The sequence below is a fragment of the Cornus florida genome, unplaced genomic scaffold (assembly GCF_030987335.1).
Source record: "Cornus florida cultivar Cherokee Brave unplaced genomic scaffold, ASM3098733v1 CherokeeBrave_3.0.0_Hap2_Chr09, whole genome shotgun sequence".
In the NCBI taxonomy this organism is placed as follows: Eukaryota; Viridiplantae; Streptophyta; class Magnoliopsida; order Cornales; family Cornaceae; genus Cornus; species Cornus florida.
Window position 1 is genome coordinate 56,352,690 of NW_026775579.1, and position 72,089 is coordinate 56,424,778.

The window sequence follows — 72,089 nt, forward strand, 5'->3', positions numbered from 1 at the left end:
ATGCAAGTATACTAAGCACATGTACACTACACCTAATTAAAATGTCAAACACCACATCACAAGCTATAAATAATCCATATTAAGTAACTTGGAATTGAATGCGAAATCAAGTAGTGGCGGAAAGACAAGAACATACGGTTTCAATGACCAAGCAAGCTAATCTCGGGTTACTAGCCCGCAAGGTACTACCTAATGCGCACTAACCTCGGAATCAAACTGTATATTGGTGTTTTAGGGTTACTAGCTCTCAGGGAACCACCTAGTGCACACTATATGTTGTAGGGGGAGCTCTTATCCCCCGTACTAGAGCCATGCCCTAGCCGTAACATATTACAATGTCCCTTTAAGCTTTCCTAAAATCATCAAGTTGTGTATCAAGGTATAATACATATACACAATATATTAGTCAATTACCATGCACAAACAAGTCAAGTAAAACACACAATATTCGTCCTATGTCTTCAAGTTATAATGACATACGACATGTCAAATATATAATGTGTATATAAGCAAATTAAACTATAACATCTACTCATGAAATACTATAATGTAATCATATAATAAGTTTCAAATTTACAAGTTAAGCATGAAAACAACTTCAATACCTAACTACTCCAATGAAAGCATATAATGGAATTTAATTAAATTAAATAACTAAATTCTCAAGATTACATAGTAATTCCAAATATTCTAAAACTAATACAAGTTAAAGGTCATGGCAAGACCTAGTTTAATAGCATTTCACAAGATATTTCTACTTAACTCACAACTAAGTAAATTAAACTTCATACAAGAAAATAATTAAATAAAATTCTCCACACTCATTCAAATATTCTCATTTTCATCTATGTTAATAAACATATTAAGGCCTAATTTAATATCACATTGTAAGTTCATTCCAAGTTAGGTACAACCATGTGAATTAAATTCCATACAAAGAAAATAATTAAATAAAACTCTCAAAACCTATTCAATTATTGTCAATTTAATGCATATGATAGAACATGCCAAACTCATCAATAATATCAAGTTAAAAATCCACTTAAGTAAGTAGAACACTTAAAAGAAAATTAATTAACCTTATTAATTAATTTTCTCTAGCTTTTAAAATAATTCCGAATATTCTCAAATTTACATATGTTAAAGAACACACTAATGCCTAATTTAATATCATATTATAAGTTCATTACAAGTTAGGTATAACTATGTGAATTAAATTTTCAAACAAGTAAAAAATTAAATAAAAGTTGTAATACTTATTCAAATCCTCCCAATTTAATATATGTTAATGAACATATCAAGACTTAATTTAATAGTATGCCACAACTTAATTCCAAGCTATATACAACCATGAGAATTAAATCTTATACAAAGAAAATAATTAAATTAAATTCTAGATTAATTACAAAGGCATGCATACATGTTGTATAAGCTTATAAAACAATCAATACAACAATTATATAAACCTAAAACATCCCCTACCTCACTTTGAGACAAAATCTCAAATCCCTACCAGAAAGAAATCGCTCCGAATCCGACGATACTTCTAGGTTATGTTGGGGACTACGAGGGAAACAACATTAACCCTTGAGGCATCAAGAAAATCTAAACCCGAACTCAAAACTCGAACTCAAAAATGGTCGGAAATGATTTCTACTAACGGGGAAAGGTCCGCCTTGCCATGGCCTACAATAAACGCTAAGGCACTACGATATTTACAAGAGGGAATGTAATACCCCTGGGTGAATTCCGAGGACGGAATTCCTTTTGTTAGGAGGGAAGAATGTAATACCCTTAATTTTAAAAGGATAATCTCGGTATTTATTTATTTATTTTTATTGTATTTTTTTAATTGTTTAATTGATTATTTGACTAATTGTTTATGTGTTTAATTGAATTAAGTGTTACTTGATTAATTGGCTACTTATTTATGTGTTATTTATATTTTGTCTAGGTGTTATTTGTATTATTTGTTTAATTAGATTGTGTGCTTAAATGATGTATTTGATTAATTGTAATTAATTGTAAATTAAATGATTAAATGTTTTATTTTATGGTTATGGTTAGTGGTAATGGGCTAACTAATTGAGTCCCATGGACTACTTGGATAGGAGGTTGGATGGGTATGGATAATTACCCATGGATAGTTCTATATGTATATATATATATATATATATATATATATACATATATATAAAAATGAAAGTAATTTATTAATATTATAGTAACTTTAGTATTAATAAATAATCTGATGTTTATATTTTATATATTTATATAATAAGGATACGTAACATGTTTTAAGTTACCTTTTTAATATTATGGTAACTTTAGTATAAATAAATAATCTGATGTATATATTTTATTTATTTAATGAGGATACAGATAGATTATATACGTAACATGTTTTAAGTTACTTTTTTAATATTATGGTAACTTTAGTATAAATAAATAATCTGATGTATATATTTTATTTATTTAATGAGGATACAGATAGATTATATACGTAACATGTTTTAAGTTACTTTTTTTAATATTATGGTAACTTTAGTATAAATAAATAATCTGATGTATATATTTTATTTATTTAATGAGAATATAGATAGATTATATACTTAACATGTTTTAAGTTACCTTTTAATATTATGGTAACTTTAGTATTAATAAATAATCTAATGTATATATTTTATTTAATTAATAAGGATATACATAGATTATATACGTAACATATTTTAAGTTACCTTTTTAATATTTTCATTTTTATTTTTCTTTATTAAGTTGACTTGGATTGGGAAAAGGAATAGGGTTATTATTTAGCCTATAAATACACAACTATAAGTTGAAAAAGGAGTGAAAATATATCACGTAATATATTCTAGAGAGAGAGAGTTAGAGAGAGAAGGAAAAAGAGGAAGGAAGGAGGAGAAAACCCTTTAGAGAGAAGATCAAGGAAGAAGAAGTTTAACTTTCAATCCGAAAGTTTAAAGCAAGTTCTTCTTCTATCTCTTTCCCTTTGATTCGTGTTTCTGTACATGCCTAGGAAATTCCAGGATTTATTAAACACATAAAATTAAATAATTATGCATGTTTAATTAGGTTAGAACATAAGTTTTATGAAATTGGTTCATATCTGTTCTTGTGTTATGAATTGATAAAATGCATGATTTTGATTTGATTTCTTATGTGAATTTTTACATGTTTAAATTATGTATTTTTCATATCTGTGGAATGATGGAACGTAAAAACATGCCTTGGATTCCTGAACATTAAATAGGGACTAGGTTTGGGTTTTAATAAATTTAAATAGACTCAATCATAATGATGCTTGCTATTTGAATGTTTTAAACAAACGAATGGATTTAATCTTTTAAAATATTTTAGCAATTGAGATTAAATGTGTAGGATGAATTGGATATAGAGAATCCTTATTTAACGGTATAATAAAATATCATCATGTATAAGATTCAGTTTGTGTAGGACATATGATATAGGAAGTTTAAAGAAATAATAAGTCATTCCTATTATGTGATAACTTGATATCATATTTATCATAGTTATTTATGGAATGTTTGATGTATTTCCTTAATTATTACATCAATTGTTGGATTGTGTGGTTTAATGCACCGGTATGGGACGGTGGCATTCTAGGGATGGATTAACTTATCAGTTAGGTCCTACCTATTTTATATAAGGGAATGGATTAACTAAAATGTTAAGTCCTACTTATATTTAAGTCAGGTCAGCTGAACAAGTTTAATGACTTATGGAGGATTAATTTATTATATAAGGGAATGGATTAACTAAAATGTTAAGTCCTACTTATATTTAAGTCAGGTCAGCTGAACAAGTTGAATGACTTATGGAGGATTAATTTATTATATAAGGGAATGGATTAACTAAAATGTTAAGTCCTACTTATATTCAAGTCAGGTCAGCTGAACAAGTTGAATGACTTATGGAAGATTAATTTATACTGGATAGGATGGTTACTAGATTATATATATATAAGTATGGTGCCATGATATGAGTTTGAGTCTCAGGATCAATGGTTAGGGCGCGTATATCGCCAGGGATGTGTAGCTAGATATAATGTAGTTGTGTACCCTGGTAGGTCTAGGTACTCATGCCCACTATATGTGCGTTTTGCATGTTGCCTACTATTCAAGTTGAGACAACCATATAGTCTAGTGAGGTTCCTTTAGTGTGTATATATATATATACGGACTACTAGTTACTGTTGGATTAACTAGGATGTATACGTGTATCGGATCTCTGCTTGGACTGTAGTAGAGTAGAACTTGTTTGTGGGCCTGACCCACCATTATTTTTCAGGTGTTCATCACGAGTAGAGGTTGTTCGTGCTGAGCGGAGATCAGTCTACTTCATTCTTCCGATGCTACATAGGAGTTCCTTTATAATTCAGTTTCCTGTTTTAGATTACTGTCATTTGTTTAGTTTGGATTTTCTAGGGGTCCACACAATATGGATTCCCGAGTTGTATTTTGGAGAATCAGTTGTATCAGAAGAGTTTATTAATTAATGGAAATATATTATGAGGTTTATTATTAGATTATCATTTTAGTTTCTTGTCAGCATTTTATTTATTCTTCTTTATTCTTTTGTACTCTGTGTTCGCTTATTATCAATTTGTTTTGATATCCTCCGGTATTCGGGCGTGGGCCTGGCCAACCCGCATTCGGAAATTCGGGGGGTATCACAGGGAAGAAGGCTGAAATGAAAGAAGAAGAGTGGCAACCATGGCTGCCATGGATGGCCAGCCAAGGAAGGACATTTTTTCATATGACTCCCCTTATTTATACAAAAACCCTAAAAGTGCCCCAAACAGGTCCCGCCAGGTCCGGAAAAGTGGAATCTGCGCAGACGTCCTCAAACGGTAAAATACTGTAAACAAAAAAGAACTGTAAACAAAAAAGAACCGAAATGAGAAAAAATGAATAACGGAAGAAACGGCGTAAAAAACTGAGTCCCGTGCAGGAAGATATGTCCTGAACAAGTTCGACGCTAACCGGGGCCGAAAACCCTAAAACTGGGAAAAATGACCCGAAGGAAATTCTAAGAATTCTCGACTAGACGAAATGTGAAAATGAATCCCGTACTAAGATCCAGGCTCAAAATGAGGCACTTTGCAATAACTTTCGTTAATTGCAAATGGCCCTTCTAAGAAAGAATAACTGCAAAACTGCCCAGAATGAAAATATCTTCTAAAAAATATTTTCTTAAAAACCTCTAAAATAAATATCTCCAAAAGATATTTACAAAAAATACCCCAAGAATCATCAATGTTTCTAAAGAATCCTTTCATCCACGCCCCTATAGGAGAAAGAAACAACCAGCGACCTTTTCTCAAAAAGTAAAGCTACGCGTTTCGAGGAAGTCAACTAGAATGAAAACTCGTGATGTAAAAACTCAACTCCGAACACGGAAAGTGAGGTTGTGCCAACAAAGTGACAAACGGGGAAAGGACGAAAAGTGAATAGTATCCAAAAAATGAAATGTGGAAATGACTCGGTACTTAAAAGAAATTGTCAATTCAAAGGAAAAAGTCTCAGAAACTATTTCCAAGTACTCGAGACAAAACTAGTGATGAGTAATCAAACTCAGGAAATAAAATTCAACGGAAAAAAATTATCCGTTAAATTTGAGAAAAATGAAAAGAAGGAAAACGATAGGGTCATTACAAAATTTGAGAAAAATTGTAAAGGTAGAATACACATCATATATATATATATATATTAGTCACGAGTCGCAACAAATAATATACACACCACTTTTATTTTTATGCTTGTTTTGGTTAAGTTTTTCAAAAAAACAATTCTCAAAGAAGTATAAGAGATTGAAGTTTCGATCTCTTGCTCAATGATGAGTAAGAGAATTGATCCACATTTTTTATAGTGACTATTATATGTTAAAATAAATAAATAAAAAATAATAATAAGAAGAAGAAGTAGCTTACTTCACGTCTCTCTTGCCAACAAAGGAACTTCTCAATTTACCATAATTTAGCTAATAGTTTTTCTTATGGTTGAAAATATGTTACCGAGATTCACATAATTCTTATTTTTTGGTGTGCAGTCTCAATAGATCACTGAACACACAAAAACTAATTCCATACCGTGAATAAAAAAATTATAAACTTGATTTAAAATTTTTTTATCAAGTCCATTCTAAAGGAGTAAAGTCTATAATGCCCAATAATTTAGTTTGCGAGATCAGCTCCTCCGAACGTGGCTAATCATGAGGCCGGTTGTTCTTGGGTAGTTGGGTGTGCGTTGTAGGGTCCAATGTTATGTGATTTTGTGCGTGGTTGGCCGATGGTGTTTGAATCTCTTTTCAACCTTGCTTTAGAGGATCGTTTGGTGTGTGGGATCTTCAAGTTTTGGGGATTTGGCTGTTATATGGTTTTAGTATGTGTTTGTTGGGTTGTGGTTGTCTTTAGGTGACAAGGCGAGATGATTTGTTGGCCGGCGGTGAGTTGCTCTGGTATCCAAATGGCCTATTGGGTTTTAAGCTGAATTGGTCGGTGTTGGAAGTCTGTCGCATTGGCGTGGGTTGCAGCGGGCAGTGGATTAGCTTACGGTACGGATTTTTTTGCCAGTGATGTTGGTTTCTAATAGGGGGAAGTGAAGCGATTGTTGCGTTCTCTAGACGTTTCAACATGGAGATTTATGTGCGGGCTATATGTGCGGCAGAGAGTCCGAAGTTACTGTGAAAGGGTGGGGTAGATGAGTTCCTAGGTGTTGCGAAGTGTCGGATTGAATGGTTTGACTGGCGGACGGAATCTGGCTTTATATTCATTGCTCTTTCCTTTTGATCCAGGTACATGTGTTGGTTCTCTTGATTTTTCTTTTTATACTAATGTTTTCTCTGTGTTGTTTTAGGGCATCCTTGTTATGCTTGATTGCCTTTTCCTTCCTCCATCACTGGGTCTCCATGGTGGGAAAATCATTTGTAAGTGATACACTTATGTTTGTGGCCACGGAGGGTGTTGTGGGCTTTTGTCATCTGGTGTGTCTGCTTTGGGTGAAGGACGTTTCAAGTTCTTATGGTGTTTTCTTTGCTTTGTTTTGGGTCCCGGAATCTTCATATCATCCTTTTGCAGCCCTTATCGGGCTTATGTGCGTTGGTCGATTTTTTGTCGCCGATTTGCTTCTCCGTCTTGTTGCTCCGGCCAATGCTGAGTTTTCTCCGGCCGCTCCTGACTATGGGTCATGGTTGGGTATTGCCGAAATTGTTGTCAGGCTGAGCAATATATGGTGCGGTAGACTTCTTGGCGATAGATTAGGATTTCTTGTAAAATTCTAGGGATGGTGTTTCCCCAGTTTCTTCTCCATATCTTCCGTCAAGCGTTTGTATGGCCAATGTCATCATCAAACATTGTGTTGTACTCTGTGGGGTCCAATTGTGACTTATATGTCAACACCTATGTTATTCTTTATTTGGTTGAAGATGAAGAAAATGTCCGCCACGGCTGCCCCTAGAAAAGTGGGGTTTATTACATCTGATGTGGATCAAGGGTGGTCAGACGGTTTCTCAAAAGTCAACATTTATGATGGTCTTGTTCCATCAACGTGGGGAATACGTCTTTTTTCAGTATTCTTAGTCCACAACTTAGTTGTTGGATCTTTGATGGTGGACAGTTTATATGTTTTATGGTTTTATCTTTGTAAGTGCCATTTGACTCTTTTGTTTGCTAGGGTAAAAAAAAAGAAAAAAGAAAAAAAAAGCTGGTCAACTAAAAGGAGGGAACAAAAAAAACTGACCAGGGAGAGAGTAGAGAGATGAGTGGAAAAGAGAGAGAGACCTGAAATGAGCTCTTATTATTATTATTATTTTGGAATTACTTTATATTTTAACTATGTGGTTGATATTAGTAATATTAATTTAAGAAACTAGAAATAAGAAAAAAGCAAAGTGTAGATAAATTTTCTTACACATAGTTGAACAAGATATTTGAACTTTAAATTATCTTAAAAACTAAATAAATGTTTGTGCTGACAAACACCTCCACCTTTGTAGCACAACGGTTGAGTTGCTCCACTTGTCCTAGGGAGCCCGACTTTAACTTTTGCTTGCATTGTATTATTTGGTCTACATACCAGAACTGATAAAATTCGAGATTATGCAGGATTATACACGAAAGATCCATTTTTGGCTCTCTCTTTAGCCCTATGTCTCTTATCCCTAAGAAGTTTTTCTTCACTTGCAAGTTTTTTCGTAAAACTCTATTTATTACGATGTGGATGGCAGACAGATCTATATTTTTTGGTTTCAATAAGACTCCTTATCAGCGTTGTTTTATCTACTATTATCTAAAAATAATCAAGTTATTAATGACAAGGCAAAACCAAGAAATAACCTGTACCTCTCACTTATAATCTAACATTTTTGCCCTATATATATATATATATATATATATATATATATATACTGTATTATTATTTATAATTACTGAAAAACAGAAAAAACAATTATGATCCAAATAGGTATTTATACAGTTGACTGTAGGGACCAACTTAGGATATTGAGTGAGGGATCAAAAGTGAATTCTTTTTATAATTTCAGAGGACAATAATAAAATTTTAAAGATATATAACTGAAAATAAGAAAAATTACAACTACTGTACTAAAAAAGAAAATCCCCACTCTTTAGATCCGTTATTGACTGCATTTAGCATTATTCTTTTTCAACGGTCCATTTTTTTTTTCCTTGAAAGGTAATTAATTGGTCCATTATAGTCGTGCACTCATCATTTGTCCATTCAAAAGGTACCAAACTACTTGCTTCAATTGTCATTTAACTCCCTCCATTCGTCGGACAAACCCAGCCATGAACGCACTGACTGGAGATCTGGTCTTCAAAATCCCTAGGGTTAATATCGTCACAGGAAAAAAGCAAAGATCTTTAACTAGTGGCAATTCGGTCACGGTAAAATTGCCCAACCCAGTCGCTACTAGACACCGACCGATCTCTGCGCAAGATCAACCGAGCTTCTCTCAGATGGCCTCTGATCGGGATGCCAAAGACGAACGCATCGCCAGAATTTCGTCTGCGATTCGTATCATCCCTAATTTTCCTAAACCTGGTGAGCATTTCAACTGTCATATATACACACAGTTGTATATATATGTGTGTTATATATATATATATGTATGTGTTGATTTTGTGTTGGATGGTCTTTGTTAGGGATTCAATTTCAGGATATAACGACGTTGCTTCTTGATCCAAAGGCCTTCAAGGACACTATTGATTTGTTTGTCGAGCGGTACAAAGGCAAAGATATCTCTGTTGTTGCTGGTAAATCTCTCTCTCTCACACACACAAATCACAGAAGCACATAAAAGTTGACTTATAATCTATTTGGAGATGATGATTGTAGACTACTGTACTGTGTACTGGCAGGTGTTAAAATGTTTCTGAATGTCTATATATATATATATAACACCGTGAATTAATAAAACATTCAGACCAAACGTTTTGAATGTTGTTTATTTACACAACAATTTTGAAAAGTAGAGGAGGTTATAGGGGAATAGGCTCAATAGAAGAAGTGTTTCTGAAAATTCTTCTTCTAGAGGATGAGTTTTTGACTTTGGAATTCCGTGTAGAGGGGTTGTCTGTATAAAAAGTTGATGGCTGGATCCATTGCTTGCTTGGAAATCTGCATAATCATTACTTGTTAGAAATAGACGTTGCTATTCAAGCTTATCGGCTTGAACAGAATTTTCCTTAGAAATGTATGTTTGTAGGAGTATTCATTTACTTTCACCACTATCTCAATTTCCTCATGTTTCTTACTTTTACATGTAACTAAGTGGAAGGCTTACCACTGGATTTGCCACTCTCACAGAAAAGACTCTCATTACTGAATCAGAGTTGTCTTTTCTATATAATCTTTAAAATGCTGTTACGATAAGAACCCAATGGTTCAGTTTTCTAATTTTTTACACTGTTATAGAAGATAACAGATCATACTTCATCAAAGGCTTTAATAGTCTGTAACTGCTGCATTATTGTCCAGAGCCATAGGGGAAAGATTTGGTGATGCTTGCCTTATACTAAGCTACACGTATTCCACAATCTACATAATTGGGTTCGATGGATATAGCACTGATAACGCATGCCTCATAGTCCTTGCTTTCTACCCAACTCATGCTTCCATACTTGACTGAGATTACCTTTCTCCTCTGCATGCTTCTATTCTCCAAAATATATTTCTTGAGACTACATTATTGGTGATAGCAATAGTCAAGATTTTCGGCAGTTTGCTACTTTACTACTGCCTTTTTTTCAGCACATGGTGTACATGAATTGAATTGATAAGTTGTACCCATTCCTCCCTCCCCATGAACTCTCAACCTATAAATTTTCACCAAGGTTCCATAGCAATTCAATGTCCCGGCCGGCAACTTCTATTGCAAACAGAAGGGCTCACCATTTCAAAGTCTAATGTCAATAAATATCTAATTGTTGCATTATTTTCCATTGCACTGGATTCTACGTTTGAAAATAATGATGTAGAGGGATTTTCCACACGATTATTGATATTGAAATATAATTGTGGTGCTTTGTTGAATAAAAGTCAACTTTACTCTGTTTTTAAAAAAATATGATGAACAATATGCTTGCAGAGGATACAACTTTAAATTCCACGATCCTCCTTTTAGTGCCTCATTCATGATGGGGATTGTATTAAGTCCAAGGATACCCATTTCCTTACTACTGCGCAATAGTATTTCAATTGATCATTTGTCTCTATGTGTATATATACCCATTTCCTTGCACATATATGAGTGCTTTAGCCTTTCCTTATTCCAAGATTAGGGCTGCAAATGAATCAAGCTGGACGTGAACAGCTGATGACTGACTCATTTAAAGCTTTGTTTGAGCTTGTTCATTAGGTAAATGAGCTGAGCTCGAACTTGATTTTTGAGCTCGTTTAGCAAATGAGCCAATCTCGAAGATTGTTAGGCAGGGTTAGTGTAGATTCGTGAATGCAAAGCTCTTGTAGGCTCATGAACACGTTCATATACATAGGCTTGTGCAGGTTCATGAGTATAGGCTTGTGTAGGTTCATATAAGTTCATAATGAGTCAAAGCTATCTTGAAGACGAGCTCAAACTTAGCCTGAATACGAATATGATATCAGGATTGACTTCTCTTATTAAATAAGTCGAGCCGAGCCAAATCCAAACTTTTCAATATATTGCCGAGCCGAGCCCAAGCTTACCCTTTTGAACTCATCATGGTTGCAAATTGTGCCCGAGCTAAACTAACAAATGAACAAGCTGTGACCTAACAGACTGAAGTTTGGCTCAACTCGGTTCATTTACAACCCTAACCAAGATATCCCTCTTGAGGTACACCAACTTTACTGACCAAGATATGCAACAAAAAATGTGTGAATAACTCTGCAAATTGGTTCTCTAATGAACATCTTGTTGAGGTCAGCTTTCCTTTAGATATATAAAGCAACTTACAAGTAAATAATATTCCACTCACAAGATTAGGGCCACGTACTTTTACATAATAATTCACAAAACATTAGCTTATTTTTTAATGCTTAGAATGAGTACTTATAACAAGTTACATAACATTCACATTAATGCCAAAAAGAGCTGTTCCATTGTCTTTCGGAAAATACACATCTTGTACATTGAACAAAGACATATTTTGTACGTAAAACCTCACACCCGTTTGGTTAGGTAATTTTTTCCCATGATCATGATTAAATGCCTAATTAGATATCTATTCTCCATCAATTACTGTAGATTACATTGTCTTGATGCAAAAAGGTATTTGGTTGAAGATTTCTAGCTTGAATGGAAAATCTAACTAGTGTTATGGAGAATAAGATCCAAAAATTTGCATAGTAGTGATTATCCTTGCTAGTACTGGGTTTATTTAATTTACATAAAGAAAGGCCTTACACAATCTTGTCCCCATTAGTTAAGGGAGCCAGGATAGGTGGTTGGGTAAAAACTAACATTCTGCATTATTTGCACAAGTGCCAAGCCTGTTTCAAACCTGTGTTCTGACACTTGACCGTCAAGTTTTTACCTCTGGACCAAACAATGATCCTTAGTTGAGTCACAATTAAATCATATTATTTGTGAAGAGCAACTATTTTTAACTTTGCCTATTAAAGGAAAAGTCATGTGAAGAGCAGATGTGAGACGTATTAATTGATGCCGCCAAACTTCGTCATTATCATCGTCATCATTCTTGCCTTCATCCCATACAACGGGATAACACAAATGATAAAAGATGGCCTTTCTGGAAGAAATATGGTACTACTACTGCTTTGATTTAAGAACCTAGAAAATTTAGACATTACAAATAGACATACTATTGGAATGCCCTTAGCTACTGTAAAATGAATGAAACTAAGAATATCTGGACTGTGGATCTTCTGGAAGGATTATGCACACATTTAGAAATAATTTCTTCGACTGAGAATTTGGATGAGAAAAATGGCCTGTATGAGTTAATTCATTGAGAAACCATTTCTATGTTTGTTTTCAATGTGCCCCTGCTAGGATAGTTGGTATAGCTTATTGGAGTCCATACCATAGATCTGGGTCCAATTCTTCAATTGATCTTGAACACCTCTCTCACCTGTTAAACAAAAGAACAAGGTAGGCAGAATTTAATTTTGTTTCACTGCAGGTGCTTTTTCTGTGGGGAAATAAATTTCATGATTTGGGTGCCTACCAAGTCGTATAAGATTCAATTTTACGATCAATTAAGTAAGAAGAAAAAGGTTGAGAGAAGTCCCTTTGTTGCCTTAGATGAGCTTTCTTCGTGGGGAGAGAAAACCACCAAGGTTTGGTTGCTCGCCCACACCATGTAAGATTTGGTATACAGAATAAGTTCTTCTGGCAACTTAACTGTGCACCATCTATAAAGTTAACTGAAGACACTTCAGCTTCTTTTTCTTCTTCTTTTTATTTAGTAAATTATTTATTTTTTCTCTCAACCAGCTCAGTTTCAAGCCACCTAAAATTCACCATGTTAAAATATTAAGAAATTGGGTATTTAGGATTCTGTCATGTGACTGTTTGAAACTGTATTTAGATTTATTCATCTATTAGTTATAATTTTGCTTGTACTTATATATCTAGTTGTAACAATGTACTGTATTTTGATATAGACGACATGATGCAGGTATAGAAGCAAGAGGTTTTATATTTGGCCCTCCAATTGCATTGGCTATTGGAGCAAAATTTGTTCCCATGAGAAAACCCAAAAAGTTGCCTGGTAATCTTTTTTTCACTCATCTTTTGCTTTTTATGCACAATCTGCGTACTTTTCTTTTTAAATGAAGTCTTGGGCACAGCCGAGAATTCTTCATCAGTAGCTACAGGGATGCAATCTGTTCAAAAAGAAAAGAAAAATCATTAAAATAAGTTGCACTGGTATTGAAAGGGTTCATTATTTGCTAATATTCTACATCTGCAATTTGTTCCATAATTTGCATAAAATAGTCTATTTGTAATATTTCTTCTCAATATATATCAAGTATAACTTCATTAGGCGATTATAAGCTTATCATATAGATTGTATTATGCGTGTCACTGTTCCTAAGCCCATATATTGTTGAGCCAAGTCCTTTGATAGTTGGTGTTTTAGGCATTAAGGGAACAGGTTTCAGGCACCTGAAACAAGAGGTGAAGATCTTAGATACTAATGATGTGCAAGCAGATTTTAAAGATAATAATGATCTCCGAAAATTGAGTTAATACTCTACAAGAAAATTATTACCATCTTTAAGTGGTTCAACTTCAACCTCAAAAGTATATTCTTCCAAAATCATTTCTTTTATTAGTTAAATATTCTGGGTCAAAATATATATTGAAATTTTAAGGATTTATTTTATTGCTGATAATTTTTTTTTTTTTTAAATGTTATATTGTTTATCTCATTTTATTTGAATATTCTAGAATTATAACCAAATAACAATCATTCTTTTTGAAGTTTTTAGGCATAGGTCTTTTTTAAGCTTTGATACCATTTACAACAACAGTAGGTGAATCTGGATTTTTTGCTGCTGTATCACATCTGCTTGTTGATGTTGTAGATCTCATCATGACAATTCTATTACAGCTTACTTATGTGTAATTGCATTATCTTGCCTCCTATTATAATCTTTAAAGATGTTTCTCTAATAGTTCCTTGCTGGAAGGTGTCTAACTTTTATTGTAGATTCATTCAGTTGCGACATTTAGTCCTAAGTTTTGATGTTTATGTAGATATAGTCGTTTTACCATTTGCGAAAATTCAAGTTTATATCCTTTTTGGAGTTCAAATCTATCTTATTATCATGAAAGAATCCAAGTAAAATTTTCTTCTAATGGGGCTACTCTTCAGTAACTCTTAATTTGTTCAAATAAAATTGATTGGTTGAATGACAGATGCCACCTGTACTTGTCCAACTCAGCAACCTCAACTTTACTGCTTTTGTTGCATCATATCATGCGTGATTGAGATCTACTTAATATGTACTCTAGTTGAAGAATACTGTGTTGATATTTGAAATGAAGAGGTGATTTAAATTGACTTTGAAGGCATAGATTGGCATCAATAATAGTTTTTTGAACCACTGCTTTTGAGCTGACACAATTGAAAAGTTTAACAAAATCTTATGTATATGTAGAACAGTGCACTGCCACTGTACCTCATTTGACGGGCACGCCCAGTTATATCTTAGGATGCGGTTATAGTATCTTGTCACTGTCATTCTTTGTGGAAAAGCTTTTTGCACAAGGTGTTTGCCAAGTGGCCCTGATGCGATTATAGTATTTCCCAACCATTGGTGCAATTTCTGTCACATTTATTTAGTTAGTGTACATATGGATAAATTATTTAGGTGCTGCTTGCTTAAAATCTTTTGAATTTTTAGTGATTAGAAGATGGATTTTACAGGGGAGGTTATCTCGGAAGAGTATTCTTTGGAGTATGGAACAGACAAAATAGAGATGCATGTTGGGGCTGTACAAGCAGGAGAACGTGCCCTGGTAATTGATGATCTCATTGCAACTGGGGGGACCTTGTGTGCTGCTATCCGACTACTTGGTACTGGGTTAATACTTAATTTCCTATTTACTTAATGCTAGTAACCTTGTTTTTTTGTTTTACTTAAATGCTAGTAAACATATTTATTGTCATTTTATTTCCACTGTCGAGGGTATTTGCAGAAACTTCACAGTTCAGTTTTATTTATTTATTTATAATATTGGAGCGTTACAATTGGGTGAGGGGGATAATGGTCATAAAGGCCACAATATTATATGCAATGTACACGACAAACTTCCATTACATTTTTTACCGAAATATAAAGGTAGGGGGGACAATTTGAATTGGTCAGGGTTCTTTTACCAAATTAATAGTTTGGGGGGATTTTTCCTGAAATCGTGATTGTTCAAGGGCTCTTTTTGTATTTTACCCTAAATAACCTTGCCTTTAACTCTTTCAAACCCCACACCGTCCCTTTTCTCCAATGGTGGATTGTTGGGGTGAACAAGTTGCTCAAGTTCAGTTGGCTTTTACATTTACGAGAAATGGGAATCCTTATGTTAAAGATGCCCACATAATTTCTTTTTTCCCTTCTTTGCTGAAAGGTAAAAGGCAGGTGTCAGGATTTGTTGGATGTAGGGCATGAAATCGAGCAGATCCATGGCAATTGAATCCATATTTTTTTTAATGTCAAGATGCATATCAAGATTTGAGTCCAAGTGAGTTCTTATGGACATAATACATATTTGACCCATATAATCCACATGTAATCTAAACAATTCCTAATGTAATAAAATGGACTTGGTTTGCAGTGTATTTGATGTATAAACCAGATTCATTTAATGCGCTTACTCATATCCAAACCCAACTGGGATTTGTGACGTATTTCCAACAGGAGGTTTATAATCGATATATTCTAAAAGTTTAAATTTAAACTAGAAACCAAACCTGGTAAAAAAAAATTTGGTTTGGGTCAAATCTCGGGTAAAACTAGATCCATTTCATGTGCTAGTTGGAGGGTTTTACAGACAAAGATTAGGTTACCTTGGGGTCATAATAAGACATTCCCTTTGATCTCCTTATTTATAGTATTCTCAATTTTGGTGGAGTGAGATATGGATGTTCAAGTTTGAGGCATTTTCAACGGAATATTAAGTATTATTAGACTGCTTCTTACACTTAACAGTATATATTCTAAGAAAAAGCATGGTTGATTTTGTCATATTTAAAATGGCTTAAGAATACCCTCTCTTCTCATATGTACCATTGAAGTTTCACGTATTGTTACTTTTTCTCTGCAGAGCGTGTTGGGGTGCAAGTAGTCGAGTGTGCCTGTGTGATTGAATTGGCAGATCTGAAGGTATGGACCTAATGTCAATTGACGAGCTTTGTGCAAAATATATTTAAATAGCCTAACTTTCTGCTCAATTTTCTATAATAGATTAATTATCCATATATATTCTTAGAATTGCTTTTTGAAACTTAAACCTGCTATGATCTGAGGAAAGGGAATTTGAGCCTATCAAAATGTTTCACTCTGCGTGGTCAGATTGGCTGCCAATTTGAATGTAAATGTCAATGGGTACAACTATATCAAGATCTAATTTATAGTCCTATAGATGAATGCATCCAATGTAAATGATGAATTACAAATATATATTTTGTAGAAATCTTTGGGGGGGTGGGGGGGGGGGGGGGGGGGGAGGACAAGTAAACATGTTTGGATTTTGTTTCTATTCAAAAGTGGAAAAATAAATGTGACGTTTCTCATAAAACCCTGAAAAAATTTCACCATAGGCATGTCAAATGACTCAAATGTTCATATTATCAGAAAACAGAATTTTAATTGGTGTTCATACAATTAAGGTTGCATGAATATCAGGACTGGATTATGAGTTCTGATCTGCACTATTTACTGCATCTAATTTTATACGGGTTCAATTTTATTATTTTATTTTTATTATTATTCTTCAAAGAGTCAAAATGGCGCTCTATGTTATGCTGCTCTTCAGCTAGTGTAGGCTTTTCCTGTATTATTTCATTGAGCCATAGTTGATTTACACTTGTGCTTTATCGTAGGGACGGGAACGGTTAGGAGACAAACCGCTGTTTGTCCTTATAAGCTCGGATTGATCCCACTGCAAGTTTTTCATACGAGTTTGTATTTGTTAGAATTTTTATCTTAAAGCTGGAAAAACCTTTCTGACGCTGGTTTGGTTGAAGGGGGAGAAGCTTGGTAATAAAGGGTGTGTGATTTGGGTTTTTATGTTGATTGAAATGAAAAGTAATGTGAACTTTAGGTTGAATAGGATTGCTAACTTTTGATGTGAGGATAGATATATGAAAATCTCTTCCTTTGCTTCGTGAGCATGTAATTCACACCAGGAGAAAGATAATGCTATTTATAGAGATGTTGCCAATTCAATTTTAATGTTCTTTCTGCAGATACAGCAAAACACTATTGCTGTCCACATTTCTTTTGATCACTTCTTTTTGAACTTTTGGTATTTGCTGGAAGTGCAGAAAATTGGTAGTTTGGACCCAATTGACTAACTGATTTTTTTTTGAGTTTGGGCTAGGCACTCGTATTATTTTGATTCTCCTCACCATTGATGTGACACAATAATAGAATGTCAGTGTCCATTTTGAATTCAAGAGAAAAAATTATCACCGGTTAGCGTGTCCTTTTTGAGAGATTTTGTTGTTGGACTGAGAGCCTTTTTTTTCTCAAGTAACAGTTAATAGGTTACTCACAGTTGATACACTGAATTTAAGGTGCAAGGCATTCACTGCCTGTTAGTATCTTCGTTTGTAAGAAAATATGAAGGAATGCTTGTTTCAAGAGGTGTTAAGGAGATACTATTCAATTGAGCTTTGGTATTTTCATCATGTCCATGGCTTCGGCCGTCAACGGGGACGTAAACTCTCATGACAGAGGAGATATCATTAAACTACACAACTTTTGGTCCATAGTTGTCGAGGATATTAAACTCATACTCCGTAAATACTTTTATTATTTGAACTACGAAATAATACTCTGTATAAATGCGCAGTGTTTCCTACTAGTATTTCTACACATACAAACTGTACCTTCCTAAATGATTATATTATCTTTTTATTATTATAAAATAATCAGTAATTTAATTTTGAAATATAAGGCCAAACATGAAACCATACTTCTTATAAGTCAGCCAACCAAAACACAAAACCATATTTCATACCATTGACCTGGAACTGGGAAATGGTCATATGATCTCCTTTTATTAATCTGCAAAAGCATTAAATAGTTTTTATTTTTCCATGAAGTATATTCAATTTAATTTTTAAAATGATATCATTAAATTATCTATAATTATAGTGGCAAAAAACATAAAATTCAGTAGCCACATATTCCATAATCTAAGTTATTTAACCAAATGCAAGTCAATGCAAGTGCCGTGTTGTCTCGGTAGTTGGGTTTCTTTTTCGGGGAGTCCATGTTTGAACTTTGCATTTTCTCTCTTCCCTCTAACAATTAATCCCTAATTTTCTCTCTTCCCTCTAACAATTAATCTCTAACATTCTTGTTTAAAGATATAAATTGTCAATTTCGAAAACTTTCAAAACATAGTTTAGGAATATAAGCATGCTTGGTTTGTCATTTAGAAATAATTATCAAGAATTAAAAAAATCATTTTAAGAGAAACACAAAAGACATTTTTATGAAACTATGTTTTTTTTTTTTTTTTTGAGTTTTTTTTTTTTTGAGTTTTAGAAAGAAAAAAAAATTTCAACCAAGCAGTTTTATAAAGTTTTTTAATTTTCAATTATCAAAAAATAAAAAATTATTGTCAAAAAACTGAACCAAACATGCCGAATTTTTTTTGTTTTTTTTTTTAAAAAAAAAAAGAAAAGAAAAGAAAAAGAAATAGGGCATACCAAAATGAAAACTGAAACTTATTGTGAGACAGAAGAGTGTCTGTCTATGAGTGTCTTACTTAACTTAAAAAAAAAAGTGTCTGTCACGAAAAATAAAAACATATATGTGTGTGTGTGTGTGTGTGTGTGTGTGTGTGTTACATACATCACATATAATACTTGAAATGCAATGGTTTGATCTGAGATCAAAATCGATGCGAAGTCCATTTTAACTGGTTGAATTCAAACTAAAAAATTTTCAAATTCAGATTAAGTATATTTTAATCTAATTTGATTCAGTTTAAATTATATGGATTACATTTGGATTTCACACGTACAAATCAATTCCAGATCCGCTCCATTTCGAACCCTAGTTACATACATAAATATACATATAATATGCATTTGTATATGTATACGCGTTTTATCCTCTTGAGACCATATATAATATGCCATGGGATATATGTTGAGCAGAGCTACGATGAGAGCACTCTTACCATGTGTTTGCGCGTTCATTCATTTGATCGACTCTATGACATTATTATTTGGCATTCAATACAGGGAATGACAGGGAATGAGAGTTACGAGAAATTATTGGATGGTCCTGATTCATTAACACTTAGTGGATTAGTTAAATACAAATTTTTAGATTGAGAAAATGACCTCACAAGAGTGTATTAATAAATTACAAATTTTATAATCGGAAGGTTTTCATTGAATTAGTTCACTAAGTGTTAAATAAACCAGGATCATCTAATAATTTCAATTTCTGGAGAGTTACCAGACTCATCAGTCATTACAAGTCATGATATTCAGGCGACTAATTAGGTCTATTTATCAAAGTAAAATAATTAAGATTATTGAGGTCTAAAACAGAATTCCGCTTCAGATCATTCAACCACTATAACTATTTTAGTTTGACCAATAAACCTAGTAGACGGAATATCACATGAAATTATTAAAATCTATTGTAATTGTGACTGCTTCAACAATCCATTAACCCATCATAATACATACTTGGAAGGGGAACAACAACATGAAGAACACGTGGCTCAAAATCGTAGGAACACCTCCATTGTAACTGGTGGCAAAGAATAATAATGATCCTGTTGGTCGTTTGATAGGACAAAACTAGCTGTCCCAAACCCTAATTTATGCTCTTGAGTCATGACATCTTTTTGAGCTCTATTCAGACAATGAAAAACCCTAATAAGTCCTAACCCATAGTCGTGCAAAGCCGGCCTTAACCACTCGCAATTTCCAAACCAACAAAATCTGAATTTCTTTTGGTTTCCATCATCATCATATATCTCTCTACACTGTCTGTGAGATTTTTGGATTTTATTCCCTCTCACTTGTTAGGGTTTCTATGGTTTAATTTTTTGTGTAGTGATCGTGCAATGGGCGGTGTAACCTCCAAGGTACATTGAAGAAGACGTCATACAATTCTATTCCAACATAAAATTATATCATTATAGTACAAGTGAGTGCATATAAGTATGTATTTAATTATATATGTATCTATATGTGTATGTACACATAGAATTGGTCTTGTAATGTGTCTATATCCAAAGGGTAGGATTGGACCTTGAGAGTCGCCGGAATCTAAGGGGGTGAATTGGAATTTGGAAGTTGAAGGACTAAGTTCAGTTAATCTAATTTGGTTAACTGCAAGACTTTAATGGCAAATCTAAGTGTTTTGAGGACTAGGGCTTATATATATATTGGTATATAAACTATCTTCAAGACTAGGATTTAACAGCTGGGTTTTTGGTCTGTCATAGATATTGTGCTTTTTAGCAATATTTATGGTTTCATATTTGTTTATTTGGTGCATATATATATATATATATATATATATATATATATCTTTAACATAGGTTGATTAATGTTTCAATGTTACATGAACAATATTTGTGATGGGTATATGTTTTAGGAAATGGAAGGGTAGTGATTTGACATAAATACAATATAGAGGAGGCAAGAATATTAGTTGTGGATGAATGATTTGCTTGGAAGATTTAACCGAAGTTTAAATTGGGATTACAATGCGACAACTAAATCTTCTAATCAATTGAGATTAGTAATAGAGTGGTGCTACAATGAGGGTGCTCTCACTCTGAACTCACACCCTTATATGTTAAATTAAAGTGAGATTACAACGAGTGTGTTCTCACTGTGAACTTACGCTTTCATCCATCAAATTGAAGTCAGATTAAATGTGTGATCCAACTTTTGAGTGCGTGCGCTCACGTAATGTTCTAGTAAATTGAAATTACTAATATGGCAGTGTTATAATGACCGAGGGTGTTGTCACTGTGAACTTACACTTTTATCAATCAAATTAAAGTCGGATTAAATATATGATCTAATTATGAGTGCGCGAACTCAGGCAATTTTTTAGTAAATTGAGATTCCTGATAGAGAAGTGTTACAATGAGAATGCTCTCACTGTAAACTAACGCTCTCATCAACTAGATTAAATTTGATCCATCTGAAGAGTGCTCGAGCTCACGTGAGAACACCCTCGTGATAACATTTTTCTTACTAATATCATTTCACGAGGAAGGGGGGTTGGTAGATGAAAATGTCCCCTCCCCCCCACCCCAACACACACACACACACACAAACACAAATATGATTGTTAATGACTAAAGAGGGCTTGAAAAAGGGCATCTATGTAATGCATACATATCTCACTTCTACAGTTGTACATGAACAAGTCACTTCTAATCTCACAGATGTTTGAAAGGCATATCAGCATGGTATACTGAAATTATATAAATTTTGAGCAGAGAAACATTAGGTGGCCGGTGAACTTTAGGCCACAACATAGGGGACAAGGGTCGACTTTTGCGGTTACCATGTCTAGCCAAGAGCAGCTCTTTTTGATTCATTCTGTTTTTTAATTCCTCAACAAAATTCCCTCTACTTATTATACTCTAAAAAACACTTCCCACGTTCTGGTTTTTATGAAAAATGATCTCTCTCTCTCTCTCTCTCTCTCTCTCCTCCACAACTATATGATCATCGTCTAAACACTAATTAATCATGTTTAGTCACTTCTCAATGATTGGATTAAGAGATGAGTCAAACTAGCGTTACGGTAGGTTTAGCAAGTCTAAGATGGTTTAAGGCCATTGAAAGGATGGTGTTATCTTAATCCATCAATGCATGAATTTGGTCTCCTCTGAGTTGTACTTTGCCTGGTTTTTGGGCCCACAGTGGACTCCTGAGATTAGTTCAGAGAATTGGGACCTACCCATGAAAAATGATTGGGAATTAAGAATTAATTTAGAATTACAAATAATGTCAATCCTTCAATAACATTCTTTGTCACCCCTTTGTATAAATATGTCTCCAATTTTTCTCTCATTCCAAGCCTGATCATTCTCTAAGCACTATCACTAAAAAAACTAGAATATCCCCTCTTTTTTTTCCCTCCAAAAGCTTCCAATTTTAGGGGGAAAAAAAAAAGATGGAGCCTGTGGGAGCTTTTCTTGATGATGAATGGGATTCATTGAGCAGGATGTTGTCCACAGAAGGGGCTGATTTCATGGTGCAGTTGCTCGGTCACGACGAGCATCATGATGGTTTGAGCTTCATAACTAATTCATCATCAACCTTTTGTGATGATGATCAGAGTTTGTTTTGTTCTTCAAACACCTTTGACTCCAATTTTCACTATTTTTCTCATGAGAGTAACAACAATAGTAGTGCTAGTAATGGCACATTTTTTCCCATTCCTAGCCATGAAAACTACCACCTAAATAGTCATTCTAACCATATTCCAATAGCCAATAATGCATATGATGAGTCCATGGATTTATGTTTGATGGACAACGAAAACAATAGCTCAATTGTGCCGGTTTTCGCTGATGGCATAATGGAAGACATTCTCTGCTTGAAAGAAGAGATGAGCATTGACCACCAAGTAGAGACTGTAGGTGATCAGCTGGAGACAATTGCTGATCATGGCAAGGAAATGCAGCTCAAGAGGAAGTTGAATGTGCCCAAAGGAGTGGAAGACAAAATCAACCACGACACGTCTGAGAATACAAAGAAGAAATCTAGGGTTTCAAGAGATGTGAGTACACAAGAAATCATTAATCATATAGTATATAGTAGTAATAGGTGTCTTATCATGGTTGTCCAAATGCAGGCACAAAAGGGTAAGAAAAATGCACAGGCAAGGAAGAACCAGAAGCAATCCACGAATGCCAACGACGAAGAGGGTACTACTAATGCTGAATTGAATGGACAAAGCCCTAGTTGTCAAAGCTCAGAGGATGATTCTGAAGCCTCTCATGAGAACAATGAACTCGGAACCTCGGATTCTAAAGGGCCAAAAGCTCTCAACTTGAATGGGAAGACCAGAGCTAGTAGGGGTTCTGCAACTGATCCTCAAAGCCTCTATGCAAGGGTAAGAAAATTTTGAAATTGAAGGCAATGTAATTTCAGGATTTTAATTAACCCTCTATTTCTTATTATTTTTTTCTATCAATTTTGCAGAAAAGGAGAGAGAAAATAAATGAGAGATTGAGAGTCTTGCAGAATCTTGTTCCTAATGGAACAAAGGTATGTATATAGTATGTTCCATGAATTTGAAGTACTTGAATTTCATTGAATTACCAGTTTTAATTTGTAACAATGCTTGAACATGATTGAATTTTCTAATGCAATATATGACAGGTTGACATTAGCACAATGCTTGAAGAGGCAGTCCATTATGTGAAGTTTTTGCAGCTTCAAATTAAGGTAGGAGAAAAAGTAGATTCAATTATTTCCATTATATATATATATATATATATATAAGTCCTTTGTTATTACTTGAAGCTACAAGGAATATATATTCTAATCTTTGTGTTGTTTTTTATAGTTATTAAGCTCAGATGATATGTGGATGTATGCTCCCATTGCTTACAATGGAGTGGACATGGGTCTCTACCAAAATATTTCTCCAACTCTATGACCTTGGAGGGAGCTGTTGGAATTTTTTTTCACCCTCAATGTCCATTTATTGCCAGCAAAAAAGAAGACGATGACGGACGATGAAGAGAATTTATATTCTGACTTGCAATGGATTAACATAGATAAAACTCCATTTTCATTCATGAGGAGTAATCCTCATTTTTATAATAACATTTTAAATGTTCTTACTCGTCAAAGTGTGAAGCTTGGGAATGTTCTTTTCAAGATCATGAAAGTATTGGCAGCTATAAAAGAGATCATGTAATTCAACCCAAATATATAATTATTAAAAAACAAAATTTTACTTGTGATAGCTAACCTTGCATTTTTGTGAATTATGAAATGCTCATGAACTTGCATTTTGTAGTATAATTTTTTAATTGATAATGAGAAGAAAACATTTGCCTACTTCTGTTTTGTGAGGACAGAATTAGTTGACAGAGATGCAGCCCCCCCAATATTGATGTTTGTGAACTGGATTTTATTTGAGAATGATACATGTTCTTCCATGAGGGTCTATTGGAATTTTGAATGAACATTGACAATAAAACAAAGCTAGCTAGGTAGTACAAGTGAAACATGATATATACATATATAGGGACAGACCCAGAAAAGTACTTGAGGGGGGCCATTTTTAACAAAGAAATATTGAGGGGCAATGGTGGAGTTTTTCTTTAATTTCAGTGGGGGCAAACTTGGAATTTTGTAAGTATATAATTTTTAAAAAGCAAAATTAGTTGGTATAATAGGAAAAAGAAAAAAATTGCCTGTGAGTCCATCACAGGTTCGTTCCTGTATGTGTGTGTGTGTATATATATACATGAGTAATAATTTTTTGGTTATCGGTGAGTAAGAAATTCATTTGCGCTATGCGTGATCATTGGATATAAAAAAAAAATGTAGTTATGAAAAAAAATAACAATCACATCCAACAACAGTCATCCATTCATAGTAGATTAGTTTCTTGCCCACCGCTGAGGAAGAAATCATTTCCTAGGTTTTTGAAGTTGACCAACATCTAAAGATTTAAACAAGGATTAATGGAGGGTGATAGGAAAGAGGGCACCATAGATTGGTCCAAGTTCAATTAACAAAAAGTTAATCAGGATTTGATAATGTAATGATAAACATTTTAATAGGTATCTGCTAAATTATTACTCTACTTTTATCAGAATATATGGATGATTTCATTAAACACTCCAATTTAATTTCTTGCAGCTGTACTCATTGATTTTTCTATTTATATTTATAATATCATGAATACATGATCCTATTTTGTGACGTTAAACATTTTTTTTAGAACAAGTTTAAAAATTAATCAATCTTCTAATCAGCAAAAATCTATTGGATACTATTCGATTTTCCACTGTTAAAGGTTATTGAATTTGTTGTATTTTATGCTTTTATGAAAAAAAAAAAAAAAAAAAAAAAGAAGAAGAAGAAGAAAAGGAAAAAAATTAATGAGATTAATTTGAATTTCATGATCTAACTCTTCTCCTGTAAAGTTTTATTTCTTTAGGTTTATTTAAACTACTAAAAATGACAGACATGGAGTTCCTTCAATTTGTCAACCTCTTCAAATATTTGTTACTAAATTATTTACAATTATGCTAATATTTGGAGTACCAAATCAATGCTAAGTATTAAATTTCTGCGGATTTTAAATTCGAAGTGTAACATTAAAAAAAATGACCCTTAGTGGATTTCTCTAATCTATTTGTATAGCCAACTAATTACATTAAGGGTCAATTTACACGGATAGGTTGAGTGTACAAAAAAGGGCAAGTGGAACAGATGTTTTTTAAAACCTATACCTGTCCTATAACCGTTGATAGTTTTAAAATCTAAACCCATACCCACCCTTAGGGCAGGACGGGGCGGTACAAATTGTTGACTTAACCTTGTAGACGCTGAATTGATCAACAGATTTTGACTCTTGAATCAATAAGGTACAATCTTGAAATTTTAGTGTCTATAACATAGGCCAAAAATCACCTTCAGTCCCACAGTGCCCCATTTTCTCCATTTGGGAATAAGTGGACAGGACTTGGCCACGTGCACTGTTTCTTTGTATTAAATGGGTATAAAATATTAAAGTATTATATAATAAATACGGTATATATATTATAATAATACTATATATTGGTCTGAATTGTCCATTTTACCCTTAAGCTTTGTTTGGATTGAGGGATTTAGAGAGATTTGGAGAGAAAAGAAAGGGAAGGATAGTGTTAAGTATGTTTGGATGGAGAGAATATAAGAGAAAAGAAAGGATTATGAAGGATTTGGAGGGATAGCGCCTATCCCTCCAAATCCTTCCAACTAAATCCTTCCAATTTTGAGAAGATTTGAGGGGAAATGAAACAATTTAAATAAAATTTTCATTAAAGACAAAATTAACCTTCAAAATTCAATACACAAAATTTATATTACATTAAAGTCCTAGGTCAATAATATTAGGGCGTAGCTTCTCTATCTCCTCTTCTCTCGCATCTACAAATTAGAATTTGATGGGAAAGCGAGGAAGGTGGTTGGTTGTTCCTGTGTTGTTGTTGAGGATTACGGGGAAGAAACTCAGGGTCTTCACATAGTTCAGGAGTATGTGAAATCCCATTAAGCTTACAGCTGAGAATGAGGATCTTTTTCATTGAGGGGTTTTTTCTTTAGTTAGTTTTGAGCAGTTTTTATCTCATTTTCTAGAGATATTATACAAGGGTGCATGGGAACACATTTTTATTTATCATCCCGTTTTCTTATTTGAATCATGAGGAGTATTTGTCTTATCAAAAAAAAAAAAAAAAAAGGTCCAAGAGAAACAAAATTTGGAGGAAAAGAAAGAAAAAACGTGTTGCAGAAATGCTTGCAAAGGTGGTGCTTACATTTTCAACTTGTCTTTATTTTGAATCTTTTGTTTGTGGATATGGATTTGGGCCCCTTAATCTAAATTAAATCCACTGTTTAATGGAACTTTAGGATCCAGAATTAGATTATTAGAATGTTAGTGACATCCTTGATCACCTTGATCAATTTGACCTTTCAAATTACAAGTATTTCATAAATTATAAGGATTTTATATAATACAAGTAATTCAAAAGGGTAATTCAAGCTTTCCAAATTACAAGTAATTCAAGCTTTTGAAACAAGTTATTTTATTTACATTAGATACAAAAGGGTAATATAGTAATTTGATTATTATGCTTTCATTTCTTTTCTCTCCTCAGTTTTATCCAAATAAGAATATTATACTTTCATTTCTTTTTCCTTTCTTTTCCTTTCTCTCTTGTGTATCCAAACGAAGCCTAAATATTGTTTGCAATTGTCCATTTACCCCTAACATCATTTTTAACAAAAGAAGGGTGGGAAGAAGAAGGTTTTAACGAAAGAAGAAGAAGAAGAAGAAGAAGGGAAGGCCTGAGGCTTTAGGGTTTTGGAGGTTTGTCTGAAACGAAGAACAAGGGAAGACGAAGAAGAAAGGAACAAGGGAAGATGAAGAAGAAGGTGTGAGGCTTTAGGGTTTTGGAGGTTGGTCTGAAACGAAGAATAAGGGAGGTCTGAAACGAGAAGGGAAGGTCTGAGGCTTTAGGGTTTTGAAGGTTTGTCTTAAACGAAGAATAGGGAAGACGAAAATATATTTTTTTACCAATCATGATTAACACTGTTCATTAACCCAAAATGGAGAAAATGAGGCACTGTACGACTGAAGGTGATCCTGCCCCGCATAACATATCATTTATATAGTTATGATCACACATCTTCTCCACATCACACTAAGCTCTCAGCTCATGTCTAACCCAATAAAGTTGAGTCTTAACTCAAAACTTGAAAAAAAAAAATAATACTTAAATTATGTTTGTTACTTGCGGCTGGAAATTTTGTATTTCGGGTTAGGCTTTATGTTGGTTTGGTCCAGAACAAAAACTGGATCGATCTTACTACTTCCAGAAATATTAGAACCGAAACAAACAGTTAAAATTGGTGAAAGTTAACTAAATGACAATATAAATAATTTCTTCTATATATAGTTTAAAAGTTCTTATAAATATTATATATATTCAAATTAATCAAATAAAAAATCAAAATTAAAAAACTATATCAAAAAATAAAAAAAATGTACCGAACTAAATCAATTTCAGAAATATTAGAACCTAAACAAACCGTTAAAATTAGTGGAAGCAAACTAAAAATGATACTATAAATAATCGATTTGTTGTTCTATAGTTTAAAAGTTCCTATATATATATATTCAAATTAATCAAATAAAAAATAAAAAATAGAAAACTATATAAAAAAAGAATAAGAACAAAACTGTACGGTTCTATTGGGTCCCAACGTTGTGATTTTGTGTGCACCCCAAGGCTCGATCGACCCTGGAAGTGCACAAGTATTCCTGAATTTCCAAGGATCAAAGGATTCTCTCTCTCTCTCTCTCTCCTCTTTCCAAGCTGCAAAATCATATTCTTCACTCAGCAGCTCTCGTCGCCACCGGAGCTCTCTCTCTCTCTCCTCTTTCTCCTCTTTCTCTCTCTAAAATGTCGAATCGATATGCTCATAACAGGCACGACGGCAACAAAAGCTTCGCCAAAACCCAAAAAAAGTATATCCCGAAAGCGTCCAATTCGACCTCAGGAGAGCCAGACACCAATCTAACACTCTCAAATTCTCTCAGACAATCTCTCTCTCCACAACCCGATGTATCCTCCGCCGCCACATCAAGCGGTGGCAGCAGTGGCGCCACCGCGTCGGCGAGTAGGGTTCGGATGGGCGATAGCGGGGACTGGGTTTCCAATAGAATTCCCAGTGGCAATTTCGTGAATTACTTGCCGCAGGACGAGGCGGTCGCAGCTGGTTTCGGTGCTGAAGAAGGCGGATTGGATCCTTTGGAGTCTCAGCGAGTGGTCGATCTTCTCAACAGAGAGTTGTCTCGGTTGCTTAGATTGAAATCCAGAGATTTTTGGAAAGAAGGTTGGTATCTTTCAGAAATTGAATCATTTATTTATTTTTTGAAATGGTTACTGTGTTTTTTTTTTCTTTCTCAAGGGTTTGTTGCTATGTGTTGGTTCAATTGATGCTAGTTAAATTTTTTATTTATTTTTTGAAATGGGTACTGTGTTTTTTCTCAAGGGGTTGTCATTTGATCCACTGAGTTTTGATACGGTATGATTGGTTTTCTTGTTCTGTGTTAGTTTAATTGATGCATAGTTCTTTTGGATGTTATTTTGTGTTAATATTGTTGTTTTCGGTTCGTTTGGTTGTTAAATTAAAAGCAATTGTTTAATGATTATTGGGTATAAGGGAAAGGAGTGAGGTCTCTTGGCTTCACTGGATCATTAATTTTGGTATCAGCGACATGTTGCGGAAATGCCAACTTACTTTTCAAGCATTAATCAAAATTGCTACTGTCTGGCGTGAACATATTGAATGATTGGCACATCTAATGGAGACGGAGATGTGAGAAGGTTTTGAAAACTACTGGTGCTAAGTATGATAATGAGGAAACCGTCAAGAGTGGTATTGATGACTTATTATATCATTTCAATGCTGGCTAACAAAGATAACAGCTAATTTCATTGTGTGTTGTGTAAACACATTATTTGTGCAATCCTTCCACTCTTACTGTTTTCCCCCCTTTCTTTCCACTCTTCTTAGTGGCGAGTGATTCTTCCTTGCACGACTTTCTGGAAAGCTTCCTAAAATTTAAGATTAGGTGGTATGACTTCCCACATCGTCGCTCGAAGGGAATAGTTGCTGGGGTCATTCTAGGAGAATCTGAGCTGAACAGGCGTGCTTTCATGGTCTTGTATCGCATGTAAGTTTCAGTAATAACTTATAATTCCATAATATATTCATAGTTACATATGTTTTCCCAAGTATGCTTTCTACATTTATCTTGAATTGGTTTGTAATTCCATTCCTTTACAGATCTTCCAATCGGGATCCTGGTGCTAGGTCTGCTGACAGTCTCAGTCCAAAGGATCATGCTGGTGTGTGGTTTTTTTTCATTATTGCTGCTAATATGGCCTTTTATAATCAATATGGCTAAACCCAAATAGTTTGAATACGGTTTTGTTGTGTTTTGTTCATGCCTTTCTATGACAGTTCTTATCTATATTTTGAATAACTGCATATTTTTCGCTTATTTGTAAACAATGACTTCACTTTTTTGCATATTCTTTGTAGCTTATAATTTTTTTTACAAAAATCAGTAACTTTATATCGCCCATCAAAAATATCTATTGTGAATATTATGAAGAAGATGAAATATTATATTTGTGACAATTTACCTTTTTTATTTTTTCAGTACACTGTTGTTCACTAAATCCACATTTAGTCCTTTTGCAGGAAAAAAAGTTGCTTGATTTGCCTAAGTTATTAGATATTTGTGCCATATATGGTCATGAGAATGAAGATCTGACCAGATTAGTGGTAAGCAATGAAAAGTAGAAGTGGTTTATTTCTTTATCGCTCTTGCAATTGTTAATTGAAAATACTTTTTGTTGCCTGTGCTTGCACTTTTCTTTTGTTCGTCTTAAAATTTCTGTCTTCCTTCTGAGTAGAAAGTTGGAAGCTTAGCAAATCATGCTCAGGTTTTGGTTAAGGTTTTGTAGTTTTTTTTGGGTTTTTAAACTTTTTCTTGCTACAGAAATGACTATCTATTTAAATAGGTGTGAAAAAAACGATAATAAATCCTTAAATTTTTTTTTAATAGGATACACAAGAAAGCTGAAGAGAACCAGAAACTTTGTCTTACTGATTTTTATTTATTTATTATTATTATAATAATTTGTGGGTCGGGGGAAGTAAATATGCTCTGTCACCAGGCCTTGACTTATGGGTAAGAATTGTCCTCTCTCTCAGTTCATTGATGAACCCAGTCTAACAATCAACCCCTGTAGATGCCAGTTAAAGAAATTTTCTTATATGTAGTCTTCGATGGATAAGAGCTGATCTTTTTGGTCTAATTGGTAACACTTGGATTTGCTAATAGAATCAAGTCTCTTGCACCCATGGTTCACAGTCGCGATTGCGGTGTAACGGAATCAGGGCTGTATTGGTGTAACATAACGGTACCGGTTATCACAATTGTGAATTTTTTTTTTCAACCTCGCAAATAGATTCCAAAATACACCGATACACAAATTTTTACAATATGATTCATGAAGATGAATTTCTAGTGATTTTTATTGAACTTTTTTAGATCATTTAACACAAGTAATGACCAAACTGTGAATTTATATCATTGTTGTTATTAAAAATGGTTAGTAATTATACTTTTTATGAAATCAATAACTAAAAGTAAAATCAATTATAAAATGAGTTATGAATCATACGATCTATAACATGTGACAATTAAAAACAAAAAGTAGAAGTAAAAAAATAAACCTGAATTAAAAATATTATTTGTCTGCATATAACATAAATTAAACATATAATGTGTGATTTTATGATAATTATAATTGTGTCTATTTTTATTGTTTACAATAATAATTAACTAATCAATAAATATAAGAGTAAACCCATTAGGATATAAAAAAAGGCTTGGACGAGTGACAGGAGCACGTTACTGATTGCATGAGGTTACTGGGTTCAAACCTTCGGCTAGTTGCTTTTTATATTAAAAAACTCAGCAAGTGCAGTCAAATATTTGACCACCAATTAATGCAATGATGATTGAACTGGCCGGTTCTATGCAGTAGTGTCCGTTACGCATGAAGAATTGGTCAGTTCGTCGCGAATCAGCCGATTCTTGTGCGAATTTTTTGACTCACCGGTAAATCGGTGAGTCAAAGTAACGGGAGCCCATAAAAGCGTCGCGAACCGGCTGGTTCACTGAACCATGCTTGCACCCCTTAAAGTTGATAATGGATTTGTTGATGGATGTTGGCAAAACAAGAAATAAGATCGGAGATGAACACATTCGTGAGATGGTTGAAATAGAATAATTGAAGAAAAATGAGAGAGAATTGACTAAAATTGTTTGATCCTGTCATAAAAGAACTATACCATTGAAGATAATATTAGGGGAATAAAAAGAACAAAACTAACATAGATTGTGATAGTTTAAAGTAAAATAAAATATGATGTGATGTGGTTTGACTCTGATTATGGGCCCCAAATGGAGCAGATAGATAGAGCAGAATGACAACAATATTCTCGTAGCCAACCCAAATAGTCGACAAAAGGCTTTCTTGAGTTGAGTTGTTTTTCCCTATCTTGACATAGAATGAGTCTGTGACATGACTCTTCAAAAGCTGGTGAAGTGCTGATGTCGAATACACAATACTTGGACATGGGAATGGCAGAATGCTATATGTTTTTGACACTTTTGGTTGGACATGCGCCTAAAAAGAGATGTCCAATAATTCAACTTTGTTATGCATTGCTTTAAAACAAGTGAAATATCTATATTAAACACTATGCTACATAAATATTTTTTTTACTATAGAAAATACAATAAAAAATTTAATAATACGAAATTTTGGCAGAGTCCTTGTTTCCTTCTGAGTTAGGATTTGACACGTCCAATGCTTGGATACATACCCGCACCCAGTACACGTACACGAGTCTATTTAACAAAGGAATAAATTGCCTTGCATGAATTATGTAGTGGTGCAATCATTTATAATTTGCCATAACCATCTCAGCTGGGTTTTCTTTTTTTTTTTTTTTTTTGGGGTAAGTTATTAGTTGACATGCATACAATCCCAAAGTTTACTGGAGGTTTTATGGTTAACATTTACATTAACCTTTCTCTCCTTACAGGAATCGGCCTTAACTGCAAGCTGCATTATTTCCTTGTTTAATAATGTTTTTTATTGCACCCTCCCTTAGGTATTTGATCCTTGTGGGTAGGTGACCATCTCAAATTCTCAAGGCTGCTTGTAGAGCTGTCCAATGCCTTCTGCCATGTCATGGTGCTTGGGTGATTCTAACACCATGTTTCCATGTTATACTGCCTTCTTAAACTGGAGACTTTTCTTTTTTTTGGACACATCCACCCTCTGACCCTCTTGAGAAAGCGCACTAGTTTGGAAAAATTCAATATGACTGCAACTGATGCACCCCGTCAATTTCCAGAGACTTTAGTTCTCTCCACTATTTACTAAAATACTCTGAGAATTGTTGACCACTTTAGCACATAAAAGTCTATAGTGATCAAAGTGTTACTGAAATGTCAAGACGAGCATTTAGTTCCGTGCCAGAATCCGAACCTTTTGGTTACAGCACTGCTCCTATATCTTAATGTCTGCTTTTGAACTTTAAGATGCCCCATTTCATTGACTGAATTACAGACGTTTCGACTCTCTTTTTAATGTAGTTTCTCATTTCAGCTACTCTCCCTTTCCTTGATGTTAGTGGTACTCTTCCCAGGGTCTATCTAGGTAATTCAAAACTGAAATTCTTAACTTTTTAACGGTGCAAAGATTCTAGTTCTTTGCAAACTTTGGAACGTTTATATCCAATTTGTTATATTGGCGCTATCCATTCTACACTTAAGGTACTCAGTTGGAGGTATTTGGATGCACCACAAGTTCTGTTTCTTGTCTATCCTATTAATGATTTGTGTCCTACCAGGATGTTATTTATTCCTTTACTTTGCCTGCAAAAAGCCATCATTGCTGAATTTTTGTAGATCACAAAACTATGTCTTCTGCTCTGTGCTGCAGCTGTTTAGGGTAGTTCTGATCTTTTAATCTAACTGCTGCTTCAAGATCCTCTCTCTTTCTCTCTCTTACATAGTTGCGTTTGACAGGTTGTGAATACTTTGAAGGCCCAACCTAGGATCCATGATAATTTTACTGCAGCAATGTCTCATTTCCTGAGCATTGTCCACACAATGCATCAGCGTTGCAGCTCATCCTTAGAGGTATACTTTGTCAAGAAACTTGTTTTAACTTATTAATTAGTAGATGGGAGTTATCTGTACCAGTGAATTTAGATTTATATCCGTATTACCTTACTGAATGCTGGGGTTAGTTTATTGCCTGAATCACGCCTACTGTCTTGTTTAGCATATTGCATATATGATATACTTCACATGTTGAATTAATAGTCATAAGTTGATCTGTTCCTGTTTGAAATCCTGAGCATTTACAGCCTTAAAAAGTTTTTGGATAGAGATTAGAAATTCAAATATTAATAGTTTTTTATACAAGTATGTGATATACCTGTGAAATTGATAAGTCAGAGTAGTTCAATAGGCACTTAGCATAATGTATGTCATTGTGAAATTTTTGGATGGAGATCTTAAATAAGTAAATAATTGAAATTCTAATTCTGGTTGCTCCTTGATGCACTTTCCAGTAAAACCTATTATTTAGTTGGTTACGGCAATGACCCCATTTCCTATGACAAACTCAGGAGTTTAAAGGCCGTATTAAAGCAGTGGAAAGTGGAAACATATGATGTCCACTTGAGGTAAATGGGGTGAAAATTTGTCTTTGGATGGTACACATATTTCATGGATCCGAATTCGGAGTTATGGATGTGTAAAGTTTGACACTTAATTGAAGGATTAACATGTGTTCGCGTTGTAGTCAGATTTTTCAAGAGGCGTACTGCTTTTTGCACTTATTGATGTAGAAGATAACAGTCCATTGTATTGGTCCTCCTTTCTGAATGAACTTGAAGTCTTTTTGTATTTTTTCTTTGTTTTCGTTGTCAAAACTCACATCTCCTTAACTCAAAGCAACAATAACTAAGTTCAAGGAAAAAAGGTGACAATAATTAATAGAAGAACTGTAATGGCTATAGGGCAAGGTGTCCAAAACATGTTGCCAACATGTGGAAGTCCCAAGTTTATGTCTTTGCCCTTGGGGCCATCCAAGGTTTTATCCCAGTGATGCTGATGCATGTGGGATGGGATGGGATGCTGCATGCCTTTGAAAGGATTAATCGTGCGGTCATAATTGCTTGAATACCTTTCAATTAGCCAAAACAGGAAAGAAAAATGCTGAGATCTACGTTTACTCAAGATTTTTTATAGCTTTCTTCAAACAGTTGCATAATGATTAAAGAGTCTTTGTACTTCTCTCTGTAAATTTTACCATAAATTTAAGTTTTTTTTCCTTGGGTTCTCATACAGATTCTATTCTCCTCTCATGGGCTTGAAGATCATGGATCCAGTCGGCTACATGCAGATTATTTGGAGGTTCTGTTTTTTTAATTTTTTATATTTTGTTTTCCCCTATGGGAGTATTGGGTTGTTTTTGTTCATGCATTTTTTTTTTTCTTTGGGCCTTGTTGCGGTGGAGATCATTTCCTTGGAACGCAATGGTACTTTGAGCTGTAAAACATTCTCTATGGTTAGAGACAAATATTGAATGGTTTACACTCCAATAATCTCAAGAAAGACTTTCTATAGAGTTGGCATAAGGACATACTTGGGAAAATTTTCTCATTAACCAAGTTTTGGCTGCTTTCTCACAGTAATAACATTATTTATTTATTTTTTAATTGGGTTAGCAGCTGAAACGTACCTTGTCAGGAAAGGATTTTTTTGGCAACCAAGAGAATCTTCTATTTTTTCTCCTATTATGGCTTTTGTTGGATAAGATATGTGCATAACCGTGACTAATTTTATTTTTATATTTCCGTCCATAGGTAATGGACTTCATAAATGATGCAGTTGTATCCATGGATGCTTTTGTTAGTGCATACAAGCCTGCAGCTGTATATTTCTCATGCCCTGTTGAATTGAGGTATCGAACTTTTACCATACGAAATAAGGATGCATGGCACCTGTGGTTTTGGGTTTAATTTTACCCAATATAGTGGGTTCACTCAGTCAACGATTATGATTGGTTGTTTGCTAGATCTGTTGCAACTGTCTAGAACAAAGTAGCTATATCATTAGTGCATATTGAGTTATGACATGGAAGATGACGTTCTTCATCTTCAAGTTGTTGCATGGTTTATACTACAGTCACTAAAGTTCTATAGAAATGTTTTGAAATGCATTTTGTGCAATCTTATGGTAGTGGGAAAATTGAAAGCCTGACTACATTGAGATAATCTAATTTCTTCATTTATGCAAGCATGCCCACATCTTCATATTGGAGAAAACGGGAAAGGACTCAGGATAGAGATATTTTATTTTTGCAGGAAAATCCTAGATTATTAGATTAAAAATATAGTATAAGTTTCTCTCCTTTTTCTCTCCTCTATTCCATGATGCACAGTCAGTGATTCACAACAATTCACAACCGTTGATCTTTCATTAAACAACACTGCCTTATTTTAAGAAAATCAAATAAATGTTGATCAGCCAACGTGTAGTGTTGTGAACCATCCAATCATACACCACGGAGTAGAGGAGCGAAAAAGTGACAGAGATGATCCTAATCCTACATTGATAATGGAAAGTGATGATGAATAATCCGGTCTGTTCTAAACAATAGTGTGAAAAGGTGGGAACCGAGGGATGTACTTCTTTTGATGTTAATTGTTTCCAGTTATATTTTATATTTTATTGTTGATATGAACAGTTTTATTTATGAGGTAATATCAATTTATTTTGTGAATAGGTTCACTTCTGAGGCATATCTCATGCTTGATATCAACTCGTTGCTTTTCTACCTGAAATCTTGTGAAACACCTTTCTAACTACAGTTGTTTTGTTCATGCAGTAATGGAAATGAGGAATTACTCAGCACCCTTGTAAGATTACATGATTTCTTGCTGCCATCTCTGCAGCGAGGCTTTCGAATTATACTTACAATGAGAGAAGATGGGCCTCTGGACACATTAGTGGACATGCTTTCAAACATTGCTCTTAGTTTGAAAATGTTATCTATGAGGATAGTGAAACTTGGTTGGAAGTTACTGGACTTCTGCTATCTTAGTGATGAAGTGTTTGAGGGTAGCTTCCCTCTTCCATCTGCCACAAAGATGTTCCCCGCCAATGTAGAGGATCCTGTCATAAGGGCAGACATTTTGGTTCAGACTTTTAGGGAGATTGGTGGGGGATATTCAAATGTTCAAGAGGACCAAAACAGGGGAACATTTCTCCAAAATCTTGAAAAAGATCACCAGATGATGAGTAGAATTGACTTTTTACAAAATACAGGTACGGAAATCTTGTATTTGAAAAGCTGGGTTTGAACAGATTTTTTGTTACACTACTGACAGTGATGCATGTTAAATCTGATCTTACTATTACTTGTCTGTTTGATGTGCTGACGTTGTCAGACTGAAGAGCACATGGTTTTAGAAGGCAAAAGCATTTTCAAGGGATTTAACTCGTTTATGGAGGCTTTGGATTTTGATTTCTTATTTTATCTAAATTTATTATAACTAATATAAAAGGCATAGTTAGAAAATAATATAAGAATATATAAACATTTCTTGGAGCATATTGAAATTGCTTAACAAAGAAAAAGAAAAGAATAATGCACCATATTTGATCAATGTATATGAGTATTATCGTTCACTATAATTGAAGATTAGACGGAACATTGTTTAATCAAGAAAGATAGAGATGAATTACAGAACATGAGGTCTAGGCTTCAGGAGACAAGATGTAGAAGCATAAAAATAGCACCTTCAATTGTGTCAGGAACTGTGAGGTGCATTCCTAATGGGACACTTAATTAATGCTAGTGGTGTTGGGTTGCTTCAAAATAGTCTTGCCATAAAGTAAGACTCAAAAAGCCTTTTCAAGAACGCCTAAAAAAGCCTCTTTAAATGTACAAGTGTTCGTAATACGGTGGTGTACTTGTAAATCCTTCCAAGATGACATTTGCTTTTCGAGTGCATCAAAATTTTGTGAAGACGTGATCTAATAAGGCAGCGAGGCACGAAAGTATAAAGCAGGAAGTGTGTTAAACTATTGGAAATCTTTTCTAACATCCGCACTTTTCTAAAACCCAAAAGGTTTTCCTGTTTTGTAAGGCAAAGCTTGATTTTTTTGAAATGTTCAGTTTTAAAAAATAAGTTTTACTTTGTGCACTTTCACCACTAAACACGAAGAAGTGTCGTACACCTACTCTGATATGCCTAATACAAGGAGGGTACTAATCCGTTTATAATCCTAGTTTGTAAAGGTTAACAATGCAGAGAAAAATTTCTTATAGCATTTAGATTCGGCTTGCCTAAATTACAGTGTAGCATAGGTTTTCCATTGTGTCCGTCATGATAATGTTGTATGCATAGGCATCTTAAGTCTTGTCAGTCTCTGGTAGTTAGAAATTGAGGGGAAAAAGAAAGTTGAAATTAACATCCTATCAAGAAGTCATCATGTCAGGCTTTATTTTTTCTTTTTTCTTTGCATTTATATAATTGTTGATGATGAGGGTCTTTGAAGGGTTCATCAAGTGATTATGCTATTGGTTTCCACGAGCTTGTGCGTCTCTATGTGAAAGCGTGAGTAAACATTTGAATTTTGCATGAATCGCATGCTAAAATGTTTGCGTTTTGATAACCCTTGACAAAACTATCTGTCGAAGGAAATATCTTGTTTGTGTTGTTTTATTAGTTCTTTGTAGCTGTAATCAAATCTGTACATATACAAATACTAATATAGACATTTTGTAAGGAAAACATATTTTGAATTTTCATGGCATCCATGAAAGCGATCTAAAGTGTAGCATTCTTTGTCGTGACGAAGACTACCCCTTGGTTAGGCGGGGTGCTCGGCTCTTCTCCCTGCACAGCTGCACTATAAGTTTTATGCTATGTTTGGTAGGGCGGAAAAGATGAGGGAAGGAAGGGGGAAGGGAAGGGGAAACTCCCCAATGTTTGGTGGAGGAAGAAATTGAGGGAGGGAGGAGCACCTCTTCCTTTGTACTAAAAAATCTTATGCCCAAATTTTTGGGCAGAAAAGGAGAGCTTTCCTTTTGAGAGTAGAAATAAAAAGAGAAAGGGGTAGAAGAACCTTTCGCTCACCCTCATTTTTTTTTTTTTTTTGGTTGCTCCCGGAAAGTATACAAATGGATAGACCTAAAAGCAACAATGTAGAAGAAATAGGGGGCATATCTCCCATTACAAAAAGCTAGGCAACACAAAAAGTAGCCTGTTTCCTTGTTTTTTATCTGGGCACAGAATTTGTGTTATTTTCAAGATGATTTGTTTATCTTACTTCCAGTGTATCTGTACTAGTACAATTGTACTTGACATTAATTGTAGTACATTTTCGGCATTTGTAGGAGTAGTGATGGTAGCATGCATATGACAGATTTATGAGCGAAGGTAGCATGCATATGTTAGATTTATGTACAGCAAATTCTATTTGCAAGTATCCGTGTTGCTTTTGATTAACTCAGGGATTTATTCTGTGCAACCTTTTGGAAGATTTTTTTATTGTATCCTCTTTGACAAATACTTTGCATTATTTTTAACATTTCTGTAAATTATCCTTGATTGTGTATCTTGAAGCAATTCTGTTGTTCAACTGTTCTGGTGCAGGTTGGATTTCAATGGATGATGAACAAATCAAGTATCTTTCTGGAATCATGAAGCATTCTTTGAAAGCCAATATTAAGGAGAAGTCTCATGCGCCAGCCCCTGTGACAAACAACACACTGCAGACGGATGAAGATGCTGCAATCATTGAGTCTAAAATGAGTCAAATAAAAGACATTTTCCCCGATTATGGCATGGGTTTCTTATCCGCATGTCTTGAAGTCTATAACCAGAATCCAGAAGAGGTTATTCAAAGGATTCTAGAGGGAACTCTCCATGAAGATTTGCAATCCCTGGACACTTCCTTGGAGAAAACTCCACCACCCAAGTTGTCTTCTATGAGCAGGAATGATAAAGGGAAAGGAAAAATGTTGGAATCTGTAACAGCATCTTCTACAAATGTGTTACCTACATCCAGAGAGCAACAAAATGTGGCCCCATCATTTTCTTCATCGTCATCAACAACAGTTGGGAGGTATGTCAGAAAGTCTAGAGTTGCCTCTTCTGATCCTGAGGCCCTCAATTCCAGAGACGACATGGATTTGGCAAGGACTGTGGCGCTAGCTTCACAACTTGAGTATGAAGACGAATATGACGACTCTTTTGATGATTTAGGTATGAGTGTTGGTGATTCGGGATTGGAAGAGAGTGAGACACAGCGGGGAAAACCCTGGGAGACACAGGCAGGAAATCCTGATCAAAATCCTGCTCATTCTAAATGGAACTCCCGTAAGAAGCCCCAATACTATGTGAAGGATGGTAAGAACTACAATTATAAAGTTGAGGGTTCAATTGCAGTCGCAAATTTTAATGAAGCATCGCTAGTTAATCAAGCCCAGAGAGAACAAATCCATGGCCTTGGACGCGGAGGAAACCTTCCTTTAGGAGGTGCAGTTAAGAAGCTGATGGAGTCAAATGAGGATCAAAATGATGATGAGCCCGACGCCACTGAAGTGGGAGGACGTGGGAATCCAGTCAATCCGAGGGGTAGAGGAAGGAGAGGAGGAGGGGGAAGAAATAATTTCAGGAAGGACCGGGCCATGAAGAAGCACTTCGCCGGATTGACAGGGTTTTAGGTCTATTAAAGGAAGATGATGATGATACATGCATTTTGTTCTAATTACAGGTTATAGCAAAATAGATTGAGGGTCTCTTTTGTATAGAGCAGCAAAACAACCGTGCACTCAGTTGTTTTTGTTGCCATTTAGTAGTGCTTTGAAAATTTCTCAGTATTTGGGTTGATGATTTGGGTGAGGTTCAACTGAGAAGCATTTTGTATGGATACAGTTTCTCCTACAACTACAGAAATGTCGGAGAATGTTTTTAAGCAGTTAAAAAAAAAAAAAAAAAAAAAAAAAAATGGAGGTGATATTGGCGCTCCATATACCTTTTTTTTTAAAGACTAAACTGCCCTTTTCTCCTTATTTTGTGCTCCAATCTCTCCTCGCAACTCTATTGAAAAACCTTTTTTTTTTTTTTTTTTAAGTAGGTAGTCATTCACACTTGATTTAAATTCCCGACCTCACTTTGAGCAGGAAGAGGTTGATACTCTCATTGAAAAATTTATTGAACTTTATTGAGTAATTCACCAGGCATGTGTGTATGTATATAATATAAAAGTCAACAAATCATAAAATATCACCCTTTGGAAACCATGCCTTGCAAATCTACAAACCCATATGCTATTTGAATTGAATGATTAATTATGATCTCTTAGTAGTGAATTTTGATAATTGTAATTAATGCAATTTGATAATTGTAATTAATGCAATGCTGTTATTATTATTACTACTTTGGGTAAATAACCTTGTTGGATGGTTATTGTTGGCTGCGAATTTTTAAATCTTGAGTTGTAATGTGAGGACTTTGTTTTCGTGCGAGAAATTTAATTAAAGAAGAAAACTAAATAAAGATGCACACAAAAATGCTAATATGTATGCATATGTATATTTTTATGAAAACTAAGTTGTAAGATAGAAGAGAGAAGTGTAATTTAGTCATTTGGTTTACTAAAAGGAGTTGTAGCTCAAGTTATACCGCTCTAAGCACGCTTTGCGCAATCTCTCGCTTCTATTTTCACTATTTATAATTTAATTTTGTTGCTTTCTCATTCCTGCTTTTTAATTCACTTGGTTGTAGCGCCTATAACGCCTACCGATATCACCTCCCAAAAATATATATATGTTTTTAAGTTTATATGAATTATAATTTATTTTCTGTGAGCCGATTATTATTATCGTCTAAATCATTAGCTTCAAGTCTGGAAAATGAGTTTGTGGAAAAATTTTAGTTTTGGTAGTCTCAAAAGGCTACTACGAGAAAAAAGAAAAAGAAAAAAAAGTCTTAAAATACTAAGCACTGTTTGTAACTAAAAAAAAATAAGAAGGCAGAAATCGCTAGAGGAAGGGGTTGAACCTTCAACCTTGTGGTTAACAGCCACACGCTCTAACCAACTGAGCTACTCCAGCTCATACTTGGAAAGTCAATAAAATAATAACAAAAAAAAAGTTACCCAGACCACTGGTTGCTAATTATTACTCTCATTTAGTTGTCCATTCAAAATGTCCCAACATTTTTATCCACTTATTAGGTTTAAACAAAATATATGAAGGGCCTGCCTCAAGGAGTTCTAAATTATCAATATATATATATATATATATATATATATATATATATATATAAGGTAAAGTACAAAAAAACTCCTTCAACTATTAGTTATGTAACAGAAAACCCTCCTATTTACTAATTTAACATATAACCCCCTGGAAATAACTAATTTGGTGCAATTAATCATGTCCAGTGGTAAAGCCGATTGAATTTGACCGTACAGACGCACATGATAGGTCATAATGCCTCTTTTGTCTCTTTAACCCCACACTTTCTCTCCTGGTTAACTCTCATAAGTCATATCACTTTTTTCTCTCTCTAAAATGGCTCTCGAGGGTGAAAAGAAGAAAACTGCGGAGAATGAAGCTGCTAAAGGAGGCGATGTCCTAATAGAAGAAGAAGAAGAAAAGGTCAGAGAAGAGTGGAGGACCAGAGACCATGGGGATTTCTCGATAAGTTTAAGAACGGCGACCATGGGGATTTCTCGATGTCCGGTGAAGTGAAGGACCAGAGATTGGTTGCGTGTGAGGACCAGAGAGTTGGTCGGCGAGTTGGCAAGGCGGCAAAGGAAGGAACCGGTAAGAGGTGGGTCTGATGTTACCGGCGGCGGAGAGCAACAGATGACGGAGAGGACGGCTTTGAACTGGGTGTGAAAAAATTGAAGAACAACGGCTGTAATAGTCATCTATCCGGCGACGAGCAGGGGCGATAAGGATGGTGGGGTTCGATGACTATTCCGGTGGTGGGTTGGCTGATAGAGGCGATATATATATATATATATATATATATATATATATATATATATATATATGCTTTCTCACTGAGATTGCCTTCTTTCGCCGCAGGGAAGTTTTACAGAGTGTCAACAGGGGCCAACGAGAGGAGATGGGAGAAGATGAAAGACAAATTGCACACTGTCATTGATTCCTTCCAGATTTTCAATGTTTGAAGTTATAACCACATTTACTTGTTTCTGTTTTAGTTTTATGAGGCTCAATATTTGTTTCCAACACTTCTAACATTATAGGCTATTTAAGAGCATTTTTGCCTGAGAAATTTAATCTTCTTCATGTTTTACTGCAATAAAGAGGAAGAGACAAACAAAGGCTAAACTTCCTCGATCAGCCACCATAATGCCCTTCTATGTATATCTTCCCTAAATTTCTCATTCCCCATCTTCCTCAATTGATTTGTGGCTGGATGTATATATATATATATATATATATTTCATTTGTAAATGAGGTGTGAAAGAATATGTATCTACTTCATGAACTGTAATTCCTTCTTTACGTCATCCTCACCGATCACCACGTTCTCAATCTGCCACCATCTCTCTCCGGCGACTGATCTTCCGTCACCAAATCCGTGCCTCCGACCATGGTTTTTGTCGCTGATAATTTAACTGAAACGGCGCAGTTTTTATAAGGGGTAAAATTTTCTTTTACTATTTCTACTTTCACCAATTGGCTAGAGATGTCACATTTGGGGTTAATTGCACCAAATTTAATAGTTCAAGGGAGCAAATTGTAATTCAGGGGATTAATTACACGTGGCCAATAGTTGAAGGGGTTTTTTTTGCATTTTACCTTATATATATATTTAAACTTATAAGAGTGTATATATATATATATATATTTAAACTTATAAGAATAATTTAATAAGTTCTAAAGGAAATAATACATTAATTGCATGTTCTATTTTTTAAATTCTACTCTCCTAAAGAAACATTTAATATGAGATAGAGAGGGAGAGTTTTAATAATATTATTTGTTTTCCAAAATAGATTCTTAAATAAGAAGTCACCCAAAAAGTATCTTAGTTCTTCACTTGTTCGGAAAATTCCATGTCAGCATTATTAAATAAAGGTGTTGGTGCACTAAACCTCCTAATTGCAAATGTCCAATATACGCTTTTTAAATTGATTTTAAAGAACTTGTGTGTTTAGAGATTAGAGGGGAGTTTAATGCACCAAAACCTTAAATAAAAAAGAGAGAAATCGTTTAGGACGTTGACAATGAATCTTCAAATGCCTTTTTTTATTGCCCGAAAACTAGCCGTACTATTTGATTCCGATTCCGGCGACCATCCGACGTAACCGTAGTATTTGATTCCGACTCTGACAACTATTTGACGTTCTTGAGATTTGCGTTGTACTGTTTTGTATCAAAAAAGAACATCAAAGTCAAACATTAGGTTAAGAATTTGTGGCGTTGTCGTCATGTAACGAGCTTCTAGAACATGCTATTTTCTTTGAGTGACTTATAGTGCAGTATGAGCATGATTATACTGGGCCCCATCCGTATGTACGAATGGTCTATGTAAGTCTGTTTAAAAAAAAATTAATAATAAATAAATAAATAAGCCTTTTTGATTTGGTTTAACAGTCTGAAAAAAAAAAAAAAATGAAAACTTGAAGTCCCCTTGAAACTAGCCTATTGACTTATGCTTTATTTGCCAAGATCGAAAAAAAGAATTGAAAGATTCAAAATGAACCGATTTAAATTTTATTTATTCATCATGTGTACTAAAAATTTAGGTTCCAACAAAATGTATCCATTAATTTGAGAACCATAACTGTGTGCATTTAGATGACAACATGCAAGGAAACCTTTGACAGCTAGACCAACAAAATAATCCACTTTACATTCCAAATATTTTAAACTCACATCTTTTCATTCTAAACCCATCCATCCAAACAAACATACCAAAAACTCATAAAATGTTCATTTACTTTTTTTTCCTTCTTATTCATAATGTTCTTTTGAGAGTGGCTAAATCACATATTCCAACTGCTAATTACCCGGCTCATGATGTCTCCCACATTACCTTATGCTAAAATGTAAATTTTTGGCGGTTCTTTATGAAAATTAACAAAACAAAATATAAAGATGAGTTTATTTGTAACCATGACCGGAAAAAAAAATGTTTGGGAGCCCTATGAATCAATGAATTACAATTGGTTAACATTTTAGCACAGTAAGTATACCAAATGTAGACCAATGCGCCACCTCTTGTAGTAAAAAACATCAAGTTTGTCATATGAATGCCCTTGATAACGAAAGAGAGAATAACTGTCGAAAACACAGTTGATCCATTTGTGCGTAGCCCTTAACTTCATCAAAATGACTTGTTCACAGCACCATTTGGTTTATAAAGTTGAGCTAATATTTCAGAAAACTCCCAGTCTAAGCCACCTCTAGGGCTTCCTCTCCACCAAAACCAACTGCGTAGTGACCGGTGTTCTTATCCTGCACACAAACAAAACATCAGCATACATGTATTCATAAATGGGAAGTCGACAGTCTCAACACCAGTGCATGTCATGTCATCATAATGGATTTACTATGGTAAAATCTTAGGACTTGCCAAAGTGATTTTAAACTTTGCCTAAACTATAACTTGAGTTTGACTGTTATGTCCATATGACCATATGACCATGTCGGAATGGCAAGTAAGGCTCTCTACACATCGGCCCAGCTCAGACAGCATCTTTAATCGTGTAATGTGGGGTAAAATATCTCAATTGATCCAACTCAATGTAATATAGATAAAGACCGTAAGAAACACAATCTATTGACTTGCTTATGGACGGTTCCCCTCCTCCTAGTTCCCACAGCGGACAATTGAAAGAAGGTACCAAGGATAGGGGAAGCATAAAACATCTTAAAGGGGTCTTCAACATTGTATACACCAATCCTTTAATACCATGAAAACTGTAAGATTTTATAGATAAACTTGATTAATATAGTTATCCTCTTCAGCAGTAAATTGAACTAATGCAATTAACTGCTTCTAAATGACAAAGAATGATTTCAACAGTACATTGAACTACTACAATAAACTGCATGTAAATGACAAAGCATGACTTCATCCATCAAGAAGAATATATACCCGGGATATCATTCGTTGCTTGTTCAGCAATTGAGTCCTTGCCTTGTTGAGGACCGAGTTTGGTGACTTGTACAACCTCTGCATGAAAGATAGAATCACAGTTCTTTTCAAAAAAGAAAATATGGGAATGATGAAAGAAAACCCACTTGGAAGCAGATCCAAAGAAATATTAAATCCTGTAAGAAATATATGTGCATATATATATGCGCATAAATATAGATGCAATGCAGCAATGATATATGCAAATCCTGAGGATAAAACAATTGGCATTGTTTGTTAGGATTGCTCAATTGTTAGCCACTTCAGCCCTTCAACATTTAAAGACACTAAATTGGCATGGAATTGGGCCCATTGGCAAAGCATAATAAGAAATACCTAGTTTGATTTGTAAAGCACGTCCATCAAAACCCTAAAAGCCCCAAATGCAAGTTGGGTGAGCTAGCCAAATTCTCATGAATTCACTTAATTTTGCAAACGATATAAATGCAAGGGTAAAGAGCAAAAAAAAAAAAAAAAATGCTGTTATATACAGAATGTGCAAATACCCCCCAAGTGTTCAAAAAAAACCCCTATATTTTTCAAAATGACCAAATAAGGACATTTTGTCAATTTAAAGACTGATATGCCTAAAATGCCCTTATACAAAACAAAAAATAAAATATTGAAGAAGCAAAATGTCTGTGATTCCTCTCTCTCCGATTTCTCTCACAATCTCTCTCTCTCTCTCTCTCTCTCTACAAAATCTCTCTTCTCTTCTCTTCTCTTCTCATACACATACACTGACCCATAAGAATATCAAATCCTATAATAACATACGAAGCCAAATCAGTTTAGTGGAAGCAAAGTGTGTGAATATATATATTGATGCAGATTTTGATGGTTTTTATGTCCCAAACACCTGGGATTCCTCTTTATAACGGTAAGGCACCACACAAATGAGCCAATGAATATGTAAGTTGGAACGGCATGCAAAGTGTACACAAACACACATACACATATAGAGAAGCCTTCCCTGGGACCCAACACAATGCTTCTGGCTGCCTACCCATCTGTTGAGATACATAAATGGACAGAGATAGGAGGAAGAAGACGACGAACAATTGCCATGCGCAAATGCCTTCTGATGGATGTATCTTTGATTCGTATTCTCCAATTGTACCCTTTTGATGATATATCTTTGATGCTGATGCTTTAAGAGGGAGAGAGGAACCAAAAATTCATTGGTTTCAAGGTACATAGAGTTTTGCCAATAACGGAAAATTCATTGCTTTCACGAAAGCTATTTCATTCTTTATTATTAAGAATTTTTGGCCTTTTCGGGGAAACAAACCGATTAATTTTTTTTTTTTTTTTTGTCCTCAATTTTCTGAGCAAACAAACAGCTACGTAGAGGGAGAGAGAGATTGGATAGATATGGCAACCAAACAAGGCCTCGTGCGTTCATATATAGATAGAACTTTGCAAGGGCATTTTTGTCTCATAAAAGGGTCATTTTGGGTTTTTTAAATTTCTGACTCGATATATACTTTCTCTTTGAAAATACAGGGGTTTACATGCACATACTAACTAGCAGGGTTATTCTTGCACGTTTTCTATGCAGCGAGGGGTTTTTTTTTTTTTTTTTGCACTTTACCCTAAATGCAAATACAAACCAGGATGAACACAAACAGACATGCACCTGGTTCAAAGTTCAAACCATGATTAAAATGACCCTGGAATCCTGAATGTTGAGTACGTGTTTAGGGATCTCTACATGTATCTGCTAATTGTATCTTTTGAGTGCCGACAAAACTGCTGTGTCAAACTCACATTTTGTACCCATATCCGCATCATGTCATAAAGGAAACGGGTACAGTAAATGTCAAAATATCAATTACCAACAATATGGGACTGCATTGATATGCAACATATTCAAACCAAAATAATAAATAAATAAAAACTAATAAGCATAAAACTTGCATGGAAATAAAACAAACCTTTTCAATGCTAGATACGCGAGGATCAGTTTCAGAAGAATGCTTTTTCTTAGGGTTGAAACCAAAAACCTCATGAAGAAATTCATTTTCCTGTTTGATTAAAAAAAAGAGTAATTGAAAAAAAGGAACATACTAGCAGTCTAGCAGTTAAAAAAATATTTTATAAGTTCATCCTAAGAAAACACGGGAAAGAAAAAGAACCTGCATGTGCTTAACAAATCCTCCCCCAAGAAAATGCTTCAAAAAATTCAACTGTCATAAAACTGATATTAGAAAACCTTGAAGTGTGGGCTTTCATACTAAAAAACCTGATGGATGAAGCAAAGGAGGAACCTGTATCAGTTGACACCACGTTGTTGTGCGTAGTGACTCTCCACCAATCTTCATTGAGGTTTCTGGACTATAACCATCCTGATAATTGTACAAAGTTACATCACTATTACAACCAACATACAGAATCAGAAGCACACATTTTGAAACTAATGAAGCAATACCTCAAGAAATTCCAGTATATCGCGAAATGAGTTCCGTTGACTGTTAAGATCCTTCTTAGCAGAACCTTTGCCACCTGCCTCTACAGAAAGGCTTCTTACTTGATTTACAATTTTTGCCCTTAATCCCTGTATGTGTGCAAATTCCCGAGTTTTATTTCCTTCATGACCGGAGCTGTCTTTAGGACCTTTAGCTTCACCAGAGAACTTCTCCAAGTTTCCTATCTCAAAAATTAAAGCAAGTGCTTCACCAGCTGCAATGCGTACAGATCTATCTTCCTTGTCTAGCAGACTAGAAAAATAAGAAATTGACCTGCATCATTTGCTCAAAAAGTAAGTTTCTTTCTCATTAAATATGCCTCACACCAACCATTGGCTTTGAAGTCCAATGGAATCCATTGTGCCCCCTCTGCAGAGATTGCATCAAGGTTTAAATCCTAAAGTACCTTATACCCAGTATGGTTATAGTGAGAACACCCCCTCAAGGAATTAATCATATGTAAATATGTGTTCAACAGTGCCCAAAATGCCCTGTGTGTGTGTCACGAGCGCATGCACACACACGAGAGAGAGAGAGAGAGAGAACTGATGCTACAAACAATATTTACTCACTCTTGCCAATTTTTAGGATCAAGTGTCCTTCCATCCATAGTTGTAAGAAGAAACGACCAAGCAGACACCACTGTTGTAATTATAGCAGGTGAAGGTTTAGTGGCAACTACCTGGAAGTGAAATAGCATTAGCTTTCCATACATAGTTCAACAACCACCACCATGAAATCAATTTACATGTGCATCAAGACTAACAGCATTACATATCAATGCAACACTAGGAGAGATGAAAAGCATGGTCATGGATTTTCATTGATCTCAACCAGCAAAAAGTAATATTATTATTATTATTATTTTGTATATAAAAAAAGAGCATTTAACAGGTCAATTAGCAGGCCAAGACATCAATAAAAAAGAAGATATATGGCATATCATATGCATAATGGGTCAATTTGTAAACCAAATACAAACACAAACATGTGTAACACATCATGATGCCATGATCAGATGCGTACAAACAACCAAAAAAAAAAAAAAAGGAAAAGAAAGGAAAGAAAAATGAATCTAATGTGTATACATACATTGGAACCTAGTTTTGGATGAACCACTTGCCAAATCATTTGCATTGATTTTTCGGTTTCCTCTAGCTCATTTCCCCCAACAAAAGTGATAATAGCCAAACACTCCAGTAACTACAATAATAAATTCAGTGTCCATAAAATAAGCGATTGCAAATAAGTACAGCTTGCAGGAACCAAAACACCAATTAAATCATGATGTAACTAAAGCATGGTAATCATACGTACAGATGATATCTTTGATGTTTCATGCCGAGACTTCAAAGCTTGTGAAATAGGAAGGACAGATTCTTCCAATATTTCTTGAGCTTTATCCCCAGGACCAGTTGTCAGAGCCAACAATCCTACCCAGGAAACCACAACACATGAAAATTATCAAAATTAAACAATAAGAGCAACTTGTTACAAGAAGGGTTAAAAACTAACCAACGGCATGAGATGCTAAAGATATCTCTCTGGCAGACCCACGCTTGATGGAATTTACACATTGATGCAGTAATGTCACAAACCTAAAGAAAATAACACCATATCACAATGAGAACCATATACATTCATGACTGTAACTTTACAAGCCTGAATAAAAAAATTGCAACTCAATAATATTTTTTTTTCATTTGAACCAACTTAATGAATCATAACTTCTGAAAAAAAAAATTAGTGAATCATAATTATGGTAATGAAGAATGCTAAAAAGTTAAAGAACATATTCAAATTGGAAGCATGGAAACAATTGTGGTTACATCGCATTCATCTTTAACAGAAGTTTATTCAGATTGCTTGTGCAAAGTTTCCTTCACTAGATCACTTAAGGCCGACTAAGGCACCAAGGTCACCTTGAGCACAAGTGCAAGCCAAACTAAGGCATGAACCTGAGTGAATTAAAGTGCATATGGAAACTAAATAAAGTAATAATTCAAGTTTTTAAAAATATGTAATAAAAATTAGTCATCATTACATTCAGGGAATTTTCAGCAAATTGATTAATTTGTTAGCTGATTCAAGATGAACACGCCATGTTAATTAACATATGCTTTCATTGAAATCAATGTACAATTGAACAATTCAAAATATAATAAGCTAGTAAAAAAATTACAAAAAAAATGGCATTCTTATCATGTCAACTAAAAGAGTCAGCTAAATATATCCTTCCAAAATGCAAATGCATCAACTAAATCAAATACCACTAGAATGTGCAATGTACATTTGAACAATTCAAAATATAATAAGCTAGTAAAAAAATTACAAAAAAATGGCATTTTTATCATGTCAACTAAGAGAGTCAGCTAAATATATCCTTCCAAAATGCAAATGCATCAACTAAATCAAATACCACTAGAATGTGCAATATAACATGTTGCAATCATACAAATTTTAAACAAATGTTGCATCATAATAAATATTTAGAATCAAGCACTAGATATATTTCTGTGAATGGTTCACCACAAGCTTATGAATTCCAAAATACAACACCGGTATATTAACGAATATGAGCAAACAAATATGACCAGAATATGATGATAGAGAGCAAAACAATTTACAGCCATTAAGAAAAAGGAAAAGAAAATGAGATGATTGCATTATATAAAACAAGAAAATTTTATTGAATTTTTTGTTGGGCTAAAAAGTCACACGCCTTGGATGAGACCCATCAGCTGAGAGCTTTCAAGGACCTAAGGGGCTTCTGACAACTAGTTCGGAACTAAAAACACACGAGCTAACAAACAGCCTCTAATATCTGGTAAGTTACATAAATCAAAACAAAATAAGCTTGACACACTGTTTTAGGTTCTCCAGAAGCTCCCAAATCACACTAACATAACTTGTAAACAGAATAATACAAAATAAGATTGAAACAGCGTAAAAGTGCTCACTTCTTTTCTACGAACTCGTTCTGTAAATTGCTATTAAAAGCCTCTATAATTGCTGACAGAGCATTCTCTCTTGTGGAACCCCTTCATAAACCAAATAAATAAATCAGCATTAGCATCCAGCAATAAAGACTAGAAGTCTCACTTCTTAATTACCTGTCTGTCAATGTTGCTAAACCCAAAAGTTTACAAATTTCATATAATTTCTGGTATTGTTACTGTAAATAGCACTATAATCAATGCAAAAGCAAACATAACCGATTCAACTAAAATTAGCTACCTTTTCTCATATAAAGCATTACCAACCCCAAAAGTTTGCAAAGTGCATATCATTTCAGGTTTTGTTACTTTAAATAGCACTATAATCAATGCAACAACACATATCAGCAAACATAACTGACTCAACTTAAATTAACTACCTTTTCTCATATAAAGCATCTAGAGATTGATCAAGTAAAGCCTCTTTATCAGGCTGCACTTCTTCAGCACCCGAGACCTGCATATTTTCAGACGGTACAGTCGATGACGAACTCGCACTATCATCGTCATCAAAATCCAACATCGCAGCGTTCTTACGTTGAGAATTACCTACAAAATTCAATAATTCCACCTCCATTCAAATAAAACGTGACCAGGAAAAAAAAAATTAAATGAAACAAAAAAAAAAAAAAAAACCTTCTTCCACAAATTGAGCAAACTTTCGGATACTTAAGGATTTTACAGTTAAAGATGAATTACAACATTAAGATATTTGAATAAGCATAGAGCTTAAATCAAGCGACACATTAAAACCCTAATTAGAGAAATACAGAAACCCTAGAATTACCAGAAACATATACACACATATGTACATAAATTGACATATATATATATATATATATGTATGTATGTATATATGTATGTATATATGACTTACGTTTACCCATTGATGACAGCTCCTGATCGGTATGGTCAAAATAAGGTACAAAGTTGACTACAATTGGGACGGTGAAAAGACTGAGAAAGGAAGAGATGAGATTGAATGGAAGGGAGAAGATGAAATGGAGTTGAATTGGAGAAGGATGATGATGATGTATCCATTAAAGATCTGAAGAACTATAGAAAGAAAGAAATCTCTCTCTAGATTACAGGCTAAAATAGATATATGGATACGGAGAGTCTAGAGAGAGAAAGGAATGGTCGGGCTGGAGAAACGAACGAGAGGACTCAAATTGAGAAGGCAGTAAATGGGGGTTTTGACGCTGCAAAAGAGAATTATTCAAATTGGTGGCTTGGAATATTCGGCGTTGGAGGAAAGAAGACCTCTGAATTTATGTTGGATATTACGTGGCATAGATCACGGCCGTTCGTTTAGAGTGACCTGTAAATTGTACTATAGCTGCGATGAGTTTAAGTCGGTAACGTTTTGTACAAAATATTATGGACTACTACTGTATGCATCTCGCGGGTGGACATTGAGTCAAATCCCAACTATAAGATGTTTAACTATATCGCAGGATCAGACTAATTTTTTTTTTTTCAATGTAAAATATTTTTTTAATTTTTATTTTTTGAAATCGATTTTGCAGGGTATATTTTAATTTTATTTTTTAAGTTATTTTTGTTATATTTTAATTTTATTTCACCACAATCAAACACTAAAAAATTTCTGAAAAATATTTTACATACAAACAAATGGAGCCTTAATTTAATTTTAATTCGCACTCAACTTAAGACTAACTTGTTCTTCTATTTTTAAACTCGAGTTTGCAATTTAAGTTAATATTTTAGATTAAAAATCAAGTTAATTTGGGTTATTGATATATTTAATCTCTGTACTAAAAATTTAATACGGTCTTCATTTACTTTCAACATTAAATTACTCCTAAATGCAAAAGGTGTAAAAAATTTATTACAAAAATTTAATAAATTACAAACAAATTCTTAAATAGTTAATTCTCCAAAGTGTCAACGTATAATAAATTAATATTTAAACAAAGTCGAAAAAAAAGGATAATCATAATTTGAATATTATATAAAAATATATTTATGAAAATAATATCAAAATTGAGATTCGAATTGACTCGATTTACCAATACATCAACCTAAGTTCAAACCTAATTAAATTCGACGAGATTTTTCAAGCCCAATTCTAATTATAAAAATATTTGCACAAGTTTGCAAAAAAATTAAGTTGGGCTCGGGTTGTCTAGCCCAAGTTGCATCCCTAATACAAATCCATAGAATTCAACAAGAACTCTTTGTCTCAAATTGATAAACTATACTCTATATAATGTTTTTATTAATGATTATCACATTAATAATTGTTATTGAAATGTTCTTTATAAATTTAAAAAATAGTTCTTTTAAAATATATATATAACTAATTTTTCATGAAATTATAATCAAACTAGTTTTTGATGATTTTTTTTAATTTCGTTTCTTCAAAAACAGATAATTGAAAAGCAAACAAATTTTAGGTCTCTCTTCTTCTTTTTTTCTTTTTTTCTTTTTTCTTTTTTTTTTTTCTAGTAGACGAAGACCATTGTTATGGTATGGTAAGAGCGTTATCACTGAACTCGCATCCTCACTATTGAATCGTACTAATAAGAACCACATATCAGTTATACGATCGAGACATGATTGAAGGGAGGGTTTACTAATTTTAGAGGGATAATAGTATTATTTTATGGGTATATATATATAATTTCCAAAAAATATTAGGGTAAAATACAAAAAAATAAAAATAAAAAAATAAAAAAAAAATCAATGGGGCACCCATTTGGGGGCAATAGTGTAAAAGAAAATTTTATCAGTTGATTAATGCTATTGTGTCCTCGCTATGAATCGTGTTGTTAGTGTTGGGGTTAGTCGTCTTCACCTACCCTTGAACTATGTATAATATTACCATATAGGATTTACTTGCTCTCCGTACAAAACATCTCTTATATAAAACCTTGTTGTATCCCATACTTAATACAATATTCATTCATATATTTAATGAGCTCTAAGTGGAATAAAATTTTATGCTTAAAGTGGTACTTCCTTCTAGAGTGTTTAAGAACTAACATGTTTAGTAGTTTCTCAAAGAACATTTATTAATTTACTTAGAGTTCTGTACAATCTAGTACTTTGTCTTATTCAACACACTAAAAACATTTGTGTAAACTCATTTGAAGCTATGTTTGGTAACAAAATTTTCAATGAAGTATAAAAAAAAATGTTAAATGTCGCTATCTGAGCATTAAACATAGATGCAAACATGATAAAACACGAATATATATAAATATAAAATAGTATTATAAATCTTTAATTTATTTCTAATTTCTATGCTAAGAATTGCTCTGAAATGATTTAAAATTTTAATTATGTTATTATTTTAATAATTTTTATATTAAATATATGGTTATTTCACTACTTTGTCATAATAGTGTTTTTATTGTAAATGAACAAGTATTATTTTATGCTTCGTGGTCATATAAATAATGCCAATTTTTCTTATAGAAAAAAGTTGAATACTTTAGAATGTGTTCATGTTATTTCAAGATTATGTTAGAATATAATCTATAATATATTGTTACCATGCATTGTTAAAATATATTCTATGATATAACATTACCATATATAGCATTACCTTATATGGTGGTTGTCTTAACCTATCCTCGCTACTATATAAGTTGGTAATAACTAGCTCTCCACACATGACCTCTCATGTATAAACTTCCATGTACTCTTGTATTACATATCTTATACATCAATACAATACAGAATTCAATACTCTCTCTTTTATATTTCTAACATGGTATTAGAGCCTTTCAATTTCTGTTAAGTAATCTACCAGTTTATCGTAGTAACCGTCGGGGATGGCACTATTAGCGTCATCCTCGGCAGCGGTGGTCAACCAACACGCTTCCGCACTCTAAGATCTTTATATGCCCTGTCCAAGGAAGTCTCGTTGTCTTAGTCTTCCTTCGGGAAACCCAACAAGATGCCTCGTTTAGAGAAGCTCCGTCTAGAGATGCCCTGTATACGAAAACCTAGTTGTTTAACGGGATGTCTCGTTTAGATATGCTCAACGTGTCGGATCAGCTCCGTCACCGCGCCACTATGCACCTTAAGTGGTAATCTCATTCTTTTATGCACTTTTACGCGCACTAACAGTAATCCCGCACCTCAACGTGTCGGATTAGGTCTGTCACTGCGTCACAAGTGGTCATCATGTGCTCACACGCTCCTTCAACGTGGTGAATCTTCACAAATTCATCACCTATCAGTTTATAGTAGTTACCATCGGGGATGACAACGTCAACCTATTCACACTTCGCACCTACTTCCAAGATCTTCACAGATCCACCCTACGTCACCTGACATGTCAGCATTGGTGCAACATCAGACACATTCTGTAACGGTGCCAATAGTTGTGCCACGTCACCTGCCATGTTAGTTGCCACGCAACAAAGGTGCCAGCAGTAGTGCCAAGTCACTTGCCACTTCAGTTGCCATGTCATCATTAACATCAGTGTCACATCAGCTACATCAAGGTGGAAGGATTATCTTCAAACTCAAGATGGATTCATATAATCCACCTTGACTTTGAGGGGGGCAGTTAGAATATATTCTATAATATATTATTACCTTGTATTGTTAGAATATATTTTATAATATAATATTACCATATATAGCATTACCTTATATGGTAGTTGTCTTAACCTATCCTCATTACCATATATAGCATTACCTTATATGGTAATGACTAACTTTTCACACATGACCTTTCCTATATAGACCTCCACGTACTCTTGCATTACATATCTCATACACATCAATACAATATAGAGTTCAATACTCTCTTTTTTATATTTCCAAAAGTTAGAAATGTCTAAAGTATCAGCCTGCTTAAGTGTTGAAAAATATCAGTAAACTGTCCAAAATAATAAAATTTTATTTTTATTTATACAAGTATATAAATTGTTGGACATTTGTCGGTACCCAACACGGACATAACATGGGTACGGCTCCTTTGTAGAAGTGTTTTTGCTTTCTGAAATGCAAGTTAGTCGACCCATAAAATATATAAACAATTTAATGTGTGTAAGCTTAGTTTATCGAAGACTAATTGAAGTTAATCATGCTTCGAAGATTTAAATTTAGTAATTGTGGTGTCACTTGGTGTTAGCTAAGGCACATTGAAAAGTTATACATGGCCCCTTATCATAACCTATGTTGGCACCTACGTTCCTCTTTGAAAAGTCAAACAAAAAAATCTTGGTGTCATACTAGATCATCAAACCTCAAAAAAATAAACTCTTATGGTCAAGGAAAACCCTTAAGTCTAAACAAAACCCTAACACCATGTCAGGTCATCAAATCTCAATAGTACAACCCTTGAGTCATAACAAAACTCTAGTAGCACGCCAAGTCATTGAATCTCAAGATTATTGTTATCTCAAACCAAAGTTGTCTTGGAAACAGGACATATAAAATAGAAACTTTTGATGAAATTTGGAGTAGGTTTTGATAAGAATTTTTTGCGGATCTATAGACGAACAAGTTTCTCTCCGTAAGGAGATGAACGTGGTATATTTACTTTCTCAAATCTGTTTCCGAGTGAATGAGGAATTAGCTCCAAAGTAAGGTGCTTGATAAGCTTAAATGGGTATGCAAAATGTGGGAAATGCCTGTCCCACATTGAAAATAAGATAAAACCAATTGGAGTTTATATAAGTCAAGTTTGGGATTAGGGTTTGGGCCCAAAGGCACCCAAGTTTTAAAGAGGGTGAGGACCTAGGCAAAATGTGGGAAGTGTTTGTCCCACATTGAAAATAAGATGAAACCAATTGGAGTTTAAATAAGTCAAGTTTGGGATTAGGGTTTGGGCCCAAGGGCACCCAAGTTTTTAAGAGGGTGAGGACCTAGGCAAGCTTAGGTTCAGACCATTTACAATTAAAGAATTTTTTTTTTTAGTTCTCACTCTTCTATTAGAGATTTGATTTACAATTAAATGATTTATAGTTTTAATTTGGTGTTTAGGGTTTCAAGAATGAATTATCACTCTTCTATTAGAGATTTGATTTACAATTTAATGATTTCTAGTTTTAATTTGGTGTTTAGGGTTTCAAGGATGAGATATCACTCTTCTATTAGAGATTTGATTTACAATTAAAGGATTTCTAGTTTTAATTTGTTTAGGATTTCAAAAATGAGATTATCTCTTTATTTTGTATATATACTATATATTTCTCTTTGAGCTACTATCTTTTGTACATTTTTAGGTAGCAACTTCTTGATTTTTTAAGGAAAGAGATTTGATTAAAATAATAATGACACCTATTACAAATCATCTATTTGTTGTCATTACTAATTTAGGTTTTAATTTTGTGTTTAGGGTTGCGATCATCTATTTGTTGCGAAAGATCTGATCATGTTTATTTGCTTTAAAGATCAATAAAAATTGTGCTTTCGTGTTGTGTGTCTCCAGAATATAATTATTTGTTACTTATACTCATGTTACATTTATAATTATCTTTTCAATAAAACATTGTATTTTTCAATACCTTATGTGTTTTCAATATATAATATATATTTTTTATTTGTTACTACATTGTGAAGAACAACCACATTGTGCAAACTAATACTAGAAGTTAGGTATATATATATCGCCCAGCATGCGTTCAGAGTATGCAGTGTGTTGTCGGTATATAAATATATATATATTTGTTTATGCTATCTGATAGTGAAAAATATAAACCTACCCTACCCTCGATAAGATTGATTAGATTTCATTATCAAGGATAATGAAATCAAATCGACGTGATTCAACAAGTAAGAATAATCCTACTATAACTGGAGGAGGTCAAAAGGATTAAATCATATCACGACAAATCTGGTAATAAATCTTCTATGATTTCGCACATGCAGAAGATAAGGTCAACTATCGACATCAGCGGAACGATTTTGATTTCAATCGACAGCCATAAATAGGGCATCAAGCCATTAAAGAAGGTACGACGTAAAAACTATTATGGATCTCTACCTTCTTTTTAGACCTCCGTGACTAATTTGATCACCGGTGCCGTCAAGGTTCATCGATCTTCTCCTCTCTTCCTTACAGGAAAACGGTATCATATCGGACTACGCGAACTTCAGCCTCAACAGTTGGCGCCGTCTGTGGGAATCACGATTCCCTTGAATCAATTAATTACGCGTTGGGTATATACGTTTGCAGTCCGGTATGGTTACCGAAGGAACACCGTCGCAGGAATCTGGTCAAAGGGTAGAGTCCGGTGAAAACCTAGACGTCCCAAACGACCAGGCACGGCTTATAGCGTTAGAACTACGGGTTCAAACTCTGAGTCAGGGTATGAACCAGTTGATCCAGCAAAATGCAACGCTCTTGCAACACCTTGTTCCACCGGCTCAACAAAACTTTCCAGGACAAGATCTCTCAGGTCCAAACGGAGGTAATGAAAATCTTGAAGAGAGGGATAATCATTCCCCCCAAAATGAGACTGAAGTGGAACAAAGCTAGGTGGGAACCCGACATAGAGAGGTGGTTCACCCATCTCTCCTACGGAGTTCCCGACCTCCTGAAAGCATAGCCTTCTATCTTAAGGAAAAGACAAAGAAAGTTACCCATCTTGACTTGCAGATCAAGGATCTCAAGGGGAAAATGGAAGATGTAATACAGGCTATGAAAGGGAAAGGTCCTGCCGCCGTAAATGACCTGGTACAAAGGACCAACTTTCCTTTCAGCCCCGCCGTTATGAAATATCCACTACTTAGCAAGTTCAGGATGCCCTCGTTCGAAAGCTTCGATGGGACCAAAGATCCCCTCGATCACCTGGAAACTTTTCAAGCTCTTATGCATTTACACGCTGTGCCAGATGAAATCATGTGCCGAGCTTTTCCCACTACACTTAAGGGATCAGCGAGAGTTTGGTTCAACAAGTTGAAGCTATGAACCATCAACACCTTCGAAGAATTGAGTAAGCGGTTTGTGAGCCACTTCATTGCAGGTCAGAGGCATAGGAGGCCAGCTACCTACCTGTTTACCGTAGAGCAACAAAAGGAAGAGTCGATTCGGGAATACATCACCCTATTCAACGCAGAGATGTTACAGGTAGAAGAGGCTAACGACAAGGTAGCTTTGACCGCTTTCATAGGAGGACTCCAAACCTCCAGATTCTTGTTCTCCTTATCAAAAGAACCTCCCACCAGCATGATAGAGTTGCTGCTCAGAGCGCAAAAACACATCAAAGCTGAAGACACCATGAGTGCACGGAAGGAAGGAAAGGACAAGAAGAGGCTAGCCCCTCTCGCCAGGGATGAAAATAATACCAAATATAAGAAATCGTTCTTCAGCCAGAGTGACAGCACATATCATGAGAATGACTCAGATGAGTATACCGACTAGAAATTGTCTCGCGGCTGGAATTAGCCTTATCAAGTCATTCACAATAAAGACTGGGGGCATCTTAGTTAATCATTTTAAATGGAGGGTAGCTCCATCACGTGTTATTTTGTTTTTAATAATGATGGTCTTTAATAAAATTCCTTTTAGTTTATACGTGCAGTATCCCCGTACTATAAGAAATAGTAAACGAGTGTCCTGTATTACAAGGACCCGGGCTGAATGAATCCCGTAATCCGTATCCCCGTACTATAAGGGAATAGTAAATGAGTGTCCTGTATTACAAGGACCCGGGCTGAATGAATCCCGTCATCCATATCCCTGGACTATAGGGGATAAGTATCTTGTATTATCAGGACCCGGATTGAATGAATCCCGTAATCCATATCCCTGTAATATAAGGGATAATAAATGAATGTCCTGTACTACAAGGACCTGGGTTGGATGAATCCCATAATTAATATCCCCTTACAATAAGGGATAGTAAATAAAAATCCTTTATTAAAGAGGTGAGCCGAGTAAAACTCGTAAAGTTCAATTCCCTTACTAAAGGGACGAGCTGAGTAAAACTCATAAAGTTTAATTCCCTTATTAAGGAGTGAAACTCGTATAATTTATCCCTTATAAAAGGAATAGTACTGTTCCCTCGGGTGAAGAAAAAAATATATATATTATTATTATTATTATTACTATTCATGAACAGTACCCGCGGGTACTGTTCATGCACAATACCCGAGGATACTATTCCCTTGGGTGCAAAAATATATATATATATATTATTACTATTCACATAAATAGTGCCCGCGGGTACTGTTCACAAGGGTATTAAAAAAAAAAAATTCCCTGAGTTACTATTTACGTGAATAGTACCCGCGGGAATAGTACCCGTGGGTACTGTTCACAAGGGTATTAAAAAAAAAAAAAAAATCCCTGAGTTACTATTTACGTGAATAGTACCCACGGGTACTGTTCACCAGGGTTGAAAAAAAAAAAAAAAAGTATTATTATTATTTATTACATTCCCAAAACTAGACGTGCAAGCTTGGGAATGGGGAGCAACTGATAGGGAAAAATATAAACCTACCCTACCCTAGATAAGATTAATTAGATTTCATTATCAAGGATAATAAAATCAAATATGACGTGGTTCAACAAGTAAGAATAATCCTACTATAAGTGGAGGAGGTCAAAATGATTAAATCATATCCCGACAAATCTGGTAATAAATCTCCTATGATTTCGCACATGCGGAAGATAAGGTCAACTATCGACATCAGTGGAACGATTTTGATTCCAATCGACAGCCATAAATAGGGCATCAAGCCATTAAAGAAGGTACGACGTAAAAACTATTATGGATCCCTGCCTTCTTTTTAGACCTCCATGACTAATTTGATTGTCGGAGAGCTCTTGGCAGGCACCACACCGGTGCCGTCAAGGTTCATCGATCTTCTCCTCTTTTCCTTGCAGGAAAACGATATCGTATCGAACTGCGCGAATTTCAGCCTCAACAGATCCACAAGGGAATTAAGTAATTAAGGTCCTTTTTAATGACTTTTAGTTTCCTTGATGCATGATATCTTTTATGTATTTCTTTCTTTTCTAGTAACTAATTTTCCAAAACCCTATTGATTATTTAATGGAGTAGCTCTTTTTGGTATGTCAATTTGTTTCAGATTAAATTGCCAAAGGCATCATGGCTGGACCCGGACGGCTTACACAAGCATGCGGCAATTAACTCATCCTCTTGTGTTGATGCATCCATATCCATGACTACACGCAGTGATGTCCCCACTACTACTCTAACTCCGAGTCTTGTTCCAACACCCATTCCAACGAGCTTTAATGCCCCCAATCTTAGTCCTACTCCAAGTCTTGTCCCACACCCACTCCTACAAGCATTAATGTCCCCATTCCTCTTAGTCCCACACCATATTTTTCCAATGCCCACAAGCACCGATGTTCTTTTTCCTAGTTCTACTTCAACTCATATTCCCACTACCACACCTTCACCTACATCGGTTGCTCCAACTGACACATCTAGTTTAGGTAAAATTTATTTTTTTAATGCTTTGATCTAATATATTGATTTTTTTTTTCTTCATGTTATTTTATTCATGCAACATGTGATGTTTATTACTATATCTTACTATCAATCTTTTCGATTATTGTAATTATTATAGCTGCTTCTGTGATACCCCTCGATTTTAGAGCCACGGGTGATCAAGTATGAGCACAGAATACAAGGGATATCAAATAATTAATATTTAAATAAGCATTTGAATACAAAAAGAATAATAAAGAAATAAATAAATAATAAGCTGAAGAAAACTAAATAATAAATCCCTATTTCAAAAATCCTCAAATAAATAATAATTAAAAATCCCATAATAGAATCCTTCAATCCTCTGATACCAATAGTTAATTAAACTACAACTCGGGAATCCATAATGTGGACCCCTAATAATATCCTAACTTAAATGACTGAACTGAAATAAAATTAATAATTAAACCATGAAGAAGAGTCCTACGTAGAGTCGGAAGAGTGAATGACTGTCCCTGCTTGGCACAAACAACCTCTAAGACTGGAACTGACGAACACCTGAAAAATAATGGTGGGTCAGGCCCACAAACAAGTTATAATCTACTACATCCCAAACAGAGACCCGATATACGTACACATCCTAATTAATTCAAAAATAACTAAATAGTCCATACGTAGATATATACACACTAAAGGAACCTCATTAGACTATAGAGTTGTCTCAACCTGAATAGTAGGCAACATGCAAAACGCACATATAGTGGGCATGAGTACCTAGACCTACCAGGGCACACAACTACACTATATCCAGCTACACATCCCTGTTAATATACGCACCCTAACCACTGATCCTGAGACTCAAGCTCATATCATGGCGTATAATTATATATATAAAATCCGTCCTATCCAACCATCAAAGTAAATTATCCAAATATTATTTTAATAATATGTCATCCAACTATTCCGTTAACCTGACACGAATAAGTAGGATTTAACACTATGATTAATCCGTTCCCTTATTAAGAATAGGTATGACTTAACTCTTAAGTTAATCCGTCCCTAATATGCCCCCATCCCATAATGGTGCATTAATCCATATCATAACCAAATAAAAGTTTCAAATCCAAGGATAATGTAAATAATTTTTACATCTAATAAACCAAATTAGCATGACATAAATCTTATACACATCCTTTGCATTTACTTGAGCAAAATATCAATTCTAAAATATCATGCATTTAATTTACATCACAATAAATTAACATGCATATCAACTAAATTGTACATCTCAAGTTCTGATTAAATTAATTTAAATCTAAACAATTGATTAAAATAATTTAATTCAATAATATTTAATTAATTTATCCTTTCAAAATTAATTAAATTTCATACATAGCATGTAAACTTACATCATGCATTCCAATTCTTAATGAATTTACTTGCAGTAATTAAATATTTAATATAGATTCATCAATCCAAAAATAACAAATATTAATTTAATACTCCAACCTTAAACAAATTTACAATAAAATATTAAAATATTTAATGCCTAATTATTTTATTTATACCCAATTGATTTATTTCTAACCAAAGCAGTATTATATATAGCCTCGTCCAGCGTGTATGCCTTATGCAAGGCATGACATTCCAAATTTATAGTTTAATCACGTGCACCCTTTATGAATACAGTAAGTGGTAACAATGTCCAGTTTCACATTTATTTCTACAAATTGATTCCCTACCTCGTTCGGCGTGCATTCTTTATGGATAAAACTAAAATTTTATTTCATATACTTTTAGCATATAAACTGATTCATGTAAGCAATCATTCGCCTTGTTCGGCGTGCACCTTTTGTTTTGCAGACAATAAATCAACATGCATCCAAATTAATTCATGCTACAATTAATTCATGTGTAAGAAAAATAACAAAAATAACTAAGTAAATAAATTAAATTAAAACCCCAAAGCCATCAACATTGCTAAATTCGGTGGAAGAGAAGAATTAAATTTCATTATTAAAATATGAATTTAAATTGTCAAATTAATCAATGAAATTTGATTCAATTAATTTATTTAAAGAACCTATAATTAATCTAGCATGCATAGAGTATGAATCAAAGGAGAAGAGAAGAATTAAAACTTGTCTTTAGGGATTTGATAAAAACCCTAACCTCCTTCTTCCTTTTTCTCTTCCTTCCTCTTCCTTCTTTCTCTCTCTAAAATATAGTACGTGATATATTTTCTAACCTCTTTCACAACTCTATAGTTATATATTTATAGGCAACTAAAATAACCCTAATCCTTTTCCCATTCCAAGACAAACTAAAATAAAATAAAAATAAAATAAAATAAAATTTAAATACTAAAGAGTGACTTAAATATATATTACGTATAATCTATGTGTACTCCTTTTTATATATAATATATAAATATATATCAGATTATTATTAAAGGACTTTCCTTATATATATATATATTTATTTATTTATTTATTAAATATACATATACATGGGTAATTATCCGTACCCATTAAACTCCTTATCCAAGTAGTCCATATCAGTCCAATTGATTGGTCAATTACTACTATCCATATCCAATTCCTTAAAAATATAAAAATAAAATAAATAAAAATAAAAATAAAAATAAAACAATTAAATTCCTAAATAAATACACATCATCACATACAATTCAATTTAAACAAATAATTAAATTAACACATTTAAACAAATAATTAAATCAATTAAACAAGTAAACAATTAGCCAAAAAATTAACTAAATAATTAAATGCAATTAAAATAATTTTTAAAAAATACCGAAACTATCATTTTAAAATCAGGGGTATTACAGCTTCCACGTCAAAGACCAAGCGTGGTATAACATGAGGAGTCGAACTCGCTACATTTTTAGCAAAAAAAGGCCCTAAACCTGTTGTAATTTTTCATAAGGGGCAACATAGGGCATTAGGTGGTTGGGCGAAGAATTTTGGAACTGAAGTTAGTTTAATATGTTGTACACACTTACCTATCACTTGCAGGGTTTGGTCACGTGTGGATGAGGCTACTAGGGACGCGTTATATCGAGCTTTAATGGTAAGTGAGCTTAATCATTATTTAAGTATTTAATTTTTTTTATTTAGATTTATTATCCAATTACTTGAAAACTAATATTTGATGTTTATGATATCAACATTCTTTTAAGATAACTTGACATATGGATAAAGGAGACAAACCTCACAAAATTTCGAAAGGGTATATACACATTCTTCGGTGATACGTTCAGAGCGTGGAAGTATGACCTGCATGTGTATTTTAAGTCTTTCAAGGGTAATGTCTCAGAGGCACATTGTCATCTTTATAAGGGAGTTGGAGACGAGGATTGGCAGGTTGTCTGTGATATGTTTATTAATGATGCATTTTTGGTAAGTACCCCCTCATTTAATTATTTATAATTTTTGTTTTTTGTACTTTGACTTTTTCGTACTTATTATTTGTAAAATTTGTATGTAAAAAAAGAGTGGGACAAACACAAAAAACAGGGAGAAGAATGTCACAAATCATTGTTCTAACTCGTAACCTTTTATTAGGTCTCGATATGAGATGGTTTGTTAACTTATACTTGCACTATATTCTTATTATTTTTAATGTGAAATTTGTATACATAATCTTAAAATTATTTAAAAATGAAATAGAGAAACGGGGTGACGTACTCAAGAGGAGCCTGATTTGGTGACTTTCTACAAAATGACACACTCCCGAGAGAAAGGAGAGAAAAAAGGGACATGGATGACACCACAATGTAAAGAGTTACATGTAAGTTTATAAGTTAAACAAGAGCTTGACCAATATTAAATTTTTGGTTGACTAATTTTATTGCTTTGTCATTACTAAAAGTATGCAGTGTCTGAGATTTTTGTTTTTAAAAAGAGGTTTGTTTTATTTTTATTTTTATTTTTATTTTTATTTTTATTTATTTATTTTTTTCTGGAAAAAAATATTGAGGAAAAGAAAGAGTAATGGAAGTATATATTCTAGTTTACTGAATGATCCATTGATGATTTGATAAGATTTATGAAGTATATCTTTCATACATACATAAATATATGTATGATAAAATTATAATAAGTTGTTGGCTGAATGATGATGAAATAAAAAATAAATGAAAACAAGCCTATGCAGCTCATGATTATTGAATTTCTTATTGCATTTGGGAAAGGTTCCAGTAGAAAGTTGGTAGAAAATTAAGTTTATGTAGACCAAGAATCTCAGTGAAAAGTTATATTTTAGACAGACTGGTGTGCTAAATCTTCGATTGTTGTTCATAAAGGATTTTCTATAATTAATATGTTATCCTCACACCTTGTCATTGCAAGCAAAGATGGTCTAGAATCTACAATCTCATGCATCTGATGATTCATCTGAATTGGGATTGGTGCAAATGACCCCAACTGAAGCCTTTTCCCAAGTAATTGGTCATGGGTCAGGATACTTTAAAGGTCTCGGATATGGGCAGGCACCCATCACTGTTTCAAAACGTCATCAAACAGAGGCCAGATAAAGAGCAAACTAATTAGAGGTTGCAGGAACAAAATCAAGCCATGCAAGAGTAGCTATAATAACAAAATCAAATGATGCAATAGAAGATGGAGGATCAATTTAAAAAGATGCAAGAATAGGAGGAGAAGATTCGTGAGATGCAACAATACAAGGTGGAGCAGGAGCGCAATGCCCAACAAGAACAACACACAATTAACTCCTTGGAGTCTAAGCTTTCTGATCAGACATCAATGATTGCTCAGTTTATATTATCCCAAAACAATCGTCTTTCATGGTAAGTTACTCCTTGTTAATAGAGCTAGTTATATTAATTTTTTATCTCATTCAAAGATTTGTTTGAGTCAATTAACTACTTAGAATTTTCTTGGTCATTGAGAATGAAATTTAGTCTCATTTTTTTAGGAAGAAAATAAAATTGTTAGAAAAATTCTTAAATAAAATACCTATCAAGTTAAAAGAAAAACCTACAGAACTTGAGCTCATTTACAAACTGTTAGGTACTTGAAGGAAAAAAAAAGGGGGGGAGGAAGGGATTAATACTATTGCAAAAAAAAGACAGAATAATAAAGTAATACTTTCATAGAATATCAAAGTAAGCATTTATTTAGAAATAATAATAATAAAAAAATAATCATAAATCTAAGATGTTTAGGCCACGTGTTAAGATATTATTACATTAGCATGATGGAGTTGCTTGATCAAAGTTAAGGTGCAAAGAAGACATGAGAATATAAAGCTGAACATGAATTAAGGATTTTAGGAAGGACATAACTTAGACGAGTATATGGCCTCACAAAGTATGAAATTGAATTTAGGCTTATTCAGTCGTGTTAATGAGGGATATTAGTGGCTAAGTTAACTAAAATAAGATGATGATATATGTAGAAAATCAAATATAAATGAACATATAATAAAGAACAGTTGAATGCTTACTAGAAGAGAGGAGATTCTCATTGCAGTGTTTTTTTCTTAAATTGTTATAATATACCTTTTAGTTATCATTTATTTATCCATTATAGTGACCCTATAAGAAAGAGGAAAGGAAAATATAGATGTGGAGGCATGATTGTTAGTACATAGCAATGGAAACTGCATAAAAGATGTATCAATGGGAAATGACAAGTTGTGGGATTTCTAAATATATACTATTAAGGGTGAAATCCACACGGTTCGATACGACACCGTTTTCCTGCAAAAAAGAGAGTAGAAGATCGATGAATATTGATGGCACCGGGGTGGTGCCTGCCAAGAGCTCTCCGACGATCAAATCAGTCACCGGAGGTCTAAAAGAAAGGCAGGGATTTAATAATAGTTTTTTTTTCCTACCTTTATTGACTGGTAGGATCTCATTCTTATAGTCGCTCTCCCTCAGTTCATTTGCGGGATCATAGGAGATCTGCTTGTGCGAGATCAGAGGAGATCCGCTTATGCGAGATCAGAGGAGGTTCGTTTGTTGCCAGATTTGTCGGGGATATGATTTAACCCTTTTGACTTCCTCAAATTGTGCCAAGGTTATCCTTACCCTATTGTACCACGTCATCTTTCATTATCCTTGATAATGAAATATTATCATTCTTATCCGATAGAAATATCATCGTTCGAAAGTCGAAGAGGTCTGGCGGCTGGTCAACACTTAGTTGTCTCTATCGGTAGGTCAAGGTAGGTTAGGTTTATTTTTCTCTATCAGTTGCCCCTCATTCCCAAGCTTGCTCTTTAGCTTTGGGAATGTGAATTTTTTTTTTTTTTTGCCCTGGGCACTGTTCCCTCTGAAATATTGCCCACGGGTTACTGTTCACATGAACAGTATTTTTTTTTTTTGTTACCCTTAGGAACTCTTCCCTTGGGTAATGTTCCCATGGGTAATCTTCCCTTGGGTACTATTCCCTTGGGTAATCTTCCCTTGAGTACCATTCCCTTGGGTAATGTTCCCGTGTGTACTCTGCTCCTGGGTAATGTTCTCGTGGACAATCTTTCCTTGGGTATTGTTCTTTTGGGTACTCTTCCCAATTGTGGAATTAATATAGATACCAAATCAAGGTTCTGTTTTGGAAGGGCATGGATTCAAACCTATGGTCAATAACTCTTAGTGATGTAAAACTGGATTTTTCTTTTGAAAATCTGATATACTAGTTGTAAACTTCATGGGTTTCAGTCAGCTCATCTCTTTAGCAAGGGAATAAATTTTACAAGCTGCACTCAACTCATTATTCCTTTAATAAGGGAACGAGCTTCACTCAGCTCGTCCCTTTAGTAAGAGAATTAAATTTTACGAGTTTCACTCAACTCGTCCCTTTAGTAAGGGAATTAGGTTTTACGAGCTTCACTCGGCTCGTCCCTTTAGTAAAGGAATTAGATTTTATGAGCTTCACTCAACTCGTCCCTTTAGTAAGGGAATTAGGTTTTACGAGCTTCACTCAACTTGTCCCTTTAGTAAGTGAATTAAATTTTTGTCAAGCGTCGGGAATGCCAAGTCCTACTGAGCTAAGCATGCTTGATGATTACTTTCTTGCTCCTTTTAATAAGGGAAGTAGATTTGCTCGAGTGTTGTGAGCTCACCCTTTAATAAGGGAGTAGTTAACCCTTCGTCTCTTTATCGAGGGAAGAAGATAAAGTTGACCTTTCTTTTTTTTTTTTTTTATATGGGGAAAAGAGGTGTAGTCTGAAGGAGGGTGACCCCTTTAATACGAGAGGTAGTCGTCTCGTCTCTCTAGTAAATGAAGGAAGCTTTAATTATCTCACCCTTCTGTGTAGAAGAAGTAGTCGACTTCTTGTCCCTTTAATGAGGGAAGAATGTGTTGTTGACCCTTGGTCCCTTTAATGAGAAAACCTTTAACAAGGTGTAGTCGGCCTCTCGTACCTTTAATAAGATAAATAGATTACTATGAGCTTAATATTACCACATAGGTAGGTAACTGAAAACATAATATTTTATTGCATAAAAATTGAGGGTCATCCATCTTATTGGTGATGGTGACTTTATTGGAAAGCAAAATAACACGTGAGGGAGCTACCCTCCATTTAAAATGATGAACTGAGATACCCCCAGTCTTTATTTTGAATGACTCGATAAGGCTAATTCCAGCTGTGAGACAATTGTTAGTCGGTATACTTATCTGAGTCCTTTTCACGATATGTCTTATCGCTTTGGCTGAAGAATGATCTCTTATAGTTGGTATCCTTTTCATCCCGGGTGAGAGGGGCTGACCTCTTCCTGTCCTCTTCTTCATTTTTCTTCCGTGCATTCATGGCATCTTCAGCGTTCATGTGTTTCTGTACTCTGATCAACAACTTTGCCATGCTGTTAGGAGGTTCTTTAGATAAGGCGAACAAGAATCTGGAAGTATGGAGTCCTCCTATGAAAGCGATCAAAGCCACCTTGTCGTCCACCTCTTTTACCTGCAACATTTCTCTGTTAGATCGGGTGATGTATTCCCAGATCGACTCTTCCTTCTGTTGCTTCATGGTAAGGAGGTAGGTGGCCGGCCTCCTATGCCTCTGACTTGTAATGAAGTGGCTCACAAATTGCTTACTCAGTTTTTCGAAGGTGTTGATGGTTCCTAGCTTCAGCTTGTTGAACCAAACTCTTGTCGATCCCTTAAGTGTAGTGGGAAAAGCTCGGCACATGATTTCATCTGGCATAGCGTGTAAATGCATAAGAGCTTGAAAGGTTTCCAAGTGATCGAGGGGATCTTTGGTCCCATCGAAGCTTTCAAACGAGGGCATCCTGAACTTGCTAGGTAGGGGGCATTTCATAACGGCGGGGCTAAACGATAAGTTAGTCCTCTTCACCAGGTCATCTATGGCGGTAGGACCTTTCCCTTTCATAGCCTGCATTACATCTTCCATTTTCGCCTTGAGATCCTCGATCTGTAGGTCGAAATAGGTAACTTTCTCTGTCTTTTCCTTAACACAGAAGGTTGTGCCTATTTGAGACTAGGGATTCCGCAGAGGCGGGGAAGGAGGTTCTCTAGGTCGGTTTCTGACTTGGCTTTGTTCTGCCTCGAACTTGTGAGAAGAATTGTTTTCTCGGTCCTCCTCATGTTGTCCCCTATCATTCAGATTAGAAGGATATGGGTCGGACAATTCTTGTTGAGATGGTGGTCCCGCTAGGATAAGATGTTGCAGGATCTCTGCATTTTGTTGGATCAACTAGTCCATACCTTGATTCAGAGTTTGGACCTATAGTTCTAACGCTACAAGCCGTTCCTGGTCATTCGGGACGTCTGGGTGTTCACCCGACCCTTCTCTTTGACTAGAGCCCTACAACGATGTTTCTGTTCCAGTTACCATACCGGACTGCAAGTGCATATACCCAACCGAGTAATTGATTTAAGGGAATTGTCGTTTCCCACAGACGGCGCCAACTGTTGAGGGTGAAATCCACGTGGTCCGATACGACACCGTTTTCCTGCAAAGAAGAGATTAGAAGATCAATAAATCTTAACGGCACCGATATGGTGCCTGCCAAGAGCTCTCCGACGATCAACTCAGTCACCGGAGGTTTAAAAGAAAGATAGGGATTTAATAATAGTTTTTTGTCGTACCTTTATTGACTAGTATGATCTTATTCTTATAGTCGCTCTCCTTCGATTCATTTGTCGGATCAGAGGAGATTTGCTTGTGTGAGATCAGAGGAGATCCGCTTATGCGAGATCAGAGGAGATCCGTTTGTTGCTAGATTTGTCGGGGATATGATTTAACCCTTTTGATTTTCTCAAATTGTGCCAAGGTTATCCTTACCCTGTTGTACCACGTCATATTTCATTATCCTTGATAATGAAATATTATCATTTTTATCCGATAGAAATATCATCGTTCGAAAGTCGAAGAGGTCTGGTAGCTGGTCAACACTTAGTTACCTCTATCGGTAGGTCAAGGTAGCTTAGGTTTATTTTTCCCTATCATATACTATGTAGAGATTATATCAAGTGAAGGTTTACTGTGGGTCATATATATTTTTCCAAACCTATAAAGATAATGGATATATGTATATTATTTGTAGAACATCCACAACCCAAAAGATAATACAGAACATTCATATAGCGTTAAAGACTTTGAGAAGCTAACAAACCACAACTATAACCCATGTGTTGGCAGATCCCATTGTTTAACAAACCAGAGATTAAAAGAAAAATAGTACCTTGAAAAAAAGCTAATATAACTACACTTAAAACTTGTTGGGGTATTATATTAACTCCAATGAACCATGATACAATGCGGAAAAAAAGCAAACCATGCAACATTATAGGAAAAACCTCAAAAAAAAAAGAAAAAAAAAAAAAATCAGACCCCGACCATATATTTAAGTCGACAAATATATAATTTTATAAAGCATACAAACTAAAAAATATAAAAGAATTGCATAAATGTGAATAAGAGATATAAGGATACTAAGATTGTACCATTAAAAAAGCTAATTAACTAACGACCGTGAATAAATCTTGCAAATTCACTTCCATACATGCATATGTAATACTCTCTTCGTCCCACAAAGAGTGTCACGTATTGGGAACTGTGACTCACAAGTTTTGTGAGTCACAGGTTTGTGAGTCACAGTTCCCAATACGTGACACTCTTTTGTGAGTCACAGTTCCCAATACGTGACACTCTTTGTGGGACAAAGGGGGTATAATATATGTATTACTGTTGTTTTACACAATAAATCCTCTCTTTTACACGTTTCTTTCTCCTACTGTATAATAAATCGAATAAAAATTGTTAAATTTAATTAATTTCAGGTTCTTATCATGTATAACGATTCAATTCTAAATTAACAAAAAATATTGTAAATCAATCGTGAAATAATATTGCTAAAACAATAAAAGATTACCTCAGAATTAGC

General features: G+C 34.4%; 4 protein-coding genes and 1 non-coding gene across 7 annotated transcripts; 3 read left to right on the plus strand and 2 right to left on the minus strand.

The window, feature by feature from the left end:
• Window positions 1-8,793: 8,793 nt before the first annotated feature.
• On the plus strand, window positions 8,794-17,462 carry LOC132274015 (adenine phosphoribosyltransferase 1-like). The gene is made up of 6 exons (XM_059775158.1): window positions 8,794-9,101; window positions 9,203-9,313; window positions 13,184-13,276; window positions 14,942-15,091; window positions 16,333-16,391; window positions 17,111-17,462. The coding sequence occupies exons 1-6, from the start codon at window positions 8,846-8,848 to the stop codon at window positions 17,162-17,164; spliced, it is 723 nt and encodes a 240-aa protein (XP_059631141.1). The 5' UTR covers window positions 8,794-8,845; the 3' UTR covers window positions 17,165-17,462.
• A 4,944-nt stretch (window positions 17,463-22,406) lies between these two features.
• LOC132272648 (transcription factor bHLH84-like) lies at window positions 22,407-23,900 on the plus strand. The gene is made up of 5 exons (XM_059773751.1): window positions 22,407-23,015; window positions 23,091-23,351; window positions 23,441-23,506; window positions 23,621-23,686; window positions 23,808-23,900. The coding sequence occupies exons 1-5, from the start codon at window positions 22,407-22,409 to the stop codon at window positions 23,898-23,900; spliced, it is 1,095 nt and encodes a 364-aa protein (XP_059629734.1).
• A 4,361-nt stretch (window positions 23,901-28,261) lies between these two features.
• LOC132274016 (uncharacterized) lies at window positions 28,262-40,733 on the plus strand. 2 transcript variants are annotated; one of them, XM_059775159.1, is made up of 9 exons: window positions 28,262-28,861; window positions 29,546-29,705; window positions 29,819-29,880; window positions 30,228-30,322; window positions 33,651-33,764; window positions 34,983-35,048; window positions 35,501-35,598; window positions 36,526-36,965; window positions 39,302-40,733. In XM_059775159.1, the coding sequence occupies exons 1-9, from the start codon at window positions 28,429-28,431 to the stop codon at window positions 40,372-40,374; spliced, it is 2,541 nt and encodes an 846-aa protein (XP_059631142.1). In that variant the 5' UTR covers window positions 28,262-28,428; the 3' UTR covers window positions 40,375-40,733. The 2 variants fall into 2 exon arrangements, with proteins under 2 accessions (XP_059631142.1, XP_059631143.1); XM_059775160.1 differs by lacking the exon at window positions 28,262-28,861 and having other exon boundaries at window positions 29,653-29,705; window positions 30,239-30,322; window positions 39,302-40,727.
• A 959-nt stretch (window positions 40,734-41,692) lies between these two features.
• Window positions 41,693-41,766, minus strand: TRNAN-GUU (transfer RNA asparagine (anticodon GUU)). Its single transcript has one exon. It is a non-coding gene; the product is annotated as a tRNA-Asn (tRNA).
• Window positions 41,767-44,772: 3,006 nt separating this feature from the next.
• LOC132274017 (uncharacterized) lies at window positions 44,773-52,484 on the minus strand. Of its 2 annotated transcripts, XM_059775161.1 has the most exons (13): window positions 52,177-52,484; window positions 51,680-51,848; window positions 51,264-51,344; window positions 49,819-49,901; window positions 49,621-49,736; window positions 49,396-49,506; window positions 48,876-48,985; window positions 48,267-48,576; window positions 48,106-48,183; window positions 47,974-48,024; window positions 47,773-47,862; window positions 45,797-45,874; window positions 44,773-45,153 (listed from the first exon to the last, which is right to left on the minus strand). In XM_059775161.1, the coding sequence occupies exons 1-13, from the start codon at window positions 52,184-52,186 to the stop codon at window positions 45,091-45,093; spliced, it is 1,350 nt and encodes a 449-aa protein (XP_059631144.1). In that variant the 5' UTR covers window positions 52,187-52,484; the 3' UTR covers window positions 44,773-45,090. The 2 variants fall into 2 exon arrangements, with proteins under 2 accessions (XP_059631144.1, XP_059631145.1); XM_059775162.1 differs by lacking the exons at window positions 51,680-51,848; window positions 52,177-52,484 and adding an exon at window positions 51,541-51,608.
• Window positions 52,485-72,089: the final 19,605 nt, after the last annotated feature.

What these genes read in the sequence shown, in the direction of transcription:
- LOC132274015 (XM_059775158.1), top strand. Translation starts at nt 8,846, where the DNA reads ATGAACGCACTGACTGGAGATCTGGTCTTCAAAATCCCTAGGGTTAAT. An exon ending in AAAACCCAAAAAGTTGCCTG is followed by an intron (nt 13,277 to 14,941) that starts GTAATCTTTTTT and finishes TGGATTTTACAG; the next exon opens with GGGAGGTTATCTCGGAAGAG. An exon ending in TTGAATTGGCAGATCTGAAG is followed by an intron (nt 16,392 to 17,110) that starts GTATGGACCTAA and finishes GCTTTATCGTAG; the next exon opens with GGACGGGAACGGTTAGGAGA.
- LOC132272648 (XM_059773751.1), top strand. Translation starts at nt 22,407, where the DNA reads ATGGAGCCTGTGGGAGCTTTTCTTGATGATGAATGGGATTCATTGAGC. An exon ending in CTCAAAGCCTCTATGCAAGG is followed by an intron (nt 23,352 to 23,440) that starts GTAAGAAAATTT and finishes TCAATTTTGCAG; the next exon opens with AAAAGGAGAGAGAAAATAAA. An exon ending in TTTTGCAGCTTCAAATTAAG is followed by an intron (nt 23,687 to 23,807) that starts GTAGGAGAAAAA and finishes TGTTTTTTATAG; the next exon opens with TTATTAAGCTCAGATGATAT.
- LOC132274016 (XM_059775159.1), top strand. Translation starts at nt 28,429, where the DNA reads ATGTCGAATCGATATGCTCATAACAGGCACGACGGCAACAAAAGCTTC. An exon ending in CAGTCCAAAGGATCATGCTG is followed by an intron (nt 29,881 to 30,227) that starts GTGTGTGGTTTT and finishes ATCCACATTTAG; the next exon opens with TCCTTTTGCAGGAAAAAAAG. An exon ending in GTTGCAGCTCATCCTTAGAG is followed by an intron (nt 33,765 to 34,982) that starts GTATACTTTGTC and finishes GTTCTCATACAG; the next exon opens with ATTCTATTCTCCTCTCATGG.
- LOC132274017 (XM_059775161.1), bottom strand. An exon ending in GATCCTAAAAATTGGCAAGA is followed by an intron (nt 48,577 to 48,875) that starts GTGAGTAAATAT and finishes CAAATGATGCAG; the next exon opens with GTCAATTTCTTATTTTTCTA. An exon ending in GATTTGTTAAGCACATGCAG is followed by an intron (nt 47,863 to 47,973) that starts GTTCTTTTTCTT and finishes TTAATCAAACAG; the next exon opens with GAAAATGAATTTCTTCATGA.